The 71,684-nt window shown below is 49.8% G+C and overlaps 1 protein-coding gene across 1 annotated transcript; it reads right to left on the minus strand.

The window, feature by feature from the left end:
• Positions 1–10,297: 10,297 nt before the first annotated feature.
• Positions 10,298–32,404, minus strand: LOC132476887 (ester hydrolase C11orf54 homolog). Its single transcript, XM_060079158.1, is given in 7 exon segments — positions 10,298–10,498; positions 11,025–11,323; positions 11,326–11,468; positions 21,330–21,360; positions 25,841–25,973; positions 31,168–31,302; positions 32,303–32,404. Coding segments are annotated over 7 exon segments (1,044 nt in total).
• Between the last annotated feature and the right edge of the window lie 39,280 nt (positions 32,405–71,684).

The following is a 71,684-nucleotide window of genomic DNA, read 5'->3' on the forward strand; positions in this document are numbered from 1 at the left end:
AACCACACAGTTTTGTACCCACATGCCCCTGGAGGTCTGGAACTGACTTTGGAAATATTCAGAAGTATTTGTGGGAAAGAGGAACTGTCACTCAGGTTTCATTTAGGGCATAAACAGTCATTTTATAACATTCCTTAACCCAACCCAAGGCAAAACAAACAGGGAAGTAAACATCGGTCTGCGTCAGAGGGCTCGTCTCAGGGAAAATCACTCACCTCAAACTCCAGCCTGAGCCCAAGAGGGGAGGTGGGGTGGTGGGTAGAGAGGGGTGGGCAGGAGGGCCGCAGGGACACATTAGGAAGGGGGGCTTCTCGGCAGGGCTGCACCCTGTAGGGCTCATAGACACTGTGTCACAGCCTTGAGAATGAAAATTGCCAACATCCTGTCACTAGGCTGCTCTGGACAGCGACGCTGCCAGCTTCTCTGTTGCTGGATGGATCCCCCAGCCCACTGGGCCCTGCCCGCTGCCCTCAGATGTAGCACCTCGTTTGGCTGTACCTGAAGCCGAGAAATTAGATAAAACTGTGGATCCGTCAGGAGCAGGCAGTGGGGTGACCGTCAGCTCTTGTCTGGGGCGCAGGATCTGGGTTCCGGGGCCCAGAAAGTATCTATTCTGTGGGGCAAACAGGAAACCACTGCTGGGGGCCTCCGAAGGGCTCAGGCTTCTTTGAGGATTTGGGGGATCATGGGAAAGGCAGGCCCTGAGGACCCAAGTCACTGTGGGGAATAAAATGGGAAGACCAGTCTCCTTCTTCATCATTCGTTTTAACTGAGAGCTTATGGCGTAAGTGCTTTTCAGAAGTTGTCTCCTTTATTCCCACCGTGGCCCCCAGGGAAGAGCAGTTTCTGGCCGGTGACCCCAGCTTGCAGGAGACTGGGTCCCCAGCCTCTAGGTCTCCATTCTTTTTTTTTTTTTTTTTTTTTTTTGCGGTATGCGGGCCTCTCACCGCTGTGGCCTCCCCCGTTGCGGAGCACAGGCTCCGGACGCACAGGCTCCGGACGCACAGGCTCAGCGGCCATGGCTCACGGGCCCAGCCGCTCCGCGGCATATGGGATCCTCCCAGACCGGGGCACGAACCCGCATCCCCTGCATCGGCAGGAGGACTCCCAACCACTTGCGCCACCAGGGAGGCCCTAGGTCTCCATTCTTAAACTCTCGCTCTGCTGACCTGGAAGCTGGGGCATCGGTGTCGAGTGGGGACAGCCCTGGGCCAGCAGGGAGGCCGCCCGGGGGGCCCTGAAGCCCCCTCACTGCCCTGAGTCCTTTGTCCTCATCTGGGCTGCGCCCCAGGCCCCCAGCTGAGTGCTTGGTTGGTGTGGACTGATTTCAGCCTCGGACGCTCAAGGAGCCCAGAGGCTGCCCCTGCAAAGGCTCTGACACTGGACCCCCGAGGCCGTCTAAGCCGGGATTTCAGGGAACGGTCCTCACGACTCATCCTCCCAAGACGCTGAGCCACACGGGGAGGGCGGGGCTGTGCATTCGCAAATCCCAGAGATCCCTGGGCTTTCCGGCCCTCCCTGAGGGGGGCACCTGAGTGGGGATCCTCCAGGTCCCACGTCCCTTCCGCCCAAGCAGTTCCTGACGCGGGGTTCCCAGCACCGTGGCATTTGAAGGAAGAGCGGAGGGCTGCAGAGAGTGAGGGGGGTCGGTACAGTAAGGTCACTTAGCGCTGTCTTCAGAGTGGCCTGTAATGACCTAGGTCAGGGGGAAGTGCGGCGCCCTCTGCCCCCAGCAGCAAAGCAAAGGCCTGAGTGCAGGGAGCTCGTCTGAGGAGTGGCCTGGGGAGCCAGAGTGCAGGTGGGAGGCAGGCGGGAAGGGAGGGAGGAAGAGGCTCAGGGGCCCTGGATGTGCTGGTACCGCTCAAGGGCTCAGGGTCCCCGGAACAGGGGTGGCGGGGGAGGCGTTTATCCACTGCTGACAGGGGCCAGAGGCATGATAGGCTCACCTGGTCCACTTTCTGTGTGGGCCCTTGTGGGTGCTCTGTGGGCAGCAAAGCCCCAGGACAGGCCGGGATTGTCAGGTGGGCACCCAGAACAAAGCAGCGCGGGTGTGCAAGGTGTGTGGGGAAGCCTGAATGAAGAAAAAGGGCCGGGCGAGACAGAGGGAGGCGAGAATGGGGGAGAAAATGGAAACACACACGGAGGGGTCTGAGATGCCAGCCCTGAAGCCCACCGCGCTGGGTCTCCCACTACAGATACAGGATTGCCCAAGCGAGTGCCACGTCCCAACCCTTTAGCTGACTTGTCAGAATCCACGGCAGCATTTCCAAGGCCCAGTGCAAACTGAATATGCAGGACCTTCTGTTCAAAAATTGTTAAGAATTTCAAGGTGGGGCTTCCCTGGTGGCGCAGTGGTTGAGAGTCCACCTGCCGATGCAGGGGACACAGGTTCGAGCCCTGGTCCGGGAAGATCCCACATGCCGCAGAGCAGCTAAGCCCGTGTGCCACAGGTACTGAGCCCGCAAGCCACAACTACTGAAGCTCGCGTGCCTGAGCCAGTGCTCCGCAACAAGAGAAGCCACCGCAATGAGAAGCCCGCGCACGGCAATGAAGAGTAGCCCCTGCTCGCCGCAACTAGAGAAAGCCCGCACGCAGCAACGAAGACCCAACGCAGCCAGAAATAAATAAATAAATAAAAATTAAAAGAAGAAAGAATTTCAAAGCGTTAAACTGAGCTCGGGACCCTTTAGAACACGGGGCCCTGGGCGCCTGCCCAGGTGGCAGGCCCGTGAAGCCAGAGCTGGTTAATATCACCGAGGCTTAGGGGTTCAGGGAGCTTGTGCAAGTGTCTACACTATTGGTAAATGGCTGGGTTGGGATATGAAATCAGTTCTGTCTGACCCCTAAATCCTTGCTCCCAATCAAGGCTGGGTTCTGGGTCTTCAGAAGATGTAAAGGAATCCCGTGTGGGACTGACTGCAGCACCAGGGCACAGTTCCAGGCTAACGCAACACTCCCACGCATCAACATGTGCCATGTGTGTTGTGTTTGCTGCCCAGCATCCACTCCCAGTCTGTTTACCAACAGCACCTGGCTTACCTGTGGGGACTTCTCCTCACTCCTGTTCCATGCACAGGATGGGGTGGGGCTGACCTCACCCTTAATTCCTGGGGAAGACACATGACCCAGGCCTAGCCAATCAGGGCTTTTCATTCTTTTCATCTTCCTGACTACAGTCATTGGTTCAAGGATGTGCATGTGGCTCCAGCTCAGCCAATGAGAGGCAGCCACAGAAGTTGGGAAAGTGATGCACTCTCTCACCAGGGGATGTAAAGCTGCAGGAATGTAAGCTGGGAACTCTGGGAAGCCAAGGCAGGGGAAGGCCCTGCTTGGGACAGAACTTACATGGACAAAAGCATAGTCAAAGGATGGCGAGAGAGAGAGAGAGAGAGATTTCTTGTGACATTGTTAGAGCCCCTGGATCTAGCCGTTCCTGAAGCTGTCTGGATCTCTGAACATTTTTTCTTAAGCCAGTTTGAGTTGGGCTTTTGTTACTGGAAGTGGAAAGAGTCCTGTGATAAATGAACATAGCTTGAGATGCTGATCTTTTACTATTACCAGGCAAACAACAACGACATTTGAACCTGGTTCAGGGTCCCCAAAGAATAATATGGTCAGGGCTCTGGGCTTAAGAGCGGGGACCACAGCTTGGCAATGAGGAGCTTCCCACTCCTATGAGCCCTAAAATCTTTCTAGACGTCCACAGGCAGCCTGATGGCCACACAGCGTTTGAATCCACCCACCAATGGGTCTTCTGAACATCAGCACCGTCCCTGGACAGCGGGCAAGTGGTTTCTGTATGGCGGGGTGGCTTTCATTTCTGGCTTGTCATGGGAGTGGCTCTGGGGGCTCGACAGACTGAGCAAAGGGAAGCCAGTGGCCAAGATTAACCTGACACCCAACACTTCACGGCTTCCACACCAGGGTGTCAGAAAAACCCGGAATCTTCCGGGGGTTAGGTTTGCGTTGGAGGAGGGAAACCCTTAGATTCAGAAGGAGGCTTCTCTGGGTGCAGACAAGCTGATCCTCCCAGGGCTGTGACAGGTCTCAGCAGCATTTTAAGTACGAGTGCACAGTGGGGTCTGCAAGCTTACACCTGGCAGAGAGACCCAGTGATGGGGGAACTTGGGGACGTCTCAGAAGGCAGCGGAGGGGGTGGCAGTTGGGTCTCAAGGTGAGCAAACGTGGCTGAGGAATCAGGAATTATGAGTGTGGAGAGAGAGAGGGATGAGAATAGACAGACAGGACAGAGGCGGAGAGAGAGGAGGTGGGAACGGAAACCAGCGTAGGCTAGTGTTCAACCCGAGAAAGGAGGGGTCGGAGGAAAATTTTCCACTTTCTTCCCCTGAAACCTCCCTCACCAGACAGGCTTCTTCACTGCTAAGAAGATGTGTTTTGTTTTGTATTTTTTTTTCTTTCATCAGCGAACTGTCAAAATTACAGATGCTTGGTAGGAAGGCGAAGTCAGAATCTTCAATCCCTTTGGATTTTTTGGATAAAATTTCCGGCTTCTGTCTCTCTGTCACATCATTAAGGAGAAGTTTATTTTCTTTGGGGCAACAATGTCGACTCTGATTAACGTTCAACAAGACAGACTCGGCAGTGAGTCGCCAGGATGGGAAATTAGGGAATGTCTTTTCGGGTGTTTTGGGGGGTTCTACAAGTCAGTAATCACTTTCCTCTTTCCTAAAGGGAAAGCAGTTTTGATTGGTGTGAAGGTGATTTTGTTTTTGTATAGACGGAAAACTCACTCATGAATCAGAAGGTAATGGGGGGAAATGGGCTTGTTAAACTTGGTACTGAACTGTAACATGCCCACTGAACTACGAGCTCAGCATAGATGCCTGAGTATCAACTCATCTCATGCTCACTGCAGCCCTACGAGGTCCTCTGGGCTCTACCCATTTCACAGATGAGCATCTGAGGTTCAGCAGCTTCAGCCGTGTCTGGGATCACATGGCTTCATGGGGTGGAGCCAAGGTCCAGACCCTGGCAGGCAGAGTCCAGAGCTCACTCCCTTCCTCACTGACCACTACCTGCTCTAATCAGTGTTGGCCACAAAGGGGGCATTATGGGTCCTACAGCTGATGGCCCCAAGAATCTGACCCTGAGATTCCTGATGGGTGCCCTAGCACCCAGGAGGTGCACAGGACGTGATATTGAATGAATGGATCTTCACCACATACACACATACTGGACAGATGTCCTGGGAAACCACAGAGAGGGCTTTTCTGGAGATGAAACTCATCCTTGACAAATCGCCCCATTTGTATGCACCCCGAAGCAGACCCTGAGACAAGGCATGGATGCAGGTACTTAATTAGGGTCGTGACACCAGGAAGCAGGGGTCAGAGAAGAGGGATGATAAAGCTGCAGCTGCTCCTTCCGAGGAATTGTGGAAGGCACCTCGGAATTGCCCTGCTGAGACCAGGCACCCGGGTTCTTCACCCACTGACTCAGACTCATGGCTGAGGGCGGCCATGGGCCTTTCCCAGCCACCCCTGCAGATGGGCTGGATGAGCTCTGGAGTGCAAGAAAGAGCCAGCAGGCAGCCGGGCTGAGAACAGAGGGCAGAGGATGGGGACGTGGACTGGCCGAGCTGCAGGAGAACTTAGAATGGTTGAGGGAACCCAGTGCACCAGCAGCTGCTGCTACAGGAGTCAAGGGAGGAGAGTAAAAACAAGTGACATTTCTGAGGGCTTAACTATTTGCCAGTATCTTCGTCTGTGTGAGCTGCTATAACAGAATACCACAGACTGGATGCCTTACAAACAATAGAAATTTATTTCTCACAGTTCTGGAAACTGGAAGTCCAAGATCAGGGTGCTGGCAGATTTGGTGTCTGATGAGGGTTTCCTGGTTCATAGATGGCTGTCTTCTCACTCAGTTCTCTCATGATGGCAGGACAGAGGGCGCTCTCTGGGGCCTCTTGTATAAGGACACTAACCCCATTCATGAAGGTGGAACCCTCATGACCCAGTCACCTCCCAAATGTCCCATCTCTGAATGCTGTCACACTGGGGGTTTGGAGTCTAACATACGGATTTTGCTGTAGACAAACATTCAGTCTACACTCCCCACTAGTAAGCACTAGCCTTATCTCTACTCTACAAGTGAGGAACCTGAGACACAGAGAGGTTCTAATCTCACCCAAGGTCACTCAGCCAGCAGGCAGCAGACAAGGATGAGGCTGGGCAGTCTGGACTCAGAGCTTGTGCTGGTAACCAGGGCTGGGACTCAGGTGATCGAGTGAGGCACTCAGGTTTAAAATTGAGGGAGATGTCACTCTCAAGGTTGGTCCTGTGCAAAGGTGGTGCCTGAGAGTCAGGCCTCCTTAAATTTTGCACCCTGAGTGCTTCACTTGCCTCACCCTGGTCCAGGCCCTGCTCACGGCTCTGTGCACTCTGCCCCCTGGAATGAGCTTCCCTGCAGTCCTGCACCCGCTCCATCACACATCGCTTACAACCTGCACTGGGGGACGTGCTGGCTGGGTTCTGAGGCTGACCTAAGGTCACATGCCCCCACGTGCAGAAGGGGTAATTGAGACAATTATGCAGATTGTTTACACAAGAAATAATTTGTCCCTTTGATCTGAATTTTTCAAGAGGCTTCAAGTAACTGACAATAAAATACAACTTGATTTTAAAATGTATTTGAGGACTTCGTTTCCGCTCCAACATGTAGAGCTTAGAACTCATCATTCTCATCCTCACAACAAGAAAAAAGCAGACCAAACTGAAAATCAACATCTCTTCTTAGATCCTTCAAGGAATTGAGGTCCCAGGGCAGACTGCGTCCCCAGAAACTTGGGAGAGACAGGCAGATACAGAGTCCTAACTTTCAGGGACCAGAAGCTGCTGAAGCCAGTAGTGGGCAGGAACTTCTTAACAGCAATTGACTAATTGCTGGAGGCTGAGTGTGGGCTAGCTTGAGATGAAAAACTCCAGGGTGTCCCGTTTCAAGACGGGTCCCATACTTTCATGAGTTTTCCCTTCGGAAGTCCCACTTGTGCTTCCAACAGGGAGAGGGGGAAACAACCCTTCTGAAATATGCCCCAAACCTTCTATTCTCCTTAGCAAAGGCCTGTACTCAAGGGAAAATACTTTACCAGAGCCTGATCACCTAGGGCAAGGGCAACTAGATAGCTGGAGCCCCCTCTGGCCTTCCATCTCACTTTAGGGGAGAGGAAGAAACTCTTTTGAAGGTCACAGCCCAGAGGCTCTGGCCCACAGAGAAGATTTGATGATAAAATTACAGAATAGTTCCTTTCCTCATTACTTTACTATCACATCACTATACTAGCTCCAGTATAATAACAGGAGATTACAAGTGAGAGCCACGAGACACAGACTCAATTTAAGAAAGAATTTCCAGGGAAAACCAAAGACAACAACAGGATGAAAACATGGACATGAGAGGAACTTGAAGCCTTTTTTCTTACCTATGTTTACAACAAACATGAAACACAGCCCAGCTCTGAGCCCCAGACTGTCATAGCGCCTCACACTAAGTCCTGTTTGCCTCAGCTCCTGTTGCTCAATACAACATGTCCAGATTTCAAGAAAACCTTACAAGGCATACTACAAGGCAAGAAAAAACACAGTCTGAGAAGACAAAGCAGGCATTAGAACCAGACTAAGTAATGGCAGAGATTTCAGAATTATCAGGCCAGGAACTTAAAGTAACTATGATTAATATGCTAAGTGCTCTAATGGAAAAAGTGGACAATATGCAAGAACAGTAAGCAAAAAGATGGAAACTCTAAGAAAGAATCAAAAGGAAATGTTGGAAGTCAAAAACACTACAGAAGAAAGTAAGAATGCCTCTGATGAGCTCATGAGTAGACTTGACATGGCTGAGGAAAGAATCAGTGAGCTTGAAGATGTGTCAACAGGAACTTTCCAGATTGAAAAGCAAAGAGGAAAAAAGAGAGAGAGAGAGAACAGAAGAGAATATAGACTATCCAAGAAATGTGGGACAATTACAAAAGGCATAACATAAGCATAATGGGAATAACAGAAGGAGAAGAAAAAAGAAAGGAACAGAAGAAATATATGAATAACAACATGGCTGAGATTTTCCAAAATTAATGACAGACACCAGGAAGCACAGAGAACACCAAGCATGTTAAATACCAAAATATCTACACCTAAGCATATCAAACTGAAGAAAACCAAAGGCAAAGAGAAAATCTTGAAAGAAGCCAGGGTGGTGGGTGTGGGTGGGAACCCACCTTACCTACAGAGGGACAAGGATGAGAATTACATCAGACGTCTCTTCAGAAGCCATTCAAGCAAGAAGAGATTTGAGTCAAATATTTAAAGTGTTGAAAAAAAAACCCTGCCAACCTAGAATTCTGTATCCAGTTAAGTTATTCTTCAAATTTGAAGGGAAAATAAACTGAGGACATTTGTCACCAGTAGACCTGCCTTGCAAGAAATATTTTAAAAAGTTCTTCAGAGAGAAGGAAAATTCAGATCTACATAAAGAAAGAGCATTAGAAAGGGAATAAATGAAGGTAAAATTGAATCTTGTATTTTCCTTACTTGTAATTGATTAATAGATAACTTCAAAATTATAATAGCAAAATGCATTGGGTTATTATAGCTTGTGAATAAGCAAAATTAACGACAACAATATTATAGGAAACAGAAGGAGGAATGGATTGAGAACACTCTGTTATAAGGTATCTTCACTACCCGTGAGGTGAGATAGTGTTAGTTGATAGTGGACTTGGATCAGCTATAAATATATATTGCAAACTCGAAGGCAATCATTAAAAAAATTTTTTTAAAGAAGTATAACTGATATACTAGAGAAGAGAGAAAAATGAAATCATAGAGAATATGCTCAATTAAAACCAGAGAAGGCAGAAAAAGAGAAGACAAAAATTAACAAGTACAATGAATAGAAACAACTACAGTAGATATTAATCCAACTATATCAATAATCACTTTAAACATCAAGGTCTAAATACACCAATTAAAAGACATAGACTTACAGAGTGGATAAGAAAACAAGACCTGACTATATGTTGTCCACAAGAAACCTGCTTTAAATGTAATGACACAGAAGCATTAAAAATAAAAGGTTGGAAAAAGATAGACCATTCTTTTTAATGAAAAGAAAGCAGGAGTGGATATTTAAATTCAGACAGTGCAGACTTCAGAGCAAGGAAAGTCAGAACGATAAAGAAGGAAGGAAGGAAGGAAGGGAAGGAGGGAGAGAGGGATGGGGGAAAGAAGAAAAGAGGTGTTTTGGGTTTTTTTTTAACATCTTTATTGGAGTATAATTGCTTTACCATGGTGTGTTAGTTTCTGCTTTATAACAAAGTGAATCAGCTATACATATACATATATCCCCATATCTCCTCCCTCTTGCATCTCCCTCCCACCCTCCCTATCCCACCCCTCTAGGTGGACACAAAGCACGGAGCTGATCTCCCTGTGCTATGCAGCTGCTTCCCACTAGCTATCTATTTTACATTTGGTAGTGTGTATATGTCCATGCCACTCTCTCATTTCGTCCCATCTTACCCTTCCCCCTCCCCATGTCCTCAAGTCCATTCTCTATGTCTGCATCTTTATTCCTGTCCTGCCCCTAGGTTCTTCAGAACTTTTTTTTTTTAGATTCCATATATATGTGTTAGCATACGATATTTGTTTTTCTCTTTCTGACTTACTTCACTCTGTATGACAGACTCTAGGTCCATCTACCTCACTACAAAGAACTCAATTTCATTTCTTTTTATGGCTGAGTAATATTCCATTGTATATATGTGCCACATCTTCTTTATCCATTCATCTGTCGATGGACACTTAGGTTGCTTCCATGTCCTGGCTATTGTCAATGATAGTCATTTTCACAATGTTGATCATTCCAATCCAAGAACATGGTATATCTCTCTGTTTGTATCATCTTTAATTTCTTTCATCAGTGTCTTATAGTTTTCTGCATACAGGTCTTTTGTCTCCTTAGGTAGGTTTATTAATAATCACTTGATTCTTAATCCTGTTTATATTTAATTATAAACATAAGACTTACTTTTAGAATAAAAAGAATGAAAAACATCTCCATCATGTGCCTTTGTTCCCAATAATCCCTTTCAGATAGATCTGTGAAGTAATACAGAGCACAGTGTCGACATACCTTTCATTTCAAAGGCCGAAAAAAATAGGGCTTAAGTAGTGAGATCATTTCTATTAGGCTTTATATTAGTATCAATTAATGAGTTAATCAGTCAAACGAGTATCAGTTGATTTAATCTCACCCAAATGAATGGGTCTCTATTGGTTTATCAATGTGATAGAGCATCAGAGTTCAATGGGCAGGAAGAAAATTCTGCCGGCATAATGTGAGTCTTCACTTTTCCCTTCTGAATCACAAAAGTACCTCCCATTCCTACAGGCTTATCTCCATAATGTTTTTCAAGAGTCTGTCTCATACAAGTCACGAGGTTAAGTTTTCCAGTTCTTCTTTTGGCTTTCACCTCAATGACCTTTTAGTTCCTTGGAAAAATGCTATCGCTTACTAAATATTATTCTTTTTTAAAAAATTTTTGTTTGCATTGGGTCTTCATTGCCGCACATGGGCTTTCTCTAATTGCAGCGAGCGGGGGCTACTCTTTGTTGCAGTGCTCAGCCTTCTCATTGCAGTGGCTTCTCTTGTTGTGGAGCATAGGCTCTAGGCGCGCAGGCTTCAATAGTTGTGGCCCATGGGTTTAGTTGCTCCATGGCATGTGGGATCTTCCCAGACCAGGGTTCAAACCTGTGTGCCCTGCATTGGCAGGCGGATTCTTAACCACTGAACCACCAGGGAAGCACAAAGTAGTATTCTTAACCTTAGTTTTAAATAAGACTCTCACTCTGCCTGTAGTATTTTCTGAATCTTTTATTACTGGGTTATTTAAAGAGGTCTGGGACCTGGGTAGCTTTGGATTTTCTTAAGAAAACTAGCAGTAAGCATTCAAATTTTTAGCTATCTGAGAACTTTTGGAGAATACTGCATTTTTAGAACAAAATCACCTTCCCAGGTTGGCCTTCACTGGCAAAAAGATTAGCCAGTAATGCAAACCCAAAATCATGATATTTCTCACTGTATTTCTCTAGTAGGCACCCTCCATCTGCAGAGTTAACATGAGCAAAGTAACTTCCATTCACAGGAGGTTTGTGTTCACTTTCCGTTTGAACAACTGGCATAAAATCAGAATTGAATCCAAGAGTCTGAAATGGGCCTGCTCCTGCTCCAAAAACAAAATCTCCATGAAGCTGGATTCCTTTTGCGATTTTATTCAGATCATAAACTTTTTTTTTTGTAAGTAAGTAAATAAGTAAAGCACACCTCCTACTTCTGCAATTCTAGTTTTCCCACAGATACCTTTTACAGGAAAGGTAAATGGCTCCTTAGTCAAATTAGGGCAATCAGCTACAGAGACCTGGACATCAGCAAAGGTATCCATTAGCCCCCTTCTGCAGAACTCCAAACTCCGGAACTCCACACTCCAGAGGCCCTCCTTTCGACGTGCTGCCTCTCCCCTTCTGCCGAAAAGAGGTATTTTTAAAAAAGAGTCCAGGGTTTCCCTTGTGGCGCAGTGGTTAAGAATCCACCTGTCAATGCAGGGCACACAGGTTCGAGCCCTGGTCTGGGAAGATCCCACATGCCGCGGAGCACCTAAGCCCGTGCGCCACAACTACAGAGCCTGCACTCTAGAGCCTGCAGGCCATAACTACTGAGCCCACGTGCCACAACTACTGAAGCCCGCACGCCTAGAGCCTGTGCTCTACAACGAAAGAAGCCATTGCAATAAGAAGCTCGCACATCACAACGAAAAGTAGCTCCAGCTCACTGCAACTAGAGACAGCTCGCATATAGCAATGAAGACCCAACACAGTCAAAAATAAATAAATAAATAATAAATAAATGTATTAAAAAAAAAAAGAGCCCAACCAAGAAGAAAATGTGTCTCCAGAAACAGAAGAGAATTTCTCTCAGTTGCTTCACCCTCTAGAAAAACTTAATAAAAACTTAATAAAAATTAAGCATTCAATAAAACAAATGCTGGAAGACAAAATGATTTTCAAATCCTATTTAACATATAAACTGACCAAAGGGAACAGATTTTTTTAAAAAAAATTTACATAACTAAGAAATAAAATTTTAAATGACAGAGAACACAACAGATACAGTTGGAAATCAAATATTAACAGAGAGAAAAGGCATACACATGAAAAGAGCAAAGAGATCAAAGCTGAGGGAAGCTAACAGAGGTGGAGGCCTATTGCAAGAGATGCGATATAAGGGTTTGGGGGTGTCCCTGGATTACAAAGCCCAACAGTGACAATGTATTCAAAGACATGAAGCAGGAAAGTTTCCCTGAAATGAAGAAAAACCTCTGAAACTTTATATTTAAAAAACTCATATGTTCCAAGAAACTTTTCTTTAAAATGCCCAACACCGAGATATGCTGTAATTGAACAATTGAATTCCAAAGACAGAGAAAGACTTCTTCAAACACTGAAGCAGGAAAACAGGTCAGGGAAAAGGAGGGGAATATTTGAGTTGATCTGACTTTTCCACAGAAACACGTTGCACCAGAAGACAACTTCCACAAAGTCCAGATGGGCCGTGGATGTGACCTGGAAATGTTACATGTAGGCAAGATGTTCAAATCAACACAGTGGGTAGATGCTCCACACACAAGTGGACACACATCCCTGGAGAAAACTCCTTGGGAGAGTTTTGGAAAGAGAACTGGAGTCAATTTTTTGACAGTGAGATCCAACCAGCAAGAGAATAATCAAAAAAGAATTCAGACCAAATATACAACTACCCTACGACCCAGCAATTCCATTCCTAGAAACACCCTAACAGAAAAGAGGGCAAATGTCCAGACAAAGACCTGCACATGAATGTTGGAAGCAGCTTTATTCATTGTAGCCCAAATCTGGAAAGAACCCAAACGTGCATCCGCAGGAGAATGGACAAACTGTGGTCCATCCACACAGGGAACACTACCCAGCAGTGATGCATGAACTACTGGTCCACAAGACACTGATGGATCTCCCTGTGAAAGAAGCCAGATGTACATTTTACAAGAGTCAGTTTTCCCATCTCGACTCACTTTACGTGATGATCAAGAACAGGCAACACAGGGCTTCCCTGGTGGCGCAGTGGTTGAGAGTCCGCCTGCCGATGCAGGGGACGCGGGTCCGTGCCCCGGTCCGGGAAGATCCCACATGCTGTGGACCGGCTGGGTCCGTGAGCCATGGCCGCGGAGCCTGTGCGTCCGGAGCCTGTGCTCTGCAATGGGAGAGGCCACAACAGTGAGAGGCCCGCGTACCACACACACACAAAAAAAAGAACAGGCAACACAGATCCACAATGATAGAAGTCAGGACAGAGGTTACCTTTGGGGGCTTAAGGGTCAACAGAAGAGGTGCTGGAAATGGTCGGAGTGACCTGGGTGGTGATGACATAGGTGTATGCACATGTGAACATTCATCAGGATGCACTTTGTGTGTGTTCACAGGGAGAAGGGAGGAGCGGGGAAGGCCACCTGCCAGGTCACAGTCATACAGCAGAAAAAAGAGGCCCACCGAAAGTGCCATCAGAGTAACGGTTGATTCCAAACTCGGGGAAACTTCAACCACTGCGGACGAGGAAACCCAAGGCTAATCCAACAGCAGCCGTCAGTTATTTCGTAGTGAGGAGAGTGTAGCACAAATACTCTGCAGCTCCAGGAGGCCGATCTGGTGGGAGAATCAGGTAGTGTAGGTGCTTGGCTGCAGGGAAGCCCACAAGCCAGGAGCAACGCAGAAGGCATCACCCCCAGAATTCTACAAGCAATGTCAAGCCCCACATCTCTGACGAGGGGGGCGTCACACTGTTCTGAAATGAAGGCGTTCTGACAGCAAGGACCCGTGTGCCCGGCGTGTTCAGTTCCCTCTGCTGCTCTAACAAGTTGCCACTACCTGAGTGGCTTAAAACAGCATGGATTTATTCTCTTACAGTTCAGGAGGTCAGAATTCTGAAACGGTTCTTACTGGACCAAAATTCAGGTGTATCAGGGCTGTCTTCCTTCCCCGAGGCTCTAGGGGAGAATCTGCTTCTTTGCCTTTTCCAGTTTCTAGAGGCTGATGCATTCCTTGGCTTGTGGCCCCTTCCTCCATCTTCAAAGGCAACAAAGTCATCACTCCAACCTCTGCTTCTGGCCTCACATTCTCTTTCTCTCATCCTCCTGCCTCCCTCTTATAAGGACCTCTATGAATACATGGGGCCCATTCAGACAATCCAGGATAATTTTCCCATCTTAAGATTCTTCATCCCGTCCACAAAGTCCCTTTTGCTACATAAGGTGACATATTCATAGGTTCCAGAGATTAGGAAGTAGACTTCTTTGGGGGCCATTATTCTGCCCACCGCACCCAGAGACTGAGCTTCATTTATGCAACATCTCAGAGCCTCCATCTCAGACTTCTGATTGGTCCAGGGTGGGTCACACACCCATCCCTCATCCAATACCCAGGAAGAGAGGAGGGAAATTGTGGTGGGCATCTCTGAACCATAGCAACCAAGTGGATCCGTGCTCAGCTAACTCCAGAGTGGACCTGAGAGAGATGACAGGACTCACCCGAGCCACATCCCCAGGTCCCCCACCAGAGGCTGAGCTGGCCTCACATCATGGGCCCTCCTTAGCCATCCAGCCAGGACAGCAGAGCCTGCCGCCCATGCCTCCAGCCCTGTCCACACCTGCCTCCCTGCCCTCCTTTTTGCTGATCCTGTGCTAGCAGACAAGTGAAGCTGCCAGCTCTTGGCACAGTGCTGACGTCTCCCGAGGCCAGCAAGGTGTGACGGTGACTTGTTACGAGGCTAGCATGGGGAAGACTGGACTTTCTCACCCCTGGTGTCTGGAGACAGCTGCTCTAAATTCCCCTGAGCTCCCAGCCCAGAGGGAAGGAGAACAAAGCCAGAAAGGTAAAAGAGAAGCAGATTCCCAGTGCTGAGAGCCAAGGGCCAGGGCCCCGGCTGCTTGGAGGGGAGCTCCCTGCTCCTGGGGGTAAAATCCAAGCCCTTCCCACGCTGATGAGGCCGGGCGTGGTCTGGCTCGTGCTCCCCACTTCTCCAGGCTCATCCTAGCCTTCTTCCTGCTTCAGTCTCTCCCTGCACTTTCCAGCCTACCTACTTTTGCCTACCTGGACCTGATGCCTGGAACACTGTCCCTGTCCCATCCTTCCCCTGGCCAAATCCCACTCATCTTTCCAGTGTTGGGATACGTGTTCCTTCCTCCTGGAATACGGTCTGTCTGAACCTCGCAGACTGTGAGATGCCCCCTCTCCACACCCCCTCGGACACATGCACCTGCGTCTTCACGTGTCTGTCTCCCTGTGTTGGGTCACAAGCTTCGTGTCCCTTCTCAGATTCTCCCAGGTGCCCCTTTCTTCCCTCTTGGACGACACCACCCTACACCTCCACTTCCATACGTGGATGAGATACCACACAGAGGGGACCCTGGCTTTTCTAGCAGCCAGAGGGGCTGGATGAGGTGCCTGGGGAGGAAATGTGTTGGGGGGGGGGATTCCCTGAGCCGGGTACAACGCCTTCTCCTTTCTCTCTCCTGTGACTCCTTGGAGGTGCAGTTCCTCCTTGCAGCCCTTCCAGGGAAGTTCGTGTGCTGGGTGAACACACCTGCCAGGCAGCCCAGTCTGTCCCTCCTCAGCACTTTGGGTGTGGCAGCCAGTGCCCTGCATCACCGCCCATCAAATCCTCCCCCACCACCTCACCTCCCTCTCCATCACCTCCACTGCCCTGGGCTTGTTCCTCCCCAGTACAGCAGAAGCCACCTAATCCTTGCCTCAGGCTCTGCTTTCTAAAGGATCCCTGCTCTTTGACGACAGGAACATGTCTTATTCACTATTTTAATCCCAGTGCCTGGCAATGAATATTTGAGGAGTGACGTGTTCATTCATTTTTCTGACACTCACTTTGCCAATGAGAAATAAAAGCACAGAGGAGGTGAGTGGAAGCTCTCTTTTAGCATCCTTGGTCAGAAATTGATCTAATGGCTGAACTGGAATCCTTACGCTCTTATCAACAGGTGGGGAATTGAGAACCTCTTTTCACTTCTGTGAAGATGAACCTGGTTGATATAAATTCAGAGAGCTGGAAACACAAGAGGCTTCCTATCCAGGCCTCGGAGTTTTCCCAACTGTCCGGAGGTGAATTAACCTTGAGCTTGGACTTGTGCCGTCTACAAAGCACATGTCTTTCAGCTACTTTCTTGCAGGTCCTTAAACCATGACACGTGGACGTATCAGCACAGTGACAGCCTCCCTCTACCCCGGGTTTCAGCCACTTTTGAATCACGTGTCCCCAATAAAATGAGGCGTAAATGTGTCTGTTTCACATCTTGCAACAAAGTGCAAGAAATTTCTCCAGATCACTTCCTGAAACAAAGTCCCCTCCATTCTGAGAGGAGGCAGCCAGAGGTAGCCAGTTCACCTTTAGAACTTGGCCCCCTAGAGAAGGGACGACCCTCAGTGCCTCTCCAGCATGGATGCATATCCTGTCATTCAAACAGAAGGCGAGTGACTTTTGCGCTTCTCCCTGGTAGTAACAGTGTGTTTTGTGATATTGCTTTTGTAAGTTTCCCAAGCATGAGTCACAGTTCTTCCATTTGCTTGGCTGTTTCCTAATAGTACAACCTAATTAAGCATGATTAGCTTTCAAATTGCGTTAGACCGAGGCCCCCACATATAGAGAACCCTGAATCTAATTAGAGGCCACCACGAGCATCGGAGAAGCCTGCAGACGCGACACCACCCCACGAAGCATAATTGTCTGCTGGACTGTCTACTTCAGTTTTCTTAGTGATGAGAGAAAAAAAAAAAGTGGGAAAAATACTATGGTTTTCAGCTGCAGTGATAACTTGAACAAATAGCTTTGCATCCTAATATAATGTATTTCCGGTAGACATTTCAGAAAGGAGGTGACCATAAAGTGCCTTATAAAGAATGGACGTGTCCCTTGGCAGCTTTTCCCCTCCGTCCTTCAAAGTGACTTGATAACATTTATTTTATTTCTTCATTTTTCAACTAGCATGTTTGTATGTATTCTTATAAACTTACAAGGGCTGTAGAAGCCTAAGCGAAGAGTTCTGGAGAGTACTCTGTACTCTAAACACCATACAGCACCACTCCCATCTGGGCGGTGAGCCTGAGTTCACCCCTCTCCCCAGGGTGCTGTAACCTGCAGACCCCCCAGCACCCTTGACTGAGGTGGTTCTGGGTGCTTCGGTGCCTTTATTGGTGATATTTTAGCCTGTGGCCTCTGTAGTCCCAGACAATCAACCATTTCCAACCTGCCTTGCTGCACACCGTCCTGTGTTCAGTGTTCAAGGTAATGCCTCCCACACAGGGTCAAGCTCTGGAACATCCTCTAGGGACACGTGTGGCCAAAGACACCAGTGTTGATTTACAGCAAGGCCATCCAGAGGGCCTTGGCCTGGGGATCCTGCTGCCACTGACTTTATAACATTTCCATGTTAAAATGAAGCAGCCACGGGACTTCCCTGGTGGCACAGTGGTTAAGAATCTGCCTACCAATGCAGAACACGTGGGTTCAATCCCTGGTCCGGGAAGATCCCACATGCCGCGGAGCAACTAAGCCCATGTGCCACAACTACTGAGCCTGCGCTCTAGAGCCCGCGAGCCACAACTAGTGAGCCCACGTGCCACAACTACTGAAGCCCAAGAACCTAGAGCCCGCGCTCCACAACAAGAGGAGCCACTACAATGAGAAGCCCGCTCACCGCAACGAAGAGTAGCCCCCGCTCGCCGCAACTAGAGAAAGCCTGCGTGCAGCAAGGAAGACCCAACGCAGCCAAAATTAATTAATTAATTAATTAATTAATTTTTAAAAAAATTAAGCATCCACAACATTTGTGCCAAGACCCAGTCAAACTCATGTTAGCCCCAAGCCTCCCGTGAGCTCATGCTGGAGGATTTCTTTTGACTGTTCCTGAAACAGAGAGGGACTTGGGGCAAAGAGAGGAGGCCCAGGAGGTCTCAGCCCTGAGGACACCCCACCTTGGTTGATGAGATCACAGAGAGCCTGAGTGAGAAAACAAAGCACTACTGGGGTCCGTCTCCCAATAAAACCCAAACCCAATATGTGATTTAATTAGTTTGGGGACTGAAAGTAGAAAAAGTTCAGTGGTTGCTTTTTGGGGGAAAAAAAAATTGGCTGGGGGCAGGGGGATGAGTCAATGCTTTTCCTGCCTGAAGTTTCGTGCAATGAACTTCATTTTCTCATGTTTCTGCTCCATTGGGCTGCCATGAGCCGTCCACCCTCTCCTGCCCGGGGCTGACAGTGCCCTCCAGTCCTGAGGCCGCTTTGGCCGCCCGGCTCCAGGGAAGAGACGTTTGGGGCTGGCTGGGCTGGGGCAGGCAGTCGGACTCACCCCCTCCTCCCGCGTGGGCGGGTGGGCCATCCAGAGGCGTGTTCCCGGGAGAAGGGACCGTTCTGATGTGAGACTGAGCTGGAGGCAAGGAGCAGGGGCTGGGGACGTGGTAATGGTTGGATGGTGGACAGCTGCTTAAGGGCCGGAAGTTGATGGAATCACTTGAATCGGGTCAGCCAGGCGCACAATAGCTGTGCCTGTCCGCCGGGTCTCGCAAAGACCAGCACAGAGTCCACAGCCAGAGCAAGCAGCGAGGCATCGCTCCCTGCCTTTTTCCAGAAGCACAGAACTCAAACCACTCCAGAACCAGAGACTCGGGGCTTTGGAGGCATTTAGGAACAGAGCCTCAGCCCGGGTACTCTTGTTCCCAGATGCCATTGGTGAGACTGGCTGGTGGCTCTCAGGCTGCTGGAGGGGACCAGTGCGGCCAGACTCTGGAGGCCCGTGGATGACGGATGCTGTGCAGGGACGCTAGCTTCGCACATCTCACCTCGGGACCTTGTTGCCTGTTCATGATGAGAGTGTTTAAAAAGCTTTATAGCGATTTGACACCACAGTGACATCCGAGCACGTGACCAGTGCATAGCCAGCCCTGGGCACCAAGGGGTTACCTCCAGGTCTCTGACAGATTGGAAACAAAATACCCAGCCCTTTGCCACACTTACTGTGGGGAGCTGTAACTGGCAGCCTCCCCTCTGAACCTGCTTGGGGTCCCCACTGAGAGCACCCAGAAATGGGGGGACACATGGCACGAGGGAGTTGGTAGGGCCAGCTTTCCATCCATCAGGCTGGTGCTGCCCAGCACCCGCCCCCACTTGGTCTTTAGATGTGCACAGGGACTTGATTCGGAGCCACAGGCTACGGTGGGAATCCTGGGTAGGACCCTGTGTCCCTAGGTATCTTCGGGAGGCTGTGCAGCCTAGTGGTTCTCTGTATGGGCCCTGGAGCCAGGGGGCTTGGGTTCAACTTCTTGGCTCTATATCCTTGGCGAGTTACTTTGGTTCTCTGTGTCTCAGCTTACTGATCTGTGAAATGGGCCTCAAGGCGAGGGGCATAGCTGGCTGATAGCACCAACTTGGTGCATGAGGCCCTGTGTCATTTTGTCCTTCCCCGGGGAGGGGGTCTTCCCTCTCGATTCAGGTCTCCCCACAGAGGCCACCTCCTCAGAGTGGTCTTCCAGGACCCCCCTTTCTCCACTGGTCACCTTATCCCCTCCCATCACGTGTCACTCCTGAGTAGCGTATTTTTATTTGTTTCTTTATATGGCCTGTGGCTCTCCCAGTAGAACATGAGCTTCGGGAGAAAAGACTCCATCTGTCCTGCCTGTGGCTGCATCCTGGCGCTGATAGGTTCTGGTCCAAGGAAGTACCAAGAAATATTTGTGAACAAAAGACCAGATCTTTTCACGTGTGCCCATCCTGGCTTCCCACCCAGCACAGGTCGATCTGGGTCTCATCACGCCTGGGCCAAGCAAAGGGGAGCACCCGGGAGGCCGGATGCAGCTTCCATGGGTTACACACCCCCAGCCAACATGCAAGGAGCCATCCTCAGGCTGGGTGCCAGGGCTCGTGGGCCTCCCGGGCGCCATCCCCCATCAAACCAGTTGTGAGTGATCTGTATACGTTGCCAAAACAGCGCCTGCTTTCATTCAGTTCCTTACTGTGGGACGCTGTTTTTCAGACTCTCTGGAAAGCCGGCACCCAGAGAGGTGCTTTCCAGATCCCCAGATCCCCTCTCCCTTGAGAGGGAGAGTCGCAACGCCCCATGTCTGAGCGAGGAAAGGTTGGCAGAAATCAGTCCCCCCCTCCCACCAGTTTTGCACAAGCAGTCCCAGAAGCCTCTGGCGGCTGTATGGGTTGACACCTCCCAGAGTTTCCAAAACGTTTGGCTGGAAACAGGAAAAGTGGAACCACGTTGTGATACAGAGGTAAGCTAAGATGCCGGGCGAGCAAGCTTCCCTGGACCTTGCATTTTCAGCAAAGAGCCTCCTTCAGCCCACAAGCCCCATCAGCAACCAGCCTGGTCAGCGATGGCTTCCACGGGCCATCCCACTTCCCTGACCCTCAGGCTCCTCTTCTGCTAAATGGGGGTGATGAGAGCTCTCACCTCACCAGTTAAGACAAGAGGGGCACGGAATGCCGTATGTGTCACGTGATGTCCCTGCCATAACCTAAGTCCCCTTCCCCCCGCACCCTGGATATTTGGGTGGTGGAGTACATCACTGATAGGTTATTTTCTCTATTTAAGAAGGTGTATCTCTTTGACTTCATTTCTGACCACCCACCCCCTCATTCACTGACTTTATGGATTCTCCAGTAAGACAAGCTCATTCCTACCTCAGGGCCTTTGCACTTGCTGTTCTCTCTGCCTGGAGCTCTTCGATATTCTCATGGCCACCTCCTGATCATTGTTCAGGTTTTATCTCAATGTCACCTCCCTAGAGAGGCCTGCCCTGACCCTTCACCTCAAGATTCCCCGACCCCTCCCCCCAGCCCAGCTTCCTGCTCTGTTCTCGCGACTTCCTCATGGGAAATAGCCACAGCAACGATCTGCTTCTCCCACTAGAAGGTGGATTCTCTCCTTCCAAGAGGAGAGAATCCACCTTGAATGGAATCTTTTTTTTTTAAAGCTTCAAGCAAAGCATGAGGCTGTGCTCTCCACAGCCCACCCCAGGAGCACTGCAGTTCTTGGGGGTCATGATGGGGTAGGTGGGGTGCCCTGGTGGAGGGGGTCACTGCAAACCATGGGCTGAATAGGACCACCCACTGCAGGGCAGGATCCCCACCTAGGGAGGGTTTCTAACCACCTTAGCCAAGGCAGGTTTCAGAAGGGACCCTTGGTGGCCATGGTGGAGGCCATCCACATGCTCTACCTGGTCTGCTGCCCGGGGGCCTGTGGGACCCCTGGGGGAGAGAGAAAACCAGGAGTCAGGAAACAGGAACTCTGAGCACATCTCAGCCACTCACTTGCTGTGTGACTTTGAGCAAGTCACTTCCCCATCCTGGGTCTCCGTTTCCTCAAAAGTAAAATGTACAGAGTAAGACTGATGCCAGCTTTGCCCCCACTTTTGCCTCTTCCCAGCTGTGCTGTCCTAAGAGAGTCACTCCATGCACCTGGGCACATTCCCTAGGATCTAAAATGGGACGAGACTTGTATCCACCTCATAGGATTAAACTAATACTGATACTAATACTGACAGAAGCTTCCTTGTTCTCAGTAAGTGCTCAGTAAATATCCGGCTCATGATCAGAGACTGGGAATCTGCTCAGAACACTCCCAGTAAGAGGAGGATGGACCTCCATCATGAACACGGGAAGGGATGCAAAAAGATTTTTTGTAAATGGTGGCGAGGTTGGAAAAAACAAAAGAGTGAGCCGGGAGGAGGTGTACAGGGTGTGTTTCCACCTGGGCTGGTCGGTGGGTGGGAGCTGGTGACCGCTTTGGACACAGCTGGCATTTTTAGCACCAGCCTGGGGTCTGGACCTCTTGGCTCCCGCCTGCTCATTAAGTGAAGCCATCTGATTCCTCGAAGCGGGGCAGGTAACCAGCAAAGAAACCAGGATGGCTGGGAGACCCACCCCTGACACACTCCTCCCTTCTCAGAGCTTTGAGGGGGTCAGAGAGTTTGGGGACTAGGAAGAAAGCCTAGTCTGGGAAATATTAACTGCACACCCACAGCTGACCAGACGGGCAGACCCCACAAGTGACTTCCAGGCTAGTCCTGGGCTGGAGAGTGGCTCAGCCAAAAAGCCGACTTCTAAAGACTCGACCACAAGCAAATGTGAGCCATATTATGAGCGTGGCAAAATCAAGGCTGGACAAGCTTAGTTCTTTCCTGGGTCCTGTCAGCAGGAAAACCATCCAGAAAGCATGCACTCAAAGCCCTTGCTTGTGGAACTTCAGAAGGCAAAGGGGTACAGTGGGGATGAAAAGACCCAGATTTTGGCCTCGGCTCTCTCCTAGCAGCTGTGTCACTGTGGGCAAGTCGCTCCCACTCTCTGTATCAGTGTAAAAAGTGTAAAACTAAGGACTAAGAGGCTTCTAGAGGCTGTGCCATTGTAGGATTATATGATTCAAAGGCTCCTTGGCATCTGACTTTTTTGCTCTCTCTCTGAAAACCTAAAGGGTGGCGGTGGGGTGGGGGGTGTTTGCACAGAGGAAATCAAAATCAAGTTCAAATCCTTTAGGTTTTCAATAGCCATGTCCAAATCCTGAGATGGCCAGGAATCTGTCAGTTGTAAGAGACAGAAAGCCCAGCTCAAACCAGCTTGAGCAAAAGGGGATGTTTATTTGTTCCTGGAATGTAAAGATGAGTTAGATTCAGGAACGGTGGTATCCAGGGGCTCAAATAATGTCACCATCTTGTTTTCCCTCTCACCCCAATTCTGTAATTCAGAACGACATTTACCTAGTGGTAGCTAATCAACCCCTCCAGGCTAGCACCTATTGTCTTCAGCAGCCCTGATGGAAAGAGATTTCCTTTCCCGTTTGTTCCAAGGAAACTCCCAGGATTGCTTTGGATTTGTCAGCCTTCTTTGCATGTCCATCCCTGAACCAATCCCTGAGGTCTGGGTTTAAATCCAGCCCCACTGTTCACTATATGTGACCTAGGATGAGGAACTTAGCTGCAGTCAGTTTCCCATGGCTGTGATAACAAATTACCACACGCTTAGTATCTGGAAGCGACACAAAATTATTATCCTAGAGTTCTGGATGTCAGAAGTCCAAAATGGGCATCACTGGGCTAAAATCAAGGTGTTGGCAGGGCTCATTCCTTCTGGGGGCTCTAGAGGAGAACCCCTTTCTTTGCCGTTGCTGCCTTCCAGAGCCGGCCCCCCACCTTCACTGTGGTCCCCTCCCCCACCTTCAAAGCCAACAATGGCCACCGAGTCTTCCTCACATCACATGACTCTGACACTGTCCACCTGCCTCCCTCTTTGACTTATGAATACCCTGTGATTCCGCTGGAGCACCTGACAACCCAGGATCGTCTTTCCATCTCAAGGTCAGCTGATTAGCAACTTTAATGCCACCTAATCTTCCTTTGCCACGAAATGTAACATGTTCACAGGCTATGGGGATTCGGCTGTGGACAACTGGGAGGCCATTATTCTGGCCACCACACTCACCTCACTGCCATTGTCTGTAAAACTGGACAGTAGCATTACTCCCTCAAAGGATCATGCTGAGGCTGAAAGGAGAGTCCTCAGCATAGAGCCTGGTACACAGTAGGTGCTCAACAAGTGAACAGGTCACCCACCAGCCTCAGAATTTGTGGACTTGCTCACGAGCATTTCTGATGAGCTTCATAGTTATGTTGGCAGAAAGGCAGCACATGGTTTGGGTGACAAACAATGTAGAATAGAATAAGGGCTCAAGGGTGCAATGCCCCACATCCCGGGGCTACCTCTGTGACTGCCATTTGGACAAGGTGGAGAGTGTATGTTTTTACCAGACACCACCCCATGGGAGGGCCCAAGAGAGAAGGAAGAAGGCCAGAGCCACCCAGGAGGGTTGTGGCAGCTCCGTAACAAGGACACTGGGGGTGACTGACACCTCACCCCACTCGCCATCCCTCCGTTCACTCGTCCCAGATTAGAAGTGAAGCACCCGGCAGTTGGGGCACTGGGCACGCGCCGCTGCTCTAGCCACAGTCTGCATCTTAGTAACAGCAGGATGCAGAGGGGTTTAGTGAGGTGGGGTCCCAGCTGCTCTGCCAGCCTCCACTGTCCTGGTGGCTATATGGGGCTCGGCCGTGGTCTGGCAGCACCTGGCCCGGGACACGGTCCATGCTAAGGAAATGTTTGGTGAATAAAGATGCAGCGGGGAGAGAACTGAAGGTGGAGTCCGAGCACTGGTTCTGCCACTGGCCGGCTCTGAGCCTGTTTCCCCATCTGCAGGTGAGAGAACCCCTCGCTGCTGACCACACAGTGTGCCCTCTTTAAATGGCCACTGCAGGAAGCACCAAGAGCCACAAGGACCGTCCTCATCCTCAGGTGTCTCCCAGCCTCGGCCCCCGTGGATCTGCAGTCTAGGTCCCATGGGGAGTATTGGGGCTGAAGAGACTAATTCTACCAATTCATGAGCCCACTTTATAAATGAGGACTTTGAGGCACAGAGAGGGGAAGGAACTGGCTGAAGATCACACAGCTTAGAGGAGGGCAGGTCAGGTGCTCCAGCCCCAGCTTCAGCATCCCAGCGGAGTGGCCAGCAGGAGCCTGCTCTGCTTACCTTTCCAGGTGGCAAATAAGAGAAATAGGGCAAAACAATGGGAAACGCCAACCCGACCCCATCCCTTCCTCTCTTTCCCTTCCCTGCCCCATGTTTCTGAGAGCTTAATTACAGGTTTAATGATCCCACTTACACAGTCACTGTCGTTCTGACAGTGGTGCGAGCCTCGACTCCGGTAAAGCCCTCATCCCAATCAACCTTGTTTTTATTGATTTGTAAGCAGCTCAATTGTCTGGGAAAAGACAGCCCACCAGCCGGCATCTCTCGGTCCCACTGCATCACAGTGACATGCAGCGGCTGAGGCCACCCGCGGGCAGTTGGGGCCTCTGTGATGTATGTCCACAAATGCACAGTAAATGACACCCCCTGATCTGGGGGGAGAGGCAGGAACCGTGCTGCACTGGCTGGAGCATTGGAAATAATTCTGCATCTCAACATTTCTCCATGTCTAGACAAGAAGTACTGCCTGCCTGCCTAAAATATTAAAATTTCATACGCTCCTCCCAGGAGAGGCCTTTTGGTTGTAAACATACAGAGACAATTTGAGTTTTCTTTCTTTTCCTTCAGGCTTCCTCTTTATGGCCAGTTGTGTTGGTTGCAGAGCTGGAGAGGCACCGTGAATTTCGGGACCCGGGTACTCCCCACCTTCTCCGGCGTGTCCTGGTTTCATGTCTGGTACAAGTCCTACATCTGTCACTCGGCAGTTGTTTGCCGGCACTTCTGGCACAGGATCCCTCCTCGATTCTTAGTCACACACTTCACTGATTCTTTCCCCCAAATAATGCTGTAGGGCTTCCCTGGTGGCACAGTGGTTGAGAGTCCGCCTGCCGATGCAGGGGACACGGGTTCGTGCCCCGGTCCGGGAAGATCCCACATGCCGCGGAGCGGCTGGGCCCGTGAGCCATGGCCGCTGGGCCTGCGCGTCTGGAGCCTGTGCTCCGCAACGGGAGAGGCCACAACAGTGAGAGGCCCACGTACCGCAAAAAAAAAATAATAATAATAAAAAATAAATAAAAATAAAAAATGGAGACGCTGAGGCTCAGGAAGGGGAAGGCTCGCTTGGCCAGCAGGTCTGAGCCTGGGCAGAGAGGGGGACCCAGCCCCCGTGACCCCCTCTGCAGGCTGCCTGATCTCAAGGACATGGCAAGTTACCGAGCGCCCAGCTTGGGGGTGAGGGAGCCACATGCAGACGCTCGTTCTGCTCCTTACCAGCTGGGCCGTCGGCCAACAGGTGGGCGCTGGGCACCTCTCCTGGGGCCAGCCCTGGGCCAGGCTCGGGGGCCCCCTGATGAGCGGCATGGAGCTGGCTGCCGTTCCCAGGGATGCACAGTCTAGCAGAGCAGAATGACACTAAATAAACATAGGGCTGCCTCTCACACACACAGCAGACTTACGGGGGGGAATTGAGTATAAGCATTCAGCTTCCCCAAGAATAAGGGTGGAGGGAAGTGCCCATCAGAAGGGCCCAAATCCTCCAGCACGCGGCCCACACATGGGAGCCGGGGGGCTGAGCTGCCATCTCCTCAGTTACTCTGCTCAGAGCTGAGCACCCTGCAGGTGAAGGATGATGCTACAGCTTAAAGATGTCATTTTCCACACACCATGGTCCCAAGGCCAGGGCTCCATCCAGCGCCCAAGCTCTGCATGGAAAGCATCGCCTGGCCTGCCTTATGCTGCCAATCTTGGCGAATCCAGGTTCAGGCTGAGCCTTCTTCGTGGTCCGCAGTGGACACTCCTGGTTGCCCAGACAGCATCCATTCCCCTGTTCCACTGCCCTCTCAGGGCCTTGAAGTTCCTGTGTGCACAGGATTGCCAGACAAAATACAGCATATCCAGTTAAATTCGAATTTCAGATAAACAGTGAATAACATTAATATGTTTAGATATATATCCATATCTATGTATACTTGTAATATATAAATTATAATACATTACAAGTACAGCTTAATATATATATATTTGTTAATTTATATGTTGGACATTCTAAAAATCTTGTACTCAAAATTCTTCATTGTTTATCTGGAATTCAAGTTTACCTGGCACCCTGCTGAGTATGGCACATGTTCTGTTCGGGGACAAGCCCTGGCCAGGTGAGCCCAGCAGCCCTGGGTCCCGGTCCAGCCACAGGCCCTGCTTCCAAGATGGGCCCCTGGCCCCAGACAGAAATGAACTGTTTGGGCTCTTGCGGAAGTGAACTTTCTCTTTCCTACTATTTTAAACCTGGAAGAAAACAGCGACAAGAGGCACTGACTGTCACTTTTGGCCAAATGCAGGCTGGTCTGAGGATGAAGTCAGCACAGCACACCCAGAGGGACAGGTAGGGGCCTCTGGCCCAGCCGTATTGCTGGAGCTGCTAAAGCCACAGCAGCTTTTGACTTCCTAGGTTTAGCAGGTCCCCAAACCTTCCCTTCATTATTAAAGTCAGTTTGAGTTGAGTTTTCTGGGGCAGCCAACCCACACTGCCTGGCTTGTGCGTGGGCTTGTCCATTGAGCCCTAGTCTCCCTAATGAAGGTGAGTCCCCAGAATTAACGTCACTCAGTCCCCGGGCACCCGCGGGCTTTTCCAGCAACAAAGCATCCACTCCAGGGGCCTCCTGGATTTGACTTTTCTTGTTTGGGCTCACCGACCTTGGCAATGTGTATGGCCTGTTGGACCCAGGAGCCCTGCCAAGCTTTGGTCTCCACCATCTCTGCACTGATTTATCTTCTCGAGGAATTCCTCACCTGACTGCGGTCCAGGGTAGAGCATCAGACACCCATCGCCGAGCCTGACTGATAAACCTTCACGAGGGGAGCAAGAGGAAACATGCCTTACTGTTTCCAACGCACGGAGCCAGGGGCGGCTGCCAGCCAGGGAAGGCGTTCTCGTTTCTGGAATTCTTTGGGTGTTAAACAATGGAAAAAACTCAGGAGTGTCTCCACGGGCCCAAATGGGAAGCAGAGCCCAGAGGACCCTCACCCCTAAATGAAACCGCCCATGAATCTCGCCCCAGCTGGCACTCGGCCGTGTTCTCCTTGTTTCTTTTCCTGGTTCTGATCCCATGTCTTGGTGGGATCCCAGACCGGGCAGGAATGAGGGAAGCTAGTGTCAGCGCAGACAGAGAAGCCACCTTCCACCCTGCAGACTCCACGCACGGAAGAATCTGCATGAGAAACGAAATGTATTCCTGGGTTTGGAAGAGGCGGCAGCCACCGCAGTGGCCCTTGATTTTTCTGAGGCAGGCAGTGGCGTCTCTTTGCTGGACACTCAGTCCTCACGAGGGCCCCCAGCTCGGATCAATGCGGGGCACCCAGGTTTCCTACTGTTTTACAATTATAAACACATCACACACTTGTCAGAACAAGCCAGGTAACCAAGATGCATGAAGAAAAAGTTGACTTCTCCCATCCCTCCCCTCCCCCACTCCCAATCTCACACTCTCCCATCCACACCTCTTCTCTATCCCCCCCAAACATCCCTCGAAGGCCCCGCAAAGTGTAATCGTGCAATAAACACCACTCAAAACTGTTTTATAAAAACCTGCGCTGGCATCTTCCCAGATCTATTCATGTGGCCCTAACTTGAGACTTTCCATAGCAGCAAATATTCCTCACTTCACCCTGCGCATGACATTTAGGTTGTTTCTGGTTGTGTTTTGTTAACTACAAACCACCCTGCCATTGACATCTGTGTATGCAGGTGTGAAAGCCAAGAGATTGAACAACTGTAATTCCGAGGGCACCCTCCTATCGGACGGAGGTGGCCTCCAATGTCTGGGGTGGGCAGTCAGAGGAGGCCAGCTCTGAGAAGAGCACCTGGGACGGTGAAGCCCCCAGGCTTTTATTTCTCTAAGATCCATTTGTACAGACGGGATTGTTCGGTTAGGGGTGTGCACTCTTCTTTTAATATAAATCGCCAGCATTTCTTTTTCTGTAAATAATACAAAAATCTTACATTGACCTGTATGCCAGGGGCCTCGGGGCTGAGTGAGCTGAGGGCCTTGGTGCATAATACACGCCGTGGGTTGTGTCCACAAGCAGGAAGCCACTTTCTTTGCAAAGATGGGTGGTGTGTGAACTGCAGAGGAGAGGAGAAGACAGCAGGACCTGCACAGTGATGGGTCCCACGTCGTCACCCACATGCCACCAGCCCACTGGGGCGGGGGAGGGGGGCGGGACCGGGCTGCACTAGCCCAGCAAATGTCCTGAGGACGATGCTGAGTGGTCACAGCTAATTGCTGTTTGGAGTCCTTTGATCCTTTCAAATGCACTGCTGAAAATTCCTTATTTGTATGTATGCAAAAGAATGGAGTGAATCCAAAAAAGTTGGGAACTGCTATTCTAGGCCAGCTCTGCATGATTGAAATATAATGCAAGCCACATTTAAAAGTTTCTAGTAATCCCTTCTAAAAAAAAAAAAAAAGAGGTAAAAAGGAAGAGGTGACATCATTTTTTTTTTTGCCACGCCATGTGGCTTGAGGGATATTAGTTCCCCGACCAGGGATCAAACCCAGGCCCCAGCAATGAAAGCGCCGAGTCCTAACCACTGGACCGCCAGGGAATTCCCGACATTAATTTTAATAATATCTGAACTTAACACAAAATATCCAAAATATTATCCTTTCAACATGCAAGCCAATTGTTGACATTTTCACTTTAAAATACCAAGACTGTGAAATTCACCACATATGTTACACTTGCTGCACAGCTCAGTGCAGACCAGCCACATTTTAAGATGCCTTACTCGACAAATCTAGAAGGTTCTGGGTTTGGAGGACCACTACATGCATCCATCCAATGGGTACTTACTGAGCCCCTGCCCCAACCCCGGGGTTTGCTGCACCGTGAGGAGACAGACGGGGACCTCTCAGCCCCAGGACCCTGTCAGGTGGTTCCCAGCACCCATTTAAAAGCTCCCACGATGGGATGGAGCCTCCCCGTCACCCCCAAAGAAATCAGTTATTAAAGCGGCTTTTCTGTCCTTTTCAGCCCCTAAAACTGGTCCTGCCTTTTGGAAGCACAAGAGATGCACCAGCTCCTTCTTCCCCTCGGACTTTCACTCATTCGTCCATCTCTCGTTCACTCAGCAGTATTTACAATGGGCCAAGCTCTGTTCTCGGCGCCAGGGGTACAACTGTGAACGGAACCGACCCAGTCCCCGCACTCAGAGCTCAGAGCTGAATGGAGCAAATATGCAAACAAGCAGGTAGTTATAAGCCCAGTGGGGGCCTCTGGGAGCCCCAAGGAGGGGGCCTCACCTGATCTTGGGAGCAGCAGTCTTGCCAGAGGGAACAGTCTTGACATAAGACTTGGGAGTTTAGGGCAGTTATCTTGGAGGGGAGGCGGAGGCGTGCTTGCAGGCAGAGGGAACAGCATGTGCTAAGGTCCAGGGGTGAGAGGGGGCCTCTGGGGGGTCTGGAGCTCTCCCACGGCTGAGATGCAGACCTGTGCTAGAGGCAGAGAGGCATGAGACGGGTGGAAGGCCTTGAAGGGGTCGGCAGGGGCTGCACAGGGCATGCTGAGGAGTTTGGAATGGTCTAGATTTTATCCCAGAGGCACACTGCGGAAGGCTGGAAGACAGAGAGCCCTCCCACGACTTGCCCCCAAGCCTTCCCCTCCCTCTCCCCCTCCCCATTCTCCCCTAAAATAACCAGGCATCCAGACCCTGGGGCTCCCTGGTTTTTCCAGCTGTTACAGTTTGCCAGGAGCTGGGACCCTGGCTTCTCTGAAGGGCTCGGAGGTGAGGGACTGAGGGGTGCCGAGTCCACCCAGGACGAGGGCTACCACCCTCCTTGCTGGTGTCCTGCTTCCCATCCTGCCCCGCAAGTCCATTCTCCACAGACACACACCCCCGCCCCCAGGATCTTCTCAACAGGCAGACAGGCCCCGTCCCTTCCCATCGCCCTCCCAAGGCCACCCAGGCCCGTGTGGTCAGCCTCGGCCCTGCTCCCGTGTCCCCCCTTTGGCCTCACTACTCTCCCACCACGTGGGCCGTCTTCCTTTTCCCCGAACATTCTGAGATGTTTCCCACCTCAAGGTCTGTGCACGAGCCGCTCCCTCTGCCTGGAATGCTCTTCCGCACCCGACCCCTTGCAGGCTGCTCCCTGGGGCCCTCGGGTGTCAACAAAGCTGGCGTCTCCTCCAGACACCAGAGGTGGCGTTTCCGCCCTCGATGCCTTGGTGGCAAGGCCACGGCCTGTCATGACTTTGTGTTTGTGCCTGTTCGCTGTCTGCCCCCCCCCCCCAGCAGACCGGGAGCTCCTGCTGTCACACCCCCAGCATCGAGAACACTGCCAAGCACGGAAGAGGCAGCCAGCGGATACGTGTTGAATGAATAAATGACATTGTTCAAACGTTTCCGAGCCAAATGCTCTTCAGCTGTAAAATGATAATCCCAGTCCCCCCTCCCCAGGGTTTGCCAGGGTCCTGAGACGCTGTATGTGAAGCCCTCGGAGTCAGGTACGGCCGGTGGCGACTGCTCAGTGACCGCCAGCCCTCACGCCACCTGCGGCTCCAGCTAGCATGATGCTTGAGAGCACAGATTCCAGATCCAAACTGCCCGCTTCCTCCACGTCTGAGCTGGTGACCTCGGGCACGTTTGGGGCCAAAGCTTCATCTATGTAAAGCATGCGCTGCTGTGAGGATGAAAGAAACGGACACCGCGGAGATCTTAGCAGGTCCCTGGTGATGGGGAGCACCACAGAAATGGCAGCTGAAGTTACTCGGCACACGTCTCTCTGGCTCAGCTGGAATTCCCTGGAAAACAGAGCTGGGGGCAGAGCTCGGCCCTGACACTTGACTGTGGAGTGCAGTCCCAGGAGGCAAGAGTGAGAAGAGGGAGAGGCGGGCGTCACCGAGCTGGCCACCTGCTCGCCCAGGCAGGGTGTCCCGGGAGAGGCCATGAGACCCCTTCCTCCCAGACCAGTCTGCCTGCAGAAGGAGGCGAGACTGACGCATGTCCTGCCCCACCCTGGTCAGTGTTCTACCCTGGTGGGTGTCGACTGCTCCCCCATACCTTTAGACTGTGCTGCTTGGGACAGCCACTGGAGACACCAAAGCATCTGAGGGTCCTCTTTGTGTGAACCTGGGCCCTGGAGCAGCTGCAGCCCCAAGTCCAAGGGCAAAATGGGGGCTTCGCTGAAGCCAGACCCTTGGCAGGGGCCGGGAGGTCCAGGGGTGGGGCGTGCAGAGGTGCAGGGTGGTGACAACAAGGGAGGCGGCTGGCGGTTTGCAGCCCTGGGGACAGAATGCTGCTTTGCTGGGGAAAGCAGCCGAGGCCCCAGGAGCAGGTGGGACCGTGTGGAGCCCGGAGGGACACGTAAACTGGGCTGGTGCCCTCACTCCGCACCACCTGCATGGCTACCCACCCCACCGTCTCCACGACAGGCCTGGTAATTGTCCCACACCAACCTGTAGGAAACAAATCAATTGCTATTTCTAAAGCACTAAGAGCAGTGCCCTGCGTACAAAAAGCACCACCTAAGGGTTTGTGAATGAGTGAATACATCTAGGTATTTTTCATGAAAAGGGCACGTGTGGTTTCTGGTCTGCATTTGATGTATTCGATTTTTCTTTGGCCAGCCTTGGATAGATGGCAGCTCCATTTGGGGCGAGGAGTGTGGCGCGTGGGCCTACCCCACACCGTGCATGCAGACCAGCCTTGCGTCGCTGCTCCCAGCGCCCTGGCTGTGCAGCTGCCGCCCTCGGTGGCCACGGCTGCCGCAGGGACTCCTCCATTACTCCAGAGTCAGAACTGGTGCTCAAAGTTTCAGTTAAAACTAAAATAAGGGCTTCCCTGGTGGCGCAATGGTTGAAAATCTGCCTGCCAATGCAGGGGACACGGGTTCGGGCCCTGGTCTGGGAAGATGCCACATGCCGCGGAGCAACTAGGCCCGTGAGCCACAACTACTGAGCCTGTGCGTCTGGAGCCTGTGCTCTGCAACAAGAGAGGCCGCGATAGTGAGAGGCCCGCGCACCGCAGTGAAGAGTGGCCCCCGCTCGCCACAAATAGAGAAAGCCCTCGCACAGAAACGAAGACCCAACACAGCCAAAAGTAAATAAATAAATAAATAAAAATTAAAAAAAAAAAAAAGAATGTTCTCGTTGATTTGGAAATAAGCGGTTAAAAAAAAAAAAAAAAACCTAAAATAAGATGGGGGAGCTCATTTATGCCGAGACTACGGTATTTTCCCAAGCTGCCTGCAGGACAGAAGAATAAAAAATTTATCCTTAATAGCATTTTGCTGAATTTTGCCACAGGAGATTTTTTCTCCCCGCAGGAGTTTGGAAGGATTCCAGTCTGCGTTACATCCCCTCCTCGGCCAGCCTCCTGCCTCTCCTCCTCCTCTTCGGAGACTCTGCAGCCAGCCTGTCTTCTCTTCTTCCTGCCTTCACCCCGGAGACACGTCTGGACACTGGTCACCCCACCCCAGGCAACTCTGGGAAGGAAAGGGAAAAAACAGACAGCCCCATAATCAACTTCCCCTCCCTTTCCCCCTCCTCCCGCCTGGAGATGTGTGAGAAGACAGAAAAACACGGGTAGTAAAAGATGCCAAAAATTAAGGGGGCTGCACAGAGAGGTGGTGAAGCAAGGTCCAGAACACTAGATGACACAGTGATAACAACAGTTATGCATTTAAAAATCAATATATGTTTATGAATGTGTATTATGTAAATGCAGAAAGAAAAATCTAGAAAGATACCCAACAAACTTTTAACAATGGTTCCTCTGGAATGGGGCATGAAGTGAGAAATAAGAAAAACAAAGAGGGGACTTCTGATTTCTGCTCCATGCGTACTTCTCCGCAGTTTACGTTTTTTAAAAGTAACTTTTTAAATTTTAATTTAAAACATTAAAAGGGGATATCCAATGAGATTAAAAATAAATTCAAACTGTATTATATCGCTTTTTGGCAAATATGTGGGGCATTGCCATATGCTACCAGTGGGAGTGTATACTGATAATCACCTGGAGGATGATTTTTCAGTATTTGTGGAAATTTAAATACACAAGCCAGCACCCAGCACCTCCATTTTTCTGAGATGTGTGCACTAAAGAGACAGGCAAGAACATCCACTGTGGGACTGTCCACAATACCAAAGACTGACATCCTAAAAGTCCCTCCGTAGGTGGCTGGTAAGATACACTATGGGGTGTCCAAACGGTGACATCCACTGCAGCCTTTAAAGGCACGAAACAGAGTTACACATGCTGAATGAGGGAAGCTCTGGGTACATACATAAGTATATGCAAACACATAGTAGGACGCCTCCAAAGGAATGCACCAAACTGACCCCCGTGGATGGCGGCCACCATGCTGTTCTCCAAATACTTCTGACCCACTCCACTTCCTGACCGCCTTGAGGTTGGGTAGGACCATGGGACCGCATCTGGCCCATGAGTTGTGAGCAGCAGTGTCCCAGGGTCACTTAAATGATGCTGGGCAATCCCCGCGAGCTCTTTTCTCTGGCCACGTTTCTTTGAACAGCCACGTTCAAGATGGTGGCTCCGCACCGACCTCGTCCCCATGAGCAGAGCCCCCTCCCAACTGAGATGTGCATGTGGCCTTGAACCCTGGAGAACTGGGCTCTTCGTCTTTACCCTTGTTGCAGAATAACCCAGCCTCTCTCGACAGGTGCTCCGTGTCGCTCCCACCCAGGGGTTAGGGGTTTGGGCAGCTGGGCCAGGTCCCTGCCGGCCTTGTCTCCCACCACTGGCCCTGTTCTCTGCTTCTGGCCACAGAGTCCCCCATGGTGCCAGCAGACCCCGTGAGATTGAGAACCGTGTCGTCTTTTTTTTTTTAATTTTTATATTTAATTTTATTTATTTTTTTATACAGCAGGTTCTTATTAGTTATCCATTTTATACATATTAGTGTATAGATGTCAATCCCAATCTCCCCATTCATCACACCACCCCACTCCTGCCACCTTCCCCCCTTGGTGTCCATATGTTTGTTCTCTACATCAGTGTCTCTATGTCTGCCCTGCAAACCAGTTCATCTGTACCATTTTTCTAGGTTCCACATATGTGCGTTAATATACGATATTTGTTTTTCTCTTTCTGACCTACTTCACTCTGTATGACAGTCTCTAGGTCCATCCACGTCTCTACAAATGACCCAATTTCATTCCTTCTTATGGCTGAGTAATATTCCAATATACCACATCTTCTTTATCCATTCGTCTGTCGTTGGGCATTTAGCTTGCTTCCATGTCCTGGCTATTGTAAATAGTGCTGCAATGAACATTGGGCTGCATGTGTCTTTTTGAATTATGGTTTTCTCTGGGTATATGCCCAGTAGTGGGATTGCTGGGTCATATGGTAATTCTATCTGTAGGGGAACCTCCATACTGTTCTCTATAGTGGCTGTATCAATTTACATTCCCACCAACAGTGCAAGAGGGTTCCCTTTTCTCCATGCCCTCTCCGGCATTTGTTGTTTGTAGATTTTCTGATGATGCCCATTCTAAGTGGAGGTATCACCTCACACCAGTGAGAACCGTGTCTTCTTCTCGATGGCATTCCAGAGCCGACCACTCAGTAGGTTTCAGCCAACATTGGTGGAATGAAATAAATGAATACATTTCTCAGGAAGGGTCCAAGAGACTTGACGCGTCCTTGTCAGATCTGGTCCCAGAGGAAGGCGGAAACTTTCCGTAATTCTTCCTTCTTTCACGGCGGCAGAGAGCACCGGCTGCCACCCCTTGGCCACGCTCCCCATCTCCTTCCTGAGCGACAGATCCCAGCTAATGGCCTACGGGTCCCTGCTGCCCCTGCAGCTCGAGCACAATGAAATGAGCGTGGATGCTGACTGGAGCTGCGGGAGGAGGGGCTCCTTAAGAGGTGGGCAGACAGCCGGGGGTGCCCCTTGTGCCCTGTCCCCTGTCATTGACTGGGTTCCCTCACAAGCTGACTCTAAGTCAAGGATTCGAGTGTAATGGATTTTTTCAAAGTAGCACCATGGGGAGTTGAGTCGGACAAAGGGAGGAACCAGTGCAGAGCACACTGATGGGCAACGACTCAGTGCTGCTGGGACCTTCGGGGAAACGGTGCAGAACACGCCTCTCAGACTTATCCCACCAGGAGGCAAAGAAGCTGAGGTATTTATCCGCCAACTCTTGTTTATCTCTGAGGACTGCTTGAGGACACTTCCTGTTCTCAGCTCCTGTTTCCTGAGCTGAGAGTGAATCTTCTGGCAGAGTCATGGGGGCTTACAGTAGGGCAACCTTGGCCTATATAAGAACAGTGAGCGTCATCAGCAGTTCTTCTTACACTCCCAGTCCCTTTCTTCCTCCCTGGAACACAGAGTTGTTGTCCAGAGTTTCAGCAGCCATATTTGACCATGAGGCAAATCTAGGTATGGAAACCACATGCTAAAGATGGAGAAGCAAAACCACAAAAACGAAAACCAAAAAATCAAGAATAATACCTGGGTCCTAACTAACACCACAGAGCTGCCATCACAACCTACTTTCAAACCAGAGAGGTAAATAAATTCTAATCTTAAGCCACTATTATTTTAGCAGCAACCAAAATGCTCCTAACTGACAGATCATGTAATGGCCATGTTCCTCATTCCTGTTATGAGCTCTAATAATGCTGCTATTGATGACCATGAGAAGGAGGAGGGGGATACTCTAACGATACAAAAATAATAGCTAACACATAATGTTTCTTCTGCACTTAAGCACTTTATGTGCCTTAACCTGTTTAGTCTTCATAACAACCCCAAGAAACAGATACTAGTATTATTTCCATTTCGTGGATGAGACTGAAGCACAGAGAGGTTGAGCCACTTGTCCAAAGTCACACAACTAGTCAGTAGAAAAGCTTGTATGTGAACCCAGGCCGTCTCGCTCTGGAACCCAGCTCTGACCCACTACAATGCATCACCTTCTCCCTCAGCCTTTCCTGATATCCTTGAAAAGCCATTTCATTCCCCCACCTGCTCCCTGCCTTGAAACTTTCCAGAACTTTGATACTTCACATTATAAGTGAAATAAACCCATCAGGCTTAACAAATAAAAGAATATGATTTCTGAACAAGCCTTTCTCAGGACAAAGGTGCCTCTTTGCAATTTAACAAAGCTCTTTATAGAAGATGGGATGGAGGGTGGAGAGAAAATTCCTCAGAACCTAAGGAGAAGGCGTTGGGCTCCATAAAGCCTTGGCAGCCAAGGGCACATGGACCTTCCCAAGCGCGTCCAACAAGAGAGCAGCAGGGACTACCCTATGCCGTACCCTATGCTGGGCCTGAGAATACAACCGTGAACAAGACCAGAGATCTTAGCCTCATAAGGCACAGTCTGGGGAGGAGTGAGACGTTAATCACGTTGTCAAAGGCATAAATGTAAAAGTATGATTGTGATAGGAGGGTCTGACCTTGACACATGCAAAAGGCCCTGTGGTTGAAATGATTAAATGTGATAAAACTTAAACCTTTTAAGACACAACATGCTGAATGGAATATTATGGGTATTTCCTCGGGCTGATGCCAGCAAGCATTTGCATCAACTAAGAAGTTTCCCTTGTGACTCTGTGCTCCACAAGCCACCTGCTGGCTTGTCTTCCACAGCCAGGTCTGCTTAGGAGGAGAATTGGGCTGATAACTCTGCCCCAACAATAGATATTTCTTATTATAAGCAAATTCTGTGGCATTCTGGTCCGATGTAAGAGCTTGGTTAAGATGTGAGATGGGCCCAGCTGAGCAAGTTGGTGCAATCAGGGGTCTCGGCCAGCGTTGATGTCCCTGACCTACTCTAATTTCACCCAGATAATCAGTCCCACCCAGTGAGCCAGCCCTTTGCAAGTGGACATTCTCCACCCCACCCCTCACCCACTGGAGTTACTGTGAGGATTAAAAATAAGGGGCTTGGCAGCCGCATAGCACAGGCAGATCAACTCGGTGCTTTGTGACCACCTAGAGGGGTGGGATAGGGAAGGTGGGAGGGAGGGAGACGCAAGAGGGAAGAGATATGGGAACATATGTATATGTATAACTGATTCACTTTGTTATAAAGCAGAAAGTAACACACTATTGTAAAACAATTATACTCCAATAAAGATGTAAAAAAATATATATATATATATAGTTGACAAAAAAGCTAAGTACTTTTTACATATAATCTTATTCTTAGCTTCTTTTAGTAAATTAAAATATCAATCAATTTAATTATTTCTCAACCATTTCTTGCTAGGATCTAATAAACACATTCCTTTAGCTTATGGAGAAATTATACTGGAATGTTTTCTTTTATTCAATGCTGGCAATATTTTTTTAAATTTCATATTATATAACAATTTTACATCATGTTAAAATCTTGCTGTAGCATCAATCTTTAGATTACAGCATCCTTTTCTTATATTTGTTTGCTTTTATCTGCTGTGGAGAAATTCTTTTATTTCGTACTTCTTTAAAGTTTGTTTTACATCTCTTTGTCAAAAATGTCAGCCATTTATCTACCCCATGTAGATTTTTTTTTTTTTTTTTTTTTTTTTTCTTTTTGCGGTATGTGGGCCTCTCACTGTTGTGGCCTCTCCCGTTGCGGAGCACAGGCTCCGGACGCGCAGGCCCAGCGGCCATGGCTCACGGGCCCAGCCGCTCCGCGGCATATGGGATCCTCCCAGACCGGGGCACGAACCCGTATCCCCTGCATCGGCAGGCAGACTCTCAACCACTGCGCCACCAGGGAGGCCCCCCCATGTAGATTTGAAAGAAACAATAAAAATAATTCTTGCTTTAAAAAAAAAAAAAATGGGGGCGGGTCTTGGGAGACAGTATGTTTCCTTTTTATCATTTCCCAGATTTCAGACAAGTTTCTCAGCCTGGCTTCAGGCAACCCCGTGCTGCAGGAAGCATTCAGCTCCTGCGTCTTTCCAGACATCAGCTGAGGGTCTCAAACATCCTAAGAGCAAATGTAAACTTTGCATTCTGTGTCTCCACGTGAAAGAGGAGGCCGCTGGCCCCAGCAGCAAACAGAGACTGCATTTACATGTCACCCCACGACCTCATTTCTAAATTCAAACAAGGTAATGTCTCCCATAATGGGCTGTTGAGGCCTCCCTGCCCTGAGAACGCATATTTTATCATCGCCTTGTTGGATCAGGATTCAGAAAGGGCTCATCAGCCACCTGACAAAGCATCAAGGTGTCCCCTTGAAAGGTTGTTGCCAGCTGTGAGCCCATCACTGTGAGTCTGGGGGGACCAGGCCAGATGCCAGCTCATCTGCCCACAGCTTGGCCTCATCTTGGGGTCCACCCTGTTTACAAGGCTCCGCCCGGGAAAGATGCTCAGTGTGGCCGGGCCAGAGCAGGTGCAGAGAAGGCCGTTCCCATGCCAGGAGCGGCTTCTTCCCTGCCAGGGTCAGTGTCAGAGGGCACCTCTGGTCTGGCTCACGCTTTATTACTGGGGACATTGAGACCACAGTGGGGGAAGGACGTGGCCAAGGTCACAAAGCAAGTCAAAGCACAGCCAAGAAGAGAAACTCATCTTCCCCCTGTCCTCCACCGGCCAGCCCAGAGGGGCACGGCAGCCCCACCCAATGGGTCACCCAGACTACTCACGCTTCAGGACCTGGCTGGGCTCCTCCTTCTTCCAGGCCCCTCCTGACCATTCAGGCAGGCGGCAGAGGCCCCTTGTCCCAGCCCCACTGTCCCGAACTTCTCCCAGCACATCACTGAGCCCTGTGTTGGCCCTGCCTGGACACCTGTCTGACTCCTCATAGCACAGACCCCACGAGGGCAAGGGCCGAGGTGTGTGCCTTTATGCCGCACTGTGGAAGAGGCACCCACGCTCACAGATGTACGCACTCGCACAGACACACACTTATACAGGCCCACATTCTCACACAAGCTCAAACTCCCACAGAGACACACCCTCAAACACACATGCACACACACTTATACACACTAGTACACACCCTGTGAATGAAGGGATGGGTGGATGACACACTCACCACCAGTTGCACTTTCTTGATTTCACACGCCTGGATCTATGTCCTAGCAGGACCAGGATGGTCGCTGAGAAGAAAAGGATTTTGCTGTCCTAGAGGTGCTCTGATTTTCTTTGTGACCTTGGCCCCCCTGGCCCCCCATCAAGGCCTGTTTCTCTGTTAGTCAGAGGGGTGGACCATGTGCCCACTTCTCACTCACGCATGCATTCGTGACTTAGCACAAGCCCAGACTGCAGAGGTGAGCGGGCTGCGCTGGATCCCGGGCCAGCGTCCACCAGCTGTGTGACTCCAGCTGAACCATTCCACCCCCCTGAGCCTCAGTCTCCTCAACTGTAAATGAGCGTAGTAATAACTTCCTCATAGGTCTGCAGGAGAAACCATAGACACAGCCCCCGGCACTGGACAAGCATTTGGTTTTTCCTAGTTTAGGGTACCCCAAACACAGAGCCTGAGGCAAGGGTTTTGGTGCAAGTAGTTTAGGGGAGGTGGTTCAGGAGGGGAGGGAGTGGAGAGCAAGGCAGTGAAGTAGGTAAATTAATACAGGGTGTGATAGAGTGGTCCCCCTGTGGCCAGGGACCTGCTTAGAGACTGTGTAGGACATGCCTCAACATTGTCCCACAAAGGGCCAAGGGGTCTTGACCTCCCAACTCCTGTCCGTCATTGACTGAGGCTGCCCCGGGGGAGGGTAAAGGAGGACGTCTTAACTCCTAGCACTTCTGCTCTGTTTCTATGCTTGGGTTCAGAATACTCCACCTGTGGCCAGAGAAACCCTGAGGCTTCAGAAGTGCAGGAAGCCATCAGCAGCCAAGCTCCAGGGTGGACCATGGAGATGGGGTGGCCCATCGACAGCATCTGCTACAGCTGCTAATGTCACCATCATCAGCTGCAGCAGCGTCATCAGCATCATCACTGTTATATCGTCATCAGCAGCAGCAGCAGCGTCATATCATCGGCAGCATCATTATGATGACCATCATCACCTTCATCACTGCCATCATCCTATGCCGAAACATCAACCCAAACACAGACCTTACACCTTTCACAAAAATTAACTCAAACAGGATCATAGACCTAAGCGTAAAATGCAAAGTTAAGAAACTTTGAGAAGGAAACAGGAAAAAATTCTAGGTGACCCTTGGTTTGGCAATGAGTTATTAGGCACCAAAAAATGGGATCCATGAATGAAATAATCTATAAGCTGGACTTTGTTAGTATTAAAAACTTCTGCTCTGTGAAAGACACTGTTAAGAAAATGAGAAGACAAGCCATAGACTGGGAGAAGACATTTGCAAAAGACATATGTGATAATGGACTGTTACCCAAAATATACAAAGAACTCTTACAACTCAACAATAAGAAAACACACAACCCAATTTAAAAATGGGCCAGAAACCTTAACAGACACCTCACCAAAGAAGATATACAGATAGCAAATAAGCATATGAAAAGATGCTCCACATTATATATCATCAGGGAAATGCAAATTAAAACAACAATGAGATGCCACTACATACCTATTAGAAAGGCCAAAATCCAGAACACTGACAACATCAAATGCTGGTGAAGATGTGGAGCAACAGGAACTCTCATTCAGTGCTGGTGGGAAAAGCAAAATGGTACAGCCACTTTGGAAGATAGTTTGACAGTTTCTCATGAAACCGAACTCTTCTCATGGGATCTGGTGATCAAACTCCTTGGTATTTATCCAAAAGAGCTGAAAACATGTCCACACAAATACCCGCACATGGATGTTTATAGCAGCTTTAGTCATAACGACCAAAACTTGGAAACAACCAAGATGTCCTTCAGTAGGTGGATAAATAAATAAATAAACCATGGCGCATCCAGACAGTGGAATGTTACTCAGCACTAAAAAGAAATGAGCTATCAAGACACAAAAAGACATGGAAGAAGCTTAAATGCATATTACTAAGTGAAAAAAGCCAATCTGGAAAGGCTACATATTATGATTGCAACTATATGACATTCTGGAAAAGGAAAGATTATGGGGATAGTAAAAAAAAAGATCAGTGGTTGCCAGAGGTGGGGGCAGGGGGAGGAAAGAATAGGCAGACCACAGAGGATTTTTAGGGCAGTGAAAGTAGTCTATATGATACGATAATGGTCATACGTGACATCAAACATTTGCCCAAACCCATAGAATGTACAACACCAAGAGTGGACCCTATACTACAAAATAGAATGGTCAGGGAAGAACTGGTTGAGAAGGGGACATTTGAGCAAAGACTTGAAGGAGGTGTGTGGTGAGCCATGCCAGCATCTGTGGGAAAAGCATTCCAGGCAGAGGGAACAGCCAGTGCAAAGGCCCTGAGGCCACAGTGGGCCTGCAAGGAAGCCAGTGGGCTGGATGTAGTGAGCAAGGGGGGTATAGAAGGAGGCAAGTTTGGACAAGTGGCAGGTTTTGAGGACATAGATCAGGTAGGGCCCTGAGACCATTTTAAGAGCTTTGGGTTTTACTGTGAATAAAATGGGAATATTGCAGGGTTTTGAACAGTGGCTTGGCACGCTCTGACCTATAATTTGGAGCATAGTGGGGTGAGGCCAGAAGCAGGGAGACCAGGGAGGGGGCCACGGCCATGGTCCAGGCTGCAGAGACTGCTGGCCTGGCCCGGGGGGTGGCAGTGGACGTGGTAGGTGTGGCATAATCTCTGTAGTTGTGGGAAATAGAGCCGAGTGCATTTCCTGACTGGGTGGAGAGGGTCTTTGCCGCGGGGGGTGATCCTGGGGAACCCGCATTTCCCAGGAGGCCCCGGCTGAGCAGCCTCCTTCAGCATCAGTGCCCGAGGCCTGGCACCCTTGGGAGGCTGTCGTGGAAAGAGAATAGTTTCCCCAGAGAAGATGACGCTCTCTCGAGTGGGGCTCCTGACCCAGGAAAAGGCTCCGAGAAAGGTGGGAAGCTGGTATTCTTTTGTCCCGAGGAGAACATTCTGTGGCCATGAATCTTCATTCAGCCGTCACCAAAGTGACAAACATCCCCACCTCCCTGCTGCTGCCGCCTGGCAATCGCTCTGTTTACAGGATGTCTAGACAGTTTGGGGGGGTCGGGGAGTGGAGTCCCAAGGCAGTTCTCAGACTGGGCACATGGCTGTTTCTGCAGAGAAGAACTAAACCAAAAGGCAGAAATCTGCCTCTGTCTGGAGAGTTCATTAAATAGGAATATGCTTAATTCTTTTCTTTTTTATCAGTTGACAGCTTCCAACAGATAAAGCTTATTTTATTTAAGCTTTCACGCGCCTGGTGAGATAAATATCCCTGAATTCCAGTCTTCACAGGGGAAAAAAATTAAAACGGATGAAATCAGAATCTTGAATAGGTTTCTCGAAACTTGCGCAAGGGTGGACCCACGTGACTGGGGCTGAATTCAATCAACCCCACTCTGCGGGGAGCGTGGAGGGGTGGGCAGGCCCCCGAGAAGGACGTAAGGGAACCTGCCGGTGGAGATCATTCTAGAGAGGACACTGCCTGGCTTCCATCCCGGAGGGCTGCGAGGAAGAGAGACGGGGCTGCAGGGACCATGGGTTCGGTTCCGGCCCGGCTACTGTGAGCTGCCTTAAATGTGCGTGGATCACTTTGTCCCTTGTGCCTCAGTTTCCCCAGCTGGAGTGTTGTGAGCTCACGGGCACAATGTGGGAACAGGTCCCTGGCCCAGAGATGGGAAGCGTGTGCCGTCCCCTCCTTGCTTTCCAGGGAAGGAGATCTGGGATGGGGTCCTGCCTACGAGCAGCATCTGGCCCTGACCTCGGCTTCCAGTCTGAGCCCAGGAGCCCTCTCACAAGGCCAAGGCCCTCTGAGATCCACACGGAGTTGGGGGATCCCATGTTGGGGAAATGGGGGCTCTGAGTGGCAGCGACAGACACTGGTGCTGATCTCACGGAGAAGCAGCTTGTCAACAGGAGACGGGGGCTCGCAGAACTACCCGGATGGAAGGAGACTTGGGCTCCAAAAGGCAGTGGGACAAATCGTGATCCAAGCGCGGGAGGATGCGGGGAGCCTGCCGAGTGAGGCCAAGGCTTGCCGCGTGCTGAGGACGCGCGGTGGCTGCCAGCGCTGGGCCGGGACTTCTGCTCGCATCTGAGCTATTAGGGCTGCACCCAGGACTGCCCCACGCAGAGCCCCACTCACCTTCTGGGTGGCCAGGGGGCACCCAGACCTCAGACTCCCACCCTGGCCTCTCAGGGCTGGGCCCTGGGCCCCTGGCTCATGGTCTGCCTCTAACCCAAGTCCAGGGAACTTCCCCCCGCACCCCAGCTCACGCTCAGAGGCAAGTCCTGGGCCAGGGCCGGGCCTCCAGCCCGGGACACTGAGTCCCTTGGATCTGTCCAGGCACCTCCACAGTGGATTCCCCAGATCCCAGCTGCTTTGTGTCACTAGTTCTTGATCCCCAGCCCGTCAGTGGGGTCTGATCAGAAAGTGGAGAAATACCTGCAGTGGCTCCATGAGTCCGCCTGTTACTGACCCACTTGGAGTTTTGCATTAAGTCAGTTGGAAAAAATTGCTTTAAAAAATAGTACGAGGGGGCTTCCCTGGTGGCGCAGTGGTTGAGAGTCCGCCTGCTGATACAGGGGACATGGGTTTGTGTCCCAGTCCGGGAAGATCCCACATGCCGCGGAGCGGCTGGGCCCGTGGGCCATGGCCGCTGGGCCTGCGCATCCGGAGCCTGTGCTCCGCAACGGGAGAGGCCACGACAGTGAGAGGCCCGGGTACCACAAAAAAAAAAAAAAAAAAAAAAAAAAAAAAGTACGAGGGAGGGAGTAACAGGACAGCTCGGGGTTCTTTGGGGTGTTGGAGTGCCTTGGGGTCTGGTCTATGCGGTGGATCCAGAAACATGCACAGGGGACAGGACGACACCGACACACAGGAGGGCAAGGAGAGGGTAGAAATCGGAAAGCACAATGGGTTCATCTTGGTTGTGACATTGTCCTGTCGTTCTGCAAAATGTTACCATTGAGCAGAAACCAAGCAAAATGCACAAAGGATCCCTCTGGGTTATTTCTTACAGTTGCATTTGAATCTATAATGACCTCAGTAAAAAAACAATCATTTTTTTTAAATGAAGACCCCTGAACCTGATGACCTTTGAATGCTTTTAATGCATTCATTAATTTATTCCAAAGAGTCAATCAAACTTCTATTCAAAAAATATACATTAAGCACTGTTAGTCAGTGGGCTGCCACAGCAAGATGACATAGACTGGGTGGCTTGACATGAGATCTAAATCACAGGAAGAATCCAACCTGTGAAGATCAGGGCCAGAAGGTTCCAGAAAGAGGAAACTGCAGAGCTTGGGCTGTGAGGTGGGAATAAGCCAGCCCGTCTGAGGTCAGTAAACAGCGGGCTGCAGAAGGACAGGGCATATGAGGAAGATGGTGCGGGCTTGTCCCGGACCGAGCCGAGGGGCCGGCATAGCACAGGTGGGTCAGGGGCCTTTGTCCCTGGTGACATGAGGAGTCCCCAAAGGTGACATGATGAGTTTTTAACTTTTTGAAAGATCAGTGTGGCTTCACGTTCCTTCCAGCCCAGAAGCTATGATGCTAACTGGTATTTGTAAAGTGTCCGGCTAGGACTAGGTGTGGTCAGAGCCAGGAGAGGCCCAGCCTCTGTCCCGTCTGGCATCTGGTTGGTCAGTGCAAAGGGGAGACTGAGGGTCCAGGGCCCCCACCACAGGTCCCGGCAGAGGGTCGGCACCTTCGCCCCCTGGAGGTGACACCAGCCCGTGGTCCTCCCATGAGCACCCAGGCCCTGTCTGCCCCCCGGCTCCATAAACAATCCCACCCCCCAGGCACAGGCACAATCGTGGCATCTCGATCCAGGCGCCCCGCAGGAAGGAGTCACCCCCAAGCCAAGAGGTGACAGTGGGGTGAGGGAGAGGAAGGCCACCCCCAGTCTTCCCCACCTATCAGGGCTGTTCTGGAGGGGCTGCCCCAGAGGCCCAGGTGCTCACTGCTTGACGGAGAATTCCCCGAGTCATCCATTGCAGCCAGATCTAAAGCAGAACAGAATTCAGACAGCTTCTCGTATGAGGTTTATTTCTAATTAATTCCTCACTGGCACATGCAGAATCTGCACTTTCTCTCCCTCCCGGCTCTTCCAACCCCATACATATTTAAGAGCTTGACAGCTTTCCTCGTGCTAAATATAAATCATGTTTTAAGCTGGGCGTTCACCGTGAGTCGGTGGTCTTCGCCTGAACATCCTGGGGTGATTCTGCTTCCTGCTGGCGGGCATGTGGGTGCCCCACACAACCATCGTCGCTCAGTCCATCCACAGACCCAAAGGGCAGTGGGCACGTGTCATTTTGTCTGTCTAGCATCTGTCCCTTTTCCTCTGGGAACATCGCCCCATTTTTCCTCTGGGGAATAGAGCTGACACCACATGTGAGTGTAGGGTGGTGCCTGACCCAGGTCTGGTCAATCACAACAGTGGATCCCTCCAGCCACAGTGACTGGTTCAGGGATGTGCCCATCACCCAAAAGGCACCCAATGTGCCCATTGGCCCCCAAAAGGGGCCAATGAGAGACTTCTCTGGGACTTCTGCCAGAGCTGGAAGGATAGAGGCACTCTCTTTTCACTTAAACCACTATGTGAATGAGACGAAATTCTAAAGCTTCTGGCAGCCTTCTTGTCACCAAGAGGGGAAACCTGGACTGTAACTGAGGCCAACATAGAGAGAAGCAGAGATAGTGAGAGAGGCTGAACTACAGTCACATTGCTTGAGGCCCTTGATCCAGCCACTCCTGAAGCATAATCTAGTTACATGAGCCATCATACAGGAGCAACTTCCCTTTCTTGCATAAGCTAGTTTGAGATGGGTTTTCTGTTGCTTGCCACCAGGAGTCCTGATACTACCAAGAACCACAGAACCATCCTGGCACAGCTGTCGTGAAGGAAAAAACAAAAACATAATAAATAGGAAGGTGTCTGGCACACGTGCGTGCTCAACAAACATTGTTTACTTTTCTTTCTGTCTCGATCCAATTTCTTTCCTTCTTCACAGAAGAACCCCCAGGACACAGAACAAAAGTGGAGCCCTCAGAGGTCACATGCCCACATCTGAACTACACACCCTCACAGGTCTGTGACATTCCTGGAGCAGCTGGAGGAGGGAGGGACCCCAGGCCAAGCTTCTCCAAGGCCCTTCCCAGCTTAACTCCACGCCTCCTCCTATTATTAAAAACATCAAACACTTTATTTGGCTCTATTTGACTACGATGCGCAAAGCGCTGTAATCAGACAGTAAACGCTACTAATTCTCCCCAAATTCCCAAAACATAGATACTATCATTAACCCATTTTCCAAAGCTGATGCTCCTCATAGTAACAGAGCCACCATTTGATGAGGACCTACCATGTGCCGGTCCCTTCCCTAAACATTGTCACACGGGATCATCCCCCCCCCAGCCCGAGCCTCTGAGGCAAACATAACCGTTTTGGTCCCCATGACAAGGGCAGGGAAACTGAGACTCAGAGAGGTTGAGTCACTCATTCAAAGCCACACAGCTAGCATGCTGGGGATTGAAAGCTCACTCCCTCACACCCTGCCCGTGGGCTGGCCTGAGTGCTACCTCCCACTGGCTCACCCCGGGCAAGGGCCCTAGGCTGGCCAGACTCAAGCTGTTCCCCGGAGAGGCCAAGCCACGCGTCTCTTAGAAGCAGCCCCAGAGCGAATATTTCCAACTGCTTTCTTACTGGGGAGGTGGAGCGGAATGCCCCCAAACCTGTATAGTGGCCACAAGCTAGTCCAGGAGGGATTCAAGGGGGTGTTGTTGGAAGGTTTTTCAGAACCTGGAAGAGATGAAAGTTTGTGGGAAGGGAGGAGGATGCAGACCAGGAAGAGAGTGTCGGCTCTGGATCCTGGGGTTGAAGAATGTGTGTTCAAACCTTGGTTCCCCTGACCCAGCCCTTCTAGAACAGACTGGCTTGTCCCAGTGGATGCAGGGATGCTCTCCGATGAGAATGCCAGCTCATCAGTGCAGGAGAGAAGAGAGCCTTAGCGAAGTCACCACTTGCAACTCCCGATAAAATAATTTATTCGGAAAAGGATCATCAGTGGATACTAAAACCAGGAAGTGAGAGGTTGTTGGGAGAGCAGAGTCCTTGTGAGAGGCCAAAATATCCCCTTCAGAACCATTCAAAGGGAAAAGAGAACTCATCATTGCGGAAACGTTAGTGACCACCATCTTCTCCAGGCGACCACACTTAGCATTGCTGAGAGCGGGACAACCTTCCGCTATGTGTTTATGGGAAATAGAGGAGAGAGAAGAACAAGAAAAATCCAGAACATGGGATAGTCCACAAGATAGCTAGATTTGTTCACTTCAAAAAGTCAATGACATGGGGAAGAAAGGTGGAGGGAAAATGTTTTAGGTTTCAAAAGACTCAAGAGATGAGAAAACTAAATGCAATGTGAGAACGTTGTTGGATCCTGGTTCAAAACCAAAACAGCTAAAAGGATATTGGGAGGATAATTGGGGAAATTTGACTGTGGCCTGCTCAACAGAGAGTACTAAGGATTTATTCTTAATTTTCTTGGTGAGAAAATGGTGGTGGACATAAAGGAGAATGACCTTTTTCTTAGGAAATGCAGCTGAAGTGTTTAGGGGTGAACTGTCACGATGCCTGCAACTTTTAATTAAGTCACACATATGCATGTGTGTGCGTGCACGCACGCACACACACACACACACACACACACAGATACAGCTAACTTGGCCAAAAGTTAACTTTTGTTAAATCTAGGTGGCAAACATATGGGCTTTCACAGAATTTTCCTTCCAACTCCTCTGTGTATTTGACAATTTTCATAAGAAAAAGTTGAAGTAGAAACCCAGCCCCATCTCTTACTATGGAGTGACCTTGAGAAAGTGAGTCTAGGGCTGTGACTCTCCACTTCCTCATCCATCAAATGGGGACAAGGATAGCCACACATTCATCAAGCTCTTGGAAGTATTCAATGAGACAATCCATGTAGAAATCTTGATTTTAAGGCTTGTCCCGTAACAGCACTCAGTAAATGCTAAATGTTAGCATCATTAGAAGGCAATTAACCTAAATAGCCCTAGCTCTAACCCAGAGACCCTAATCCAAATAAACTCAAAAAGCACAGAATAATCGTCCAGGACAGGAAACCAGTGTTTTCCCTGGTCTCACCCAACCAGTGCATTGACCCAAATTCAATACTCCTGGGAGATAGGCTGCATAGGACCACAGTAGAGCCAGGCCCCCTGGAACCCATCCCTCTTTGATCATATCCCAGGATCTTGGTTTCTATGTAGGGAGACAAATGTCGGGTTATATTCCTTGCAAGAACACACTGTGGTTATGTGTTCAATCAGCAAAGATGGAAAAGGTTGATCACCTTCAGGGTTGGTGACAAGTGGGCCCTCACATCCACTCCCGGTAGACTATAGCCTGGCACAGCTTTCCTGGAGGGTAACTGGCACCGTGGAGCAAAATCCCTGGGAACACGCATGCCCTTTAATGCAGTGAACTCAGTTTCCAGGAATTCGTCTTAAGGAATGAAGGAGACAAGCCCATAAAAATACACAAGGACATTCATCCCTGAGCCCATTTGTAAGAGCAAAAGGCAGAAACTACCTAAATGCCCATCAATGGGGAAACATAAAACAAAATAAGATCCATTCAAACCATGGAATAATGTGAAATCACTAAAAACGGTGATGTGAACAAACATGGATTAACATGAAAAGAGGTTCACTGTAGATTAATGCAAAAAGAAAGAGTTAACAAAATCATGTGCGTAAAATAACCTGACTATGGCTTAAACTGTGTATGGGGGTGTGTTGTTGCATGAAAAGAAGTATTAGGAAGATTGGTTAAATATGTCATGGACAACCATGTGATGGAATATCATGCAACTATTTTTAAAATTGGGGGAACTCTTCTAAGTGCTGATGTAGGAAAATCTCTAAGATGTATTGTTGGTGCAACCAGTAAGGTGGACAACAATATGCGTAATATTACACTTTCTGTGAATAAAACAGGATTAAAATACATATTTGTATTTGCCTGTAAACTATATACAGATCCTTACCGCTAAACTAATAAAGGATGTCACCCGTTGGGTATAAGGAACTGGGCCAGCGGGCACCAGGCAAGGAATAAAACTTTATAGTACATGCATTCTGTGTGGTTTTTGTTTTGAACCATAAGAATATATTACCTATTCAAAAGTTTTTCTTCTTCTTTAATGTATCATAAAATAATTCTATAAAGACATATGCTAAAATGATGTTAGTGGTTGTTTCCAATTAATAAGATTCCTAGTCATTTTTATTTTCTTCTTTACGGCTTTTTGAATGTCTGCCTCTTTTTTTCACAATGAGCATGCATTGTTTTCATACTTAAAAACTTCTCAGACATTTCCATTCTAAAATAAAATGACAAAAACAGCCACACTTGCTTTTGTTTCTCCTCTATTTCCCAGTTTTAGCAAGCCCCCCACCCAAATCTGGTCATCAAACCCTGCCCTTAGCACACACATGCGCGTGCATGCACACACACACACACACTCACACACACACATTTTCACAGCTTTATTTCCTGACCCCTTCAGCTCTCTATTTCAGGTCTATTTATTTATTCTCAGGATTTGAACAAGACCCAGCAAACAGCTGAGGGCTCCCACGCCCAGGGACAAAGCTAGAACCATTTCACAGAGCACAGGGCGGAGAGGGGCGAGCCAGACTAGATGGCCACAGGCCTGCAAAGTAAATAGGAAATGATCTTCTCCAGACAGAAAGTAAAATCCAGTCCAAAACCATGACAGCTGTGTTCCAGAAACTAATCACAATGGCAGCTTACTTTAAAAATAGGAGAACAACTTTTCTACCTCAAAGTGAAGAACAGCTTCCCCTCAACACTCAACCATTATAGATGGAGTCAGAGAGAGAGAGAGAGAGATGTTTGGTTACCTGTCTCATCTAATCCTGAGCACAAACAAGTAAAGAGTATTAGAATCCTCATTCAAAAAACAAAACAAAACAGTAATAGCTAACATGAATATGGTACTTAGTGTGTGCCAGGCACTAGTCTAGTGTTTTAAAAGATGTTAACTTTTCTAATCTGAACAACTATGATTTTTCTTAATGTATAGATAAGAAAGCTAGGCACAGAGAGCTGTAGCAACTTGCCCAAGGTCACACAGCAGCTGAACAGCGAAGCCAGAATTTGGCCCCTGGCCGTTTGGCCCCTCTTCCATGCTGCCACCACTGATCCACACTACCCCACTGTCCTGGGGAAGGAACATGGCGTGAAGATCATCTTCAAAGCTTGCCCAAGGTCTCAGAGCTGTTGGCTCATGGGGCAAAGATGCAAACCCAGGCCTGTCTTACCCAAAAACCCAAGCACCTGCCTGCCACATTATCCCCCCTTTCTGGTCCCAGTTCCTTCCTCTGTTAGGATACGGGTGACAAGACCAGTTCACTCCACAGGTGCACACGGCACCCTGGGATGTATCTGGAATTGAGAGGACTCACTTTTACACTCTCTTCCCCTATTGCAACAGTACTGAAGAAAATCTGTCTTCACCACTTTTAAGTAGGGTCAGGCTCTGTTTCGGTTTCTCTTTGACAGGACCCTTTTTTTTTTTCCTGAAGGGAAAGCTCATTGGACAGCTCATTGCCTTGTCCACCGCAAATACATTGGAATTCAATCACCCAACAAGCAGGCAACCTCCCTGAGGGCAAAAGACTGGAGTAAACTTTGTCTCCCTGGGCTGAGAACACCACCGGGTGCAGAGGGACAGGTGCATGATCATACTGAGGCTGGAGCAGATGGGACTCTTAGGAGGGCGTCATCTACCCACCCCACCAAGGGCCACGGCTGCTGGCCCAGGGTGGGAGCCTGAGAAGCTTGTCCTGCTCTGTCTGTCCCTCTTGGCCTCGTCAAACTCCACGCCTGAGTCCATCTGTCCATCTGAGAAGGCAGCAAAGCCCTAAAGCAGGTTTGAAGAGGTCCTTGTCACCAGCTGGCCAGGCGGAGCATCTACACGTGAAGTCGACACCCTCCTAAGATCCATCCTGAGCTACAAGGGCGTCCCACTGGGACAGGCCCTGGGGAAGGAGAGAGGCAGCCAGAGGCACAGACTAGAAAAGCCCACGGCTGCAGAGCAGAAGGACCCAAGTTCAAATATGAGCTGCAGAGTTGATGCCCATGAGCCTTCACCTCGGCTCACCACTCTGAGCCTCTGCTGCGTGTGCAGAATGAGAGTCCAGACATCCGGGCACACCTGTCCCACCCCAGCGATCCCTGGAAACTCCTGCACTCTTCAGGCCTTTGGTTCTCAGGGTTTGGACCAGCAGCGTCAGCATCACCTGGGAATTTGTCAGATAACACAAATTCTCAGGACCCACCCCAGACGCCCTGAATCAGAAGCTCTGGGGTGGGGCCCAGGAACCTGGTTTGAACAAGCCTCTAAGTGATCCTGATGCACAATCGAGTTTGAGAACCACTGGTTCAAGGAACCCCTCAAGAAGAAAGAAGGTGAAAATGTCAGCTCTGCACTGTCTGGGCAAGAAGAAAGAAGGTGAAAGTGTCAGATGTGTGCTATCCTGAGCAGACACCGTACATCTATCCATCCTCAGTCTCCTCTGTATCCCACCCCTCCACTCAGTTAGGATGATTTTGGATGCAAGTTACAGGGAACCCTGACTCAAAAGTGGCATACATAAAAGGACCTGGGGTTCTCTCACCTAACAAGGAACCCTGCGGCAAGGAAACTCAAGGCTGGTCAATATGGCATGGTTATGAAGGACTCGGGTCTTATCCCAACTCCATGCTGCTCCATCTACCGCCACACATTGGCTTGGTCCTGGCTGGTTTCCTCCTGGTCCCAATATGGCTGCCATTGCCCCAAGAATCACATCCAGGCATGACTACATAAAATGAGAGAAGGGAGACTCTTCCTCTGGTGCATCTCTTTTTTTTTTTTTTTTTTTTTTTTTTTTTTTTTTTTATTTTTTATTTATTTATTTATTTTTTTTTTATCAGTTATACATATACATATGTTCCCATATCCCCTCCCTTTTGCGTCTCCCTCCCACCCTCCCTATCCCACCCCTCCAGGCAGTCACAAAGAACCGAGCTGATCTCCCTGTGCTATGCGGCTGCTTCCCACTAGCTCTCTACCTTACATTTGGTAGTGTATATATGTCCATGCCGCTCTTTCACTTCGTCACAGCTTACCCTTCCCCCTCCCCATATCCTCAGGTCCATGCTCTAGTAGGTCTGTGTCTTTATTCCTGTCTTACCCCTATGTTCTTGATGACATTTTTTTCTTAAATTCCATATATATGTGTCAGCATACAGTATTTGTCTTTCTCTTTCTGACTTACTTCACTCTGTATGACAGACTCTAGGTCCATCCACCTCATTACAAATAGCTCAATTTCATTTCTTTTTATGGCTGAGTAATATTCCATTGTATATATGTGCCACATCTTCTTTATCCATTCATCCGATGATGGACACTTAGGTTGTTTCCATCTCCGGGCTATTGTAAATAGGGCTGCTATGAACATTTTGGTACATGTCTCTTTTTGAATTATGGTTTTCTCAGGGTATATGCCCAGTAGTGGGATTGCTGGGTCATATGGTAGTTCTATTTGTAGTTTTTTAAGGAACCTCCATACTGTTCTCCATAGTGGCTGTACCAATTCACATTCCCACCAGCAGTGCAAGAGTGTTCCCTTTTTTCCACACCCTCTCCAGCATTTATTGTTTCTAGATTTTTTGATGATGGCCATTCTGACTGGTGTGAGATGATATCTCATTGTAGTTTTGATTTGCATTTCTCTAATGAGTAAAGATGTTGAGCATCCTTTCATGTGTTTGTTGGCTGTCTGTATATCTTCTGTGGAGAAATGTCTATTTAGGTCTTCTGCCCATTTTTGGATTGGGTTGTTTGTTTTTTTGCTATTGAGCTGCATGAGCTGCTTATAAATTTTGGAGATTAATCCTTTGTCAGTTGCTTCATTTGCAAATATTTTCTCCCATTCTGAGGGTTGTCTTTTGGTCTTGTTTATGGTTTCCTTTGCTGTGCAAAAGCTTTTAAGTTTCATTAGGTCCCATGTGTTTATTTTTGTCTTTATTTCCATTTCTCTAGGAGATGGGTCAAAAAGGATCTTGCTGTGATTTATGTCATAGAGTGTTCTGCCTATGTTTTCCTCTAGGAGTTTGATAGTGTCTGGCCATACATTTAGGTCTTTAATCCATTTTGAGCTAATTTTTGTGTATGGTGTTAGGGAGTGATCTAATCTCATACTTTTACATGTCCCTGTCCAGTTTTCCCAGCACCACTTATTGAAGAGACTGTCCTTTCTCCACTGTACATTCCTGCCTCCTTTATCAAAGATAAGGTGACCATATGTCCGTGGGTTTATCTCTGGGCTTTCTATCCTGTTCCATTGATCTATCTTTCTGTTTTTGTGCCAGTACCATACTGTCTTGATTACTGTAGCTTTGTAGTATAGTCTGAAGTCAGGGAGCCTGATTCCTCCAGCTCCATTTTTCGTTCTCAAGATTGCTTTGGCTATTCGGGGTCTTTTGTGTTTCCATACAAATTGTGAAATTTTTTGTTCTAGTTCTGTGAAAAATGCCATTGGTAGTTTGATAGGTATTGCATTGAATCTGTAGATTGCTTTGGGTAGTAGAGTCATTTTCACAATGTTGATTCTTCCAATCCAAGAACATGGTACATCTCTCCATCTATTTGTATCATCTTTAATTTCTTTCATCAGTGTCTTATAATTTTCTGCATACAGGTCTTTTGTCTCCTTAGGTAGGTTTATTCCTAGATATTTTATTCTTTTTGTTGCAATGGTAAATGGGAGTGTTTCCTTGATTTCACTTTCAGATTTTTCATCATTAGTATATAGGAATGCCAGAGATTTCTGTGCATTAATTTTGTATCCTGCAACTTTACCAAATTCATTGATTAGCTCTAGTAGTTTTCTGGTAGCATCTTTAGGATTCTCTATGTATAGTATCATGTCATCTGCAAACAGTGACAGCTTTACTTCTTCTTTTCCCATTTGGATTCCTTTTATTTCCTTTTCTTCTCTGATTGCTGTGGCTAAAACTTCCAAAACTATGTTGAATAAGAGTGGTGAGAGTGGGCAACCTTGTCTTGTTCCTGATCTTAGTGGAAATGGTTTCAGTTTTTCACCATTGAGGACGATGCTGGCTGTGGGTTTGTCATATATGGCCTTTATTATGTTGAGGAAAGTTCCCTCTATGCCTACTTTCTGCAGGGTTTTTATCATAAATGGGTGTTGAATTTTGTCAAAAGCTTTCTCTGCATCTATTGAGATGATCATATGGTTTTTCTCCTTCAACTTGTTAATATGGTGTATCACATTGATTGATTTGCGTATATTGAAGAATCCTTGCATTCCTGGAATAAACCCCACTTGATCATGGTGTATGATCCTTTTAATGTGCTGTTGGATTCTGTTTGCTAGTATTTTGTTGAGGATTTTTGCATCTATGTTCATCAGTGATATTGGCCTGTAGTTTTCTTTCTTTGTGACATCCTTGTCTGGTTTTGGTATCAAGGTGATGGTGGCCTCGTAGAATGAGTTTGGGAGTGTTCCTCCCTCTGCTATATTTTGGAAGAGTTTGAGAAGGATAGGTGTTAGCTCTTCTCTAAATGCTTGATAGAATTCACCTGTGAAGCCATCTGGTCCTGGGCTTTTGTTTGTTGGAAGATTTTTAATCACAGTTTCAATTTCAGTGCTTGTGATTGGTCTATTCATATTTTCTATTTCTTCCTGATTCAGTCTTGGCAGGTTGTGCATTTCTAAGAATTTGTCCATTTCTTCCAGGTTGTCCATTTTATTGGCATAGAGTTGCTTATAGTAATCTCTCATGATCTTTTGTATTTCTGCAGTGTCAGTTGTTACTTCTCCTTTTTCATTTCTAATTCTATTGATTTGAGTCTTCTCCCTTTTTTTCTTGATGAGTCTGGCTAATGGTTTATCAATTTTGTTTATCTTCTCAAAGAACCAGCTTTTAGTTTTATTGATCTTTGCTATCGTTTCCTTCATTTCTTTTTCATTTATTTCTGATCTGATTTTTATGATTTCTTTCCTTCTGCTAACTTTGGGATGTTTTTGTTCTTCTTTCTCTAATTGCTTTAGGTGCAAGGTTAGGTTGTTTATTCGAGATATTTCCTGTTTCTTAAGGTGGGATTGTATTGCCATAAACTTCCCTCTTAGAACTGCTTTTGCTGCATCCCATAGGTTTTGGGTCGTCGTGTCTCCATTGTCATTTGTTTCTAGGTATTTTTTAATTTCCTCTTTGATTTCTTCAGTGATCACTTCGTTATTAAGTAGTGTATTGTTTAGCCTCCATGTGTTTGTATGTTTTACAGCTTTTTTCCTGTAATTGATATCTAGTCTCATAGCATTGTGGTCGGAAAAGATACTTGATACAATTTCAATTTTCTTAAATTTACCAAGGCTTGATTTGTGACCCAAGATATGATCTATCCTGGAGAATGTTCCATGAGCACTTGAGAAAAATGTGTATTCTGTTGTTTTTGGATGGAATGTCCTATAAATATCAATTAAGTCCATCTTGTTTAATGTATCATTTAAAGCTTGTGTTTCCTTATTTATTTTCATTTTGGATGACCTGTCCATTGGTGAAAGTGGGGTGTTAAAGTCCCCTACTATGATTGTGTTACTGTCGATTTCTCCTTTTATGGCTGTTAATATTTCCCTTATGTATTGAGGTGCTCCTATGTTTGGTGCATAAATATTTACAATTGTTATATCTTCTTCTTGGATTGATCCCTTGATCATTATGTAGTGTCCTTCTTTGTCTCTTCTAGTAGTCTTTATTTTAAAGTCTATTTTGTCTGATATGAGAATTGCTACTCCAGCTTTCTTTTGGTTTCCATTTGCATGGAATATCTTTTTCCATCCCCTTACTTTCAGTCTGTATGTATCTCTAGGTCTGAAGTGGGTCTCTTGTAGACAGCATATATATGGGTCTTGTTTTTGTATCCATTCAGCCAGTCTGTGTCTTTTGGTGGGAGCATTTAGTCCATTTACATTTAAGGTAATTATTGATATGTATGTTCCTATTCCCATTTTCTTAATTGTTTTGGGTTCGTTATTGTAGTTCTTTTCCTTCTGTTGTGTTTCTTGCCTAGAGAAGTTCCTTTAGCATTTGTTGTAAAGCTGGTTTAGTGGTGCTGAACTCTCTCAGCTTTTGCTTGTCTGTAAAGGTTTTAATTTCTCCATCAAATCTGAATGAGATCCTTGCTGGGTAGAGTAATCTTGGTTGCAGGTTTTTCTCCTTCATCACTTTAAGTATGTCCTGCCACTCCCTTCTGGCTTGTAGAGTTTCTGCTGAGAGATCAGCTGTTATCCTGATGGGGATTCCCTTGTGTGTTATTTGTTGTTTTTGCCTTGCTGCTTTTAATATGATTTCTTTGTGTTTAATTTTTGACAGTTTGATTAATATGTGTCTTGGTGTATTTCTCCTTGGATTTATTCTGTATGGGACTCTCTGTGCCTCCTGGACTTGATTAACTATTTCCTTTCCCATATTAGGGAAGTTTTCAACTATAATCTCTTCAAATATTTTCTCAGTCCCTTTCTTTTTCTCTTCTTCTTCTGGAACCCCTATAATTCGAATGTTGGTGCGTTTAATGTTGTCCCAGAGGTCTCTGAGACTGTCCTCTGTTCTTTTCATTCTTTTTTCTTTATTTTGCTGTGCAGCAGTTATTTCCACTATTTTATCTTCCACCTCACTTATCCGTTCTTCTGCCTCAGTTATTCTGCTATTGATCCCATCTAGAGTATTTTTTATTTCATTTATTGTGTTTTTAATCGATGCTTGATTCGTCTTTAGTTCTTCTAGGTCCTTGTTAACTGTTTCTTGCATTTTGTCTATTCTATTTCCAAGATTTTGGATCATCTTTACCATCATTATTCTGAATTCTTTTTCAGATAGACTGCCTATTACCTCTTCATTTGTTAGGTCTGGTGGGTTTTTATCTTGCTCCTTCTCCTGCTGTGTGTTTTTCTGTCTTCTCATTTTGCTTATGTTACTGTGTTTGGGGTCTCCTCTTTGCAGGCTGCAGGTTCGTAGTTCCCGTTGTTTTTGGTGTCTGTCCCCAGTGGCTAAGGTTGGTTTAGTGGGTTGTGTAGGCTTCTTGGTGGAGGGGACTACTGCCTGTGTTCTGGTGGATGAGGCTGGATCTTGTCTTTCTGGTGGGCAGGTCCACGTCTGGTGGTGTGTTTTGGGGTGTTTGCGGACTTTTTATGATTTGAGGCAGCCTCTCTGCTAATGGGTGGCGTTGTGTTCCTGTCTTGCTAGTTGTTTGGCATAGGGTGTCCAGCACTGTAGCTTGCTGGTCGTTGAGTGAAGCTGGGTGCTGGTGTTGAGATGGAGATCTCTGGAAGATTTTCGCCGTTTGATATTATGTGGAGCTGGGAGGTCTCTTGTGGACCAGTGTCCTGAAGTTCGCTCTCCCACCTCAGAGGCACAGCACTGACTCCTGGCTCCTCAATTTGGGATGATTTGTTGTCTATTCATGTATTCCACAGATGCAGGGTACATGAAGTTGATTGTGGAGCTTTAATCCGCTGCTTCTGAGGCTGCTGGGAGAGGTTTCCCTTTCTCTTCTTTGTTCTCACAGCTCCTGGGTCTCAGCTTTGGATTTGGCCCCGCCTCTGCGTGTAGGTCGCCGGAGGGCGTCTGTTCTTCGCTCAGACAGGACAGGGTTAAAGGAGCAGCCTCTTCGGGGACTCTGGCTCACTCAGGCCGGGCGGGAGGGAGGGGCACGGAGTGCGGGGCGTGCCTGCAGCGGCAGAGGTCGGCGTGATGTTGCACCAGCCCGGGGCGCGCCGTGCGTTCTCCCAGGGAAGCCGCCCCTGGATCCCGGGACCCCGGCAGTGGCAGGCTGCACAGGCTCCCGGAAGGGCGGTGTGGACAGTGTCCTGCGCTCGCACACAGGCTTCTTGGCGGCGGCAGCAGCAGCCCCAGCGTCCCACGCCCGTCTCTGGGCTCTGCGCTTTCAGCCGCGACTCGCGCCCGTCTCTGGAGCTCCTTTACGCGGCGCTCTTAATCCCCTCTCCTCGCGCACCAGGAAACCAAGAGGGAAGAAAAAGTCTCCTGCCTCTTCGGCAGCTCCAGAGTTTTCCCGGACTCCCTCCCGGCTAGCTGTGGCACATTAGCCCCCTTCAGGCTGAGTTCTCGCCGCCAGTCCCAGTCCTCTCCGTGCGCTCTGACCGAAGCCCGAGCCTCAGCTCCAGCGCCGCCCGCCCTGGCGGGGGAGCAGACAAGCCTCTCGGGCTGGTGAGTGCCGCTCGGCACCGCTCCTCTCTGCGGGAATCTCTCTGCTTTGCCCTACCCAGGTATGTGGGGAGTTTCTTGCCTTTTGGGAGGTCTGGGGTCTTCTGCCAGCGTTCAGTAGTTGTTCTGTAGGAGTTGTTGCACGTGTAGCTGTATTTCTGGTGTATCTCTGGTGCATCTCTTTTTAAGAAGAAAGATAACTTTTGCCAGGATGGATCCTCTTCACATCTCATTGGCCCCAACTGGGCAGAGCCCAGCCCCAGGGAAATGGGACTACCTTGATTGGTTAGGCTGCTCAGGACCAGGGCTGGAGCTGGGGCTGAAGTACAGACCCCTGGGAGGAGGGTGGATTCCCTCAACAAAGCCGGGGCTCTGTAGAAGAGGAGGAAGGGAGCAATGGCTGCTGGGAAGCAGACAACCACGGCTCTGCCCCCTTCCATTTACCAATGGGGAAACTGAGGCCAAGAAGGCAAAGTGAGTGCAAGGATCCTGACCCCTGCCAGCACGTTTGTACACCAGCCTAAGCCCAGCCAGTGAGCTTTGGTGTTGGGCATTCCAGGCGAGTGGTCTGGATGACAAAAGATGACAACACAGTGGACCCCTCCCCCTGTGGCCCCCTGGACAGGGTGGCGAGGGGTTGGGTTGGCTTTCCATGCCTGCAAATGCATACAGGGCGCACACATGTCCCCGGGCCGTGGGGGCCCCCAGTGCCCTCGTTTCATGCCCCGATTAATCCGTTCTCAATCAGAGCTTGCAAGGATCTGATCTCAATCTGATCCACTGGGGTCCAGCCTGGGTTCCCCCAAATTACATTGTTTATTTGTGCACCTGACTTGGAGGCAAACAGCGAGGAGGCAGAAATGGCCTGTTTTCTGAAGGTCAACAGCATGGCTGGAGGACAGTGGCTCTGCTCTCAGTGTGCCAGGCACCACGTCCCCCTTTCTTTCATAGCAGAGACACCCCAGAGAGCTCCCTTTGCTATTCCGGTGACATGGACATCCCAAGGCACCATCTCTCTGACGAGGAAAGGCATCGTGGCCTGAGGTTGGACAAGCTGCTGGACAGTCCAGCGCAGGCTCTCAACCTCTGACCGTCTAGAGGAGACGTTGCCTCCCGCTGGGCCTTAAAAGATTCCGTGAGGCACTGTACCATCTCCAGGTAGAGGCTGGGACTCAGAGTCAGGCCCTGCTACGCCCCACTTCAGCCTAAACTGGGACCCCAGTACTTTTCACAGCCCTGTTGTTTCTCAGCACCCCACACCATCAGAGTTACAGACCCCGCATTCCTCCTTGTCTCCCCACACATGTGTCCTGTGCACCCAAACATCTTTCAGGTCCAGCACAGGACCTGGCACATACAAGGATCAATATTTGCTCAATCAAGTGACTAGAAAAATGAAATAAAGAGGATTTTGAATCTCCACTAAGTAGGGAATGAATGCAGTAGCAAAGAAATTAGGCCACGCCATGGGCTCTGACGGCTGTGGAGCCCCCAAGCAAGCCCAGTCCGGCCCCCTCGGCTGTGAACGAGCACCTTCTCCTCGGGCTGCTCCCGAGCGGGGTCAGCTGGAACGTACTCCTGCCGGCCCCTCCCAGTGACTGACATTGGAATCACTTTGGCCTTAGAGTTTTGAAAGAGGTTGATTCTGATAAACTGACCTGAATGCTAAAGGGATGGGAGTTTCATTTGTATTCAGACGGGAAGAGAATCAGCCACTCAGAGGAGATGGTGCTGTTTAATTAGGTCTAGTAGTTAACTCAGAATAAAGGCAACGTGCAGCGGGGAACCAGGAAGGGAAAGGAAATCTCTCGGGAACTCACAGACTTCAGAGGAGCTGCAAAATAAAGAGCCGGTGGTTTAGAAATGATGGATTTGCTTCCTGAAAGAAGCTGGCTCCCCGTCCAGCGCCGAGGGTGCTTGCCCTCCTGGCTCCTGATTCAGCCAAAACTGAGGAGAAAATAACAAAAATGTGCAGGTCAGGACTCAGGTGTGTGTGCAGGACATACGGGTCCATGGGTCCAGTTTTTAATACAAGCAAGACAAACCCCTTCTAATGCTCACGGCAGCACATTGGGTTCATAATAGCCCAAAAACTTGGAACAACTCAAATACCCATCCACAACAGAACGGATGAGTCATACGCTGGACTACTACGCAGCAATGAAAAAGCACAAACTCCTGCCACGCACGAGAATGTGGACGAAATGCAGACAAATAATGAAGAGTGAAAAGGGTGCCACCAAAGGTCCTACACCGTGTGCTTCCACTAATACAAAGAAGAGAAAATACAAGAAAAAGTAATCTACAGTGCTGGGAGGTAGACGAGCCCTTACCTGGGCAGGAAGCACAAGTGGGTGTTGAAAATGCTCTTATCTTGGTCACAGTGGAGGTTAGACAGGCATGCATGTGTGCAAAGTTCAACATGGCCACATGCGAGGTACAGGAACGCTTTGAGCCGCGTGTTTGGTAAGACCCGAGCACTGCGCTGTATGTATGTTAAACCTCAATTTAAATATGCGTATATTTAAAGAAAACCCTATTCTAAGTAACACGGCAGCTAAGGCGGGCTTCTCTGCCATTGCTCTGCTTGGTGTCACACTTCTGACACGTGCAAGCTCGCCGCCCTCATCCCTCCCCACGCAGCCGACAAGCACGGTTCAAGTAATGGGAGCGATTATCGTCACAATTATAGGTTGAATCCTTTGCAGTTGTCTCTCCAGTTTACAAAATATATTCTACATCTTCCCTGCACTGTCTTTGCCCACATGGTTTAATCAAGTGGGGAGACTTGGCACTTCTTGCTTTTGCTTAAGGGCTCCAAGAGGCAGGGAGACAAGAAGACACTGCAGATTATGAACTGCTTTGCTCCTCGTGAAATTATACGGTAAGTGTGAAGCCGTCCCCATGGCCACGCAGGCGCAGGAGGGAGAAATGAATTATGCTGCAAAGTTATAAGATGTGAAAATTGATTCGGGAGTGCTAGCTGTTTTCAATTTTATATTGCCATTTATTTTAAGAACGCCCGGGCTCTCCCAAACAGGAGTTTATAGGCGGATAGAAAACATAATTAACACCTAAAGTGACACTCCAGGTCTCAGGGAGGTGGCTGCTTATGCTCTGATCTGCATAGCCAAGGCAAATGGGATTCCAACCAGCCTTAAACGAGGAAACTATGAAACGGCGAACAATCAATAAAACATTAAAAATCTGCTGCCTTTTTTCAGTTTCTTCTCCCTATCCTGTCTCCCTCTGAGCTTTTATGTGGCAACTCCTCTGAGAAGGGAAGGAAACAGTTGGTGAGACAATTCCAGGGACTTTTAGATTCAGTGTTTGAGAGGAAACGGATCTTGTGAAGCTAAAGTGCCCAAGAGGGACGATTTTGTGTGCGCATCTGCAAAATGGGATCACGGAGTGGCAGGGAGATCATGGGGTTAAAGACAGAAAGATCTGCATCCCAGAATCAGCTTGGCCATGTTCCAGCTTGCACACAGCACTCCATCTCTTGAGCCTCAGTTTCTTCATCTGTAAATTGGGGGTAACAGCAGTGCCCGTCACCTAGGGTTGTTGGGAGGATTAAACGAAGTGATTCATGCTGAGCAATAGCAGGGCATCGGGCCGAGCAGCCAGCGCTGGATCTTTTCATCATTATATCCTGTTGCCTAGTTTCCAACAACAAACAGGTCAGGGGCCTGGTCACAAATGCCGAAAAACCAGGGCCCTGCTTATCACCTGGAGCAGGGCAGCTACATAATTTGTGGGAGCCACAGTGGAAAAGAAAAATATGGGGCCCTTCCTCAAAAAGCAGGGGAAAAGAGCCATTAAAATGACTACACTATCATCCTTTTTCCTTCCTTCTGCAGTCTCTCTACTTGTTGTGGTGTTTTCTATTTGCCATTCGAAGTCATACGAAGTAAAGAAAACTGTTAAATCATTAGCATGAATTTTATCATTCACCTTTATATTATGCAATGTCCATTTTAAATACAAATATGTGAGTGTTTAACTCATAGGCAGCATCACTGAGATGACACAATTTGTATTTTGTAGCTCGTACAGCACACGTGTTTTGTTCTAACCAGAACGGCAGAAACACTGCACAAAACTAACTCGACTGTTCTGTCTTCCCTTCTTGGTACGCACACACTCTGCCGACACTCCATCTCTGTCTGGCTGATGAGAAAGGAGCTGGGGTTGCCTTCTCTCTCCCTTTCTCTCTACCGTGTGGTTTCCAGCCTACGTGTCTGGCTGGTGCAGGGAAACAGCAAAAAAAAAACAGGATATGATGGGTCACTGGTATCTCTCAGAGCCCAGTTGCCTTCTCTCTGCGTCAGAAGCAAGTCCTCGTTCAGAGGAAGAGCCTTCGGGTGTTTGCCGTGGACGGAACACGCTCCCCTTGAACTTGCTGGGTTCGCCCACATCTTGGGCCCCCAGCATTCAGCCCTGTGTCGGGGTCCTCGTGAGGGCTACGTGTGGACGGGGCGGCAGGGAACGAGGACTCACGGGCCGTGCGTGTTCCCTCTGCTTACACACACTCTCCATTGCACCACGGACTTCACTTACAAAACACAAGTTCAAAGATAAAATGATTCCACATGCTGAGATGGCAACGACAGCAGAGCATTGATCCAGGGTGTGATTGCAAGGGGCCCCCGCCTGTGAAGGTCCCTGTCCTGGAAGACTTGATGTGCACTTGAGCGAAAGCCTCAGACTCCGGACCATTGAAGAGTATGGATGCTCAATCCAAGGGCCGGGGCTCTGGGGCCAAGGTGGGTACAATCATCATCCCCAATTTACAGACAAGCAAACTGAGACCCAGCAGGTTGTCTTGCCTAAGGCCCCACCTCCAATAGGGGTAGAAGTTGGGCTGAAACCACGCGTGTGCAGCCAGAGGCCCTGCTTCACTCCCCTGGCCCCTTCTTCACATGTTGGGCCCCATCTTGAAAGGCCCGGGTGTGACACAGACATTGGCCCTGAGGTCAGAAGATGCGCTTCCTCCCTCCCTCCCTCCCTCCCTTCCCAACCTCCTCCTTCCACTCCTTCCTTCCTTCCTTCTAGGGTCGGGACTCGGTGGGGACAAGGGGAGGGAGCAGGGCGATGTCACAAAGGGCCTCAGACCTCCTGTCCTCTGGGACCAATTGGCTCATTCCTATGTGGTGATGGGTTCAGCTCCTCCAGGCCCTGGTTTGGCGTTTCCTTTTCTCCTGCACCTTCTGTATGTGAGTGAGGGGGAGGGAGGTCTCCCCTGGGAGTGGGTCCATTTAAAGACATGAGACCTCACACCCTGCTCCCCACTAACTCTCCCCCTTGGGGACCCCTGCTGCCCTTGTCTGCGGAAGGAGTGGAGCCTGCAGGACAGATCTCAGGATGCGCCCCCCTTGCCTCCCCATCTGCCTGGACCCCTCCCATTTACCACCCAGCCTGGAAGAGGAAGGAGGCTGGGGTGACAGGAGCCCTTGAGCCCCCAGGAAAACAAGCCCAGAGACACTGCATGCTGTGCTCAGCAAGCCAGCCATGAACCCCCAAATCAGTGCTCACTCCCCCGCACCGGTCCCCTCACTCCTGGAATTCTGCTCGTGAGCTGCCCTCTGGGGAGAACAAGATAAACAGGGCCTGCCTCGGCCGTTCATCTGCACGACCAGCTCCTGAGGACGCAGATTCTGTTCCCCATTTAACAGAAGGGGAAGCCGAGGCCCAGAGGGGTGAAGTCCGGGCTGGAAGTTCACAGCCGGGAAGTGGTGACGGGAGACTCACTCAGAGCGGAGTCTCTCCAACCCCTCGTTTCTCTGCTCTGGCACCAACAGAAAGGCTTGGATACGCTTTATTTTCTACACCTCATGCTGCTACTTTTCCTGACTTGAAAAATCCTAAAATCCTGTTGTCACAATTTCCCACTGCTGTTCCTTTTGCTCATTTTTTTTTTTTTTTTTTTTTTTTTGCGGTACGCGGGCCTCTCACCGTTGTGGCCTCTTCCGTTGCGGAGCACAGGCTCCGGACGCGCAGGCTCAGCGGCCATGGCTCACGGGCCCAGCCGCTCCGCGGCATGTGGGATCTTCCCGGACCGGGGTACGAACCCGTGTCCCCTGCATCGGCAGGCGGACTCTCAACCACTGCGCCACCAGGGAAGCCCTGATCATCTTTTTTGAGGCTGTATTATTAAAAAAAAAAAAAAAAAAAAAAAAAAAGCAAACACAGACCCTTTTCATCAAAGGACTGTTATCCAGAATGCATATAAAGAAATCAAGCCAATAAGAAAACGCCAACCAATTTGTAAAAAATGGGCACAGTATTTGGATATACACTTCACCATAGAAGATACACTTAAACAGCCTCTGTTCCCTCCTGTGCAGGGGAAAGTTGGCTTCTGGGGTGCCCTTCTTGCAGTCGCACAGGGCCCCGAGATAGGGACCCACACACTTGGTTTAATGTTCAGCTGTTGCTCTCTTGAAATTCTCAATACATTTTGAACAAGGGCCCCAAGGTTTCATTTTGTGCTGGGCTCTGCAAATTCTGTAGCTGGTCCTGGTGTGGCGGCTTGGCCACAGTGGGAAAGACCTCTGTTCCTGTCTGTGTGGGGATTGACCACAGTAATAACGACCTCTGCTCCTGGCCAGGTCATAACAACTTCCACTTATTGGACTCACTGCCTACCAGGCCCTGTGCCAACAGCCCTACAAAATCACTCACTGCATTCTCACAACATCTTTGGGATAGATGGCATCCCCATTTTATAGATCAGGAAACTAAGGCTAGCAGAGGTGAGAAACTTGCCCAAGGTCACAAGGCCAAGAGGTAGCAGACAAGATTTGAACCCAGGTCTGGTTCAAACACAACAGGATTTTGCGTTCTGTTTGAATTCCAATCACACCATCAACATTCCTAATGTGATACTGAAAATTAAAAAGCAGGACACCAGTGTAGGACTAGAAAAGGAGCCTAATGAGGGTGGGGAGGCCGTCTCTGGAGGCCTGATCAAGCCATTCCTGAACTCCCACTCACACAAGCTGTGCCCTAGGAGGCTCCCCAGTCTTATTCCTCAGAAGAATTGCTCCCAGGTGCTCACAGAGGAAGCTGGCAAGGACAGACAAGTAACCCGTGATGGGGCTGCGCGTGCTGGGCTCAGCCTCAAGCTCAACCCAGAGCCCAGGACTCATGCCTTTATTTTGGGAACACACGGGAGAATCACAGAGAAGGGCCAGAGCCTGGGTCTGAAGCTGACAAAATCAGGGTTTGCACCTTGGCTTTAGCACTTAAGTCTGTGGTTTGGGGAAGTTCCTTTACCTCTCTGAGCCTCCGCTTCCTCATCTGTAAAATGGACTAGAACTTCCCTTGTGGAGCCTTTGGGGGGATGAAAAGAGTCTAAACAAAGCCCTCAGCTCTTGTCTACCAAATGCTGATCACTCGGTCCTATGCAAGAGCTCCTTGGCCTCGGGAGCCATGCTGTTCTCAGAGGAGAGGCCTGGGGCAAAGTTTCTCAAAATGGGAACGTGACACACCCCATCCCTGATGACTGACAGCATTTTCCTGCTGATAAAAAGATCAATTCAAGGCTCAGAGCCTGACTCCTTGCTCGTCAGGATTCTTTTGTTTTTCTCTGCTGGGGAATGTTTTGCTTTCCCTTCTTTCTCCTGGGGGCAAACCCACTTCCCTCTCCATATCGCAGGCCACAAACCAGAAGGGAAGAGAAAAGCATGCTTGGTCCTGGGGGGGTCCATTGTAAATGCACGATTTAATTATCTCCAGTTGAAAACTGGCAAGTTGTCCAGGGTCTTCCTGCAAGACAGCCTGACGGTTTCCCTTCGTTGAATGTTAATGATGTTTTGGGAAACCTTTAAGCCATGCTTCAAGTGGGGAGAGAAGAGGTGGGGGCTACCTGGGAAATGATGGCTGGATTCACCACTCTGGGTTCTACACCCTGACGCTGGCTGAGCACGCACTCCCTGCAAGGCCCTCTCTCAGCTCCTTGCGTGTCCCAAGCAACTTTCCCACCCCAGGGCCTTTGCACGTGCTGTTCCCATGGATCGAGCACTCTATTTCCAGATGTCCTCAGAGATGCTCACCCTCATCGCTTCAGGGAAGCCTTTCCCAAGCCCCCTCTCTAGCGATGGCTTCCCACACCCCCATGTACACACGTTTGCTTGTTTGTTTCCTGCAAAGCACTTACCTCAACCTGCAATAATTGTAGGTGCTTGACCTGTTTATTCATCTTGCCTGCTATGACGTAAGTACTTGAGGTCAGGGCAGGGTGTCAGCCTCACTCGGTGCCCCTGAGGCATAGCACAGTGCCTGTAGTTGGGCAGGGCGGTGGCAGGTGCCCAATGAATGAATGAAAGTCGAATGAATGAACAGACAGGCTCAGTGTTTGGGAAAGGGAGCGACAGGGCAAAGAAAGAGTGGGCCCCTTCCCCAGACCTCCGTGTCCCCTGGGCTCACCTGCTTTGCGCCAGCTACTAGACGCCGTGCCAGTGCCCTCTTCTCCCGCCACAAACATCCTCACTGCCTCTCCCCAGAGTGTGGCTGGATGGGCAGATGGGTGGATCCAGGGAGGGGTACATGAGTGGGGACAGGCTGCGACTTTCCTGATTTGGTTTCCATGGGGGGAGACAGGCATCCCTGAGCCCGGGACAGTCACACAGCAGGCATCTCCTGGGCCCTGGGCAGCCACTCACGCTTCCTCCCAGCCACCCTGCAGCCCTGCACTCGTGCCAGGACACACTTCTACCTTCACTGTTTCCTTGCTGTGGTTTAATGTCAGTGTTTCCTCCTGTAACCTTTCTCTTGCCTGGGCCGAGCCCCAGCCAGCTGGGCTGAGAAGGCACCCTCGCAGCTTCCCTGCTGGGCCAGAGCAGGGAGGGGCGTCGTCAGGCCCTTCTAGGCACATTGAGGCTGTCCCTGGGTTACGGGTTCTCACTTCTCTCAGGCCAGAGACCCAGAGACAGCTTTCCCATCCTACAGGCAACCAAAATTTCTGAGCGAGTAATCTGGGGGCGGGCAGGGCTCAGTGACTTGCTTTTGGGCTGCGGGAGGTCTCTTCGCTGAAGCTGTGACTGAAGCATCCTTATCAGCTGAGTTAGCGCTAACTGCTCTTGCTAGGTTTTCTTCCCATCTCCGCAAAACTGTTGAGATTTTTCTCTTTCCCATCACAGATCAAATGAAACTTCTGTTTTGCATTTTATGCATCTGATCTCATGCACTTGGTCACTTTCTTCGAGCTTATATCAGCTGCAAAAAGCACTGGGGAGACGGGGCTGGGGGTCCCCACCCCTTTGCGGTGTTACACTCACAAGTCACAGCTCCTCAGGTAAGGCCCACAGGTACCCCCAGGTGGGAGGCAGCGCTGCCCCCAAGAAAGGGCTCGGAGCCCAGGGATGGCGCCCTGAGTGTGCACAGCAACACGCCCTTTCCAAATTGCCACCCCGTCACCTCAACTGCTTCTCACTGCAGCCCAGGAAAGGAGGAGGGACATTACACGTGAGGGACAGTGGGGCCCCCGGGGGGGCAGGCAGTAAGCGTTCACATCTGATGAGCACCGGCCCTGGGACGCGCCACACGTCCCCGCCGTCGCAGGGTCATTCGCTCATCTCACCGCGCGCTCATGAAGCACCAACTGTGCGCCCGGGCTGCCTGCACGGCGCCGAGAACGCAGCGGCGAGCCCCGCCCCACAAGTGTTCAGTCTCCGGTGGTGAGCAAACGAGGAGCTCCGGCAAACCAACAAAAAAAAAAGCGAGAAACCCCAAAGGGAAAATGGACAAAAGATATGAACAGGCAATTTGCAGACAAGGAGACTCAAAAGCTGATAAGCACAGGAAGAGATGTAAACATCCACCAGCCGTGAGAGCTATGCAGAGGACAGCAAAGTCCGCCAAGAATTTAAAAGGCAGCAGAGGGCTGGAGGGGTACACAAGGATGGCCGGGGGCACGCAGTATCCAGTACACTTTATGGCATTTCAGCAATTCTGGATTCTGGGTGTAAATGTCAAAGAAATGCTCACCAAAGTCCAGAGAATGAATGAGTTTTTCATCACTGCCTCGGTGCAGGGCCCCTGGCGACCAGCTGGCATCCTCTGTGGGGGATGAAATCCACGGATAGACAGGAAGCGTTTAGAAGCAGCAGCCCGGATGTACACGTAGCAGCATGGATGCGCTTTACAGCAGGATGCTGAGAAAACAGAAGAAACGGTGAGATCCACAGGCTTCTATCATTTCCATAAAATAAAACACACACACGCAGAACAACAAGAGGACACACACCAACACTGAATGGCTGCGGGAGGGGTGGGTTGGGAGTGCTGACTAACTGGAATAAAACAAATAAAAGAGAGCGTGACAATGGTATCAGCTGCTGTTACACATGCTGCTCGAGGCTGGTGCAGGGCACCGACTTGCCTGGCTGGGAGGGTGGGCTTTCTTTCCCTGGAAAGCCTTGACTTTGGTGAGGGGGAAGGTCAGGGGGGCACATTCTCCCCACCTCAGCCAGGCTGAGTGAGGGCTGCACTGGGAGCCTCGGGGAAAGAAGAGAAGCCCACTCCCCTTCCCACCCCGGCACAGCCCACCCACCTGCTGGCAGCAAGCCCCTGAGCATCGTTCCTCTGTCCACCCCCAGGCCCCAGGGTGCTGAGTTGTGCACGAAATCATATATTTGGACCAGCTAGGCCTGGAGTCAAACAGCCCCCGAGCCTCCTGCCTCAGAAGTGAATCATCACCTCCCAGCTCTGCCATCTGGACACCGGGTCTCCCCTCCCACCACCAGCTCCTGGGCCCCCAAGGTCTCTCCGTTTCCCCTTTGACTTGTGCCTTCCTTCCCTCTCCACTGACCAAGGACTGAGTCATTGTGCATCCAGGCTCCATCTCCACTCCATCCTCACACAGCCCACACTGACTGAGCACCTGCTCTGAACCCCGGAAGTTTTACACTCGGCAAGCTGTCCTCAAGCTGGGAGGTTCTTGCGTTATGATACCCACTTTGCAGATGAGAAAACTGAGGCCCAGAGGAGCACAGAAACCACCCCAGTTCACGCAGCTGTGCAGAGAGGAGCACAGGCTCTGTCTTCTTCTGCCACTGGCGACCAACAGAGGGAGTTTGTGGGGCCAGTGTGGAACTTTCCAGAAAAGCAGCCCCTTCTTCGGAGCAACATCCTGACAGAGCAAATCTGTTCTTTCCTCGCGTCCCCTCCACTCCCTGTCTGACCTCCCCGTTGCAAGTCTGAGCCACGAAAGCCAGCTCACGTTCAGAGGATCTGAGGTTTCACAAACACCCCTCAGGCCAGGAACCCCTTAAGGACCAGCCTGGGTCTCATTCCCCTTTGCCTCCCCACACTCAGTCCTGAGCAGAGGAAGGTGTCTGGAGTCACATAGACTGGGTTGAAATCCAGTCCTCCAGGCTGTGTGACGTGGAGCAGGTCCCCTCACCTCTCTGAGCCTCCGGGGTCATGGGGGTCATGACTTTTGCCACGGGCCTGGCCCCCAGCTGGCACCCCCGTTCCACTTGTCAGCACGGATTGGGCTTCATTCTGGAAGGTATTTGCAAATGCTTATCCACCCTGGACCAACAGCCCCTTGGGGAAAGGAAGGGAAGGAGAGGGGTGATATCTCCCCCACAGGCCGGGGTGCCTGAGGCCTGTGGCCTCGGTGAGCCGGCCAGACAATGCCCCAGAGGATGGAGGACGAAGCCAGGATGGGGGACAACATTCCAGAGGGAGAAACCATAATTCCAGTGGGAGCCACAGACTAGGTGAATGTCCCCCTGCTCCCAGCGACCCCGTCTTCTCTTCAGGGTTCAGTTTCTTTCAATTAAGCTAATTATTTCTGCCACCAGCCCCAGACGTCTGGAGAGCTGGGGTTCCTGTCACCACAGGCCCAGAGGGGTTAGGTCCAGTCTGGCCGGAGTCACACGACGTGAGCAGAGCCGGACCCAGGAACCCGCGTCCAGCCTGGCCCGGTGCCCTGCGGGACCCCCTGCTACAGCCCCTACTCGGGAGGTTAGCTCAGCCAGCACTGACTGAGCACCTGGCACCATGCAGAAGGGGGAGACCCGGGAGACAGAGGGCCGGTGGGCAGGCTCCCTGCCCCCACCGGCTCAGTCTGGGGCAGGAGAGGCTGAGCAAGAGGATGTCTGATGATTAAGAGGCGTGGTTGATGGGCAGGGTGGGGTGGGGGGGTTCTTCCAAGAAGGAGGCCCTGGGGTGAGGGGAGATTTGAGACCCAGACTACGGGAAGGTGACAGACAGAGAGAGAGCTGGAAGAGAGCACTCCTGGCAGAGGGGGTGGCAAGTGCAAAGGCCCTGGGGTGCGAGTGTGCTGAATGTGCTGAGAGAAGAAAAGGGGGCCGCGGTGCAGGGATGTGAGCGGGGTTGGGGGGCGGGTAATGGGGAGAGCGACGTGCCATTCGAGGGAAGGTCCTTGCAGGCTGCAGTGAACAGGTCACATTTGACCCCAAGTGCCCTCAGAAGCCTCTGGAGGGTCGCAAGCCTGGCAGTGACACGACATGAGTCTCCAAGGGTTGAAGTCTGAGCTGTATCATCCCAGGGGGCTACCATCCCCCTGGGCTCTGTGTCCGCCCAACAGGGTCCCTGAGATCAGCCTGGGACAGAGCCGGGCTCTGAGGCCTTCAGCCTTATAGCTGTGATTGCGGGCTGTCGATTTGGCATTTTTACTTTTCCCAGCATCTTCTGCGTTGCTTCCCACATTGGCTGTGCCCGTTTCACTCCAGCCACAGT

Source organism: Mesoplodon densirostris, chromosome 16, assembly GCF_025265405.1.
Source record: "Mesoplodon densirostris isolate mMesDen1 chromosome 16, mMesDen1 primary haplotype, whole genome shotgun sequence".
Classification (NCBI taxonomy): Eukaryota; Metazoa; Chordata; class Mammalia; order Artiodactyla; family Ziphiidae; genus Mesoplodon; species Mesoplodon densirostris.